General features: G+C 51.2%; 4 protein-coding genes across 5 annotated transcripts in view; all 4 read right to left on the reverse strand.

The window, feature by feature from the left end:
- Positions 1-6,261, reverse strand: part of KRT71 (keratin 71) — an 8,364-nt gene extending 2,103 nt beyond the window's left edge. The window contains exons 1-6 of the mRNA XM_012763101.2: positions 5,830-6,261; positions 3,281-3,495; positions 2,555-2,615; positions 1,950-2,045; positions 1,429-1,593; positions 1,129-1,254 (exon numbers count right to left, since the gene is read on the reverse strand). Of these exons, the coding sequence (XP_012618555.1) occupies positions 1,129-1,254; positions 1,429-1,593; positions 1,950-2,045; positions 2,555-2,615; positions 3,281-3,495; positions 5,830-6,261 (1,095 nt within the window). The remainder of the gene's footprint in view (positions 1-1,128; positions 1,255-1,428; positions 1,594-1,949; positions 2,046-2,554; positions 2,616-3,280; positions 3,496-5,829) is intronic.
- Positions 6,262-17,497: 11,236 nt separating this feature from the next.
- On the reverse strand, positions 17,498-24,206 carry KRT74 (keratin 74). The gene is made up of 9 exons (XM_012763127.3): positions 23,736-24,206; positions 22,872-23,086; positions 22,357-22,417; positions 21,757-21,852; positions 21,077-21,241; positions 20,362-20,487; positions 18,739-18,959; positions 18,269-18,303; positions 17,498-17,774 (listed from the first exon to the last, which is right to left on the reverse strand). The coding sequence occupies exons 1-9, from the start codon at positions 24,204-24,206 to the stop codon at positions 17,578-17,580; spliced, it is 1,587 nt and encodes a 528-aa protein (XP_012618581.2). The 3' UTR covers positions 17,498-17,577.
- An 11,348-nt stretch (positions 24,207-35,554) lies between these two features.
- Positions 35,555-49,277, reverse strand: KRT72 (keratin 72). Of its 2 annotated transcripts, XM_012763113.2 has the most exons (9): positions 48,848-49,277; positions 47,106-47,320; positions 41,948-42,008; positions 41,470-41,565; positions 40,530-40,694; positions 40,226-40,351; positions 37,576-37,796; positions 36,922-36,956; positions 35,555-36,116 (listed from the first exon to the last, which is right to left on the reverse strand). In XM_012763113.2, exons 1-9 carry the CDS (start codon positions 49,268-49,270, stop codon positions 35,926-35,928), a joined length of 1,533 nt encoding a protein of 510 aa, XP_012618567.1. In that variant the 5' UTR covers positions 49,271-49,277; the 3' UTR covers positions 35,555-35,925. The 2 variants fall into 2 exon arrangements, with proteins under 2 accessions (XP_012618567.1, XP_012618574.1); XM_012763120.2 differs by lacking the exon at positions 40,226-40,351.
- Positions 49,278-55,354: 6,077 nt separating this feature from the next.
- On the reverse strand, positions 55,355-66,099 carry LOC105870466 (keratin, type II cytoskeletal 73). Its single transcript, XM_012763087.2, has 9 exons — positions 65,620-66,099; positions 63,963-64,177; positions 63,096-63,156; positions 62,400-62,495; positions 61,560-61,724; positions 58,555-58,680; positions 57,969-58,189; positions 56,975-57,009; positions 55,355-56,206 (listed from the first exon to the last, which is right to left on the reverse strand). Exons 1-9 carry the CDS (start codon positions 66,064-66,066, stop codon positions 55,953-55,955), a joined length of 1,620 nt encoding a protein of 539 aa, XP_012618541.1. The 5' UTR covers positions 66,067-66,099; the 3' UTR covers positions 55,355-55,952.
- Between the last annotated feature and the right edge of the window lie 3,214 nt (positions 66,100-69,313).

A 69,313-nucleotide genomic window follows, 5' to 3' on the forward strand; every position in this document is an offset into this window, starting at 1 on the left:
CACGCAGCCCTGCCCTCCTGAGACGACGCAACTGAGCCCCACTTCAGTGCAGGACAAAGAAATTACCCAGCCACACTGCGCTGAGGGCACAAAAGGAACGGGGGAAGATTGGCTTTCTGCTCTCGAGTTGGTTACGGCCTAGGAGGAGAGACCGTTGGAATGTGGTGTGACAGGTGTGGTGACAGTGGCTGCACAGGTGCATGGGACCACAGGGAAGAGGTTCCCAGGAGCAACTATTATTCACCGAGGCTCACTGTACCCAGCCCAACACTCAGCACTGTGCCTACTGTGTACGCACCTGGGCTCATTCCGTCCTCACACCTGTGAAGTGAGCACAGGTAGCTTGTCTGAGGTCACAGTGCTACTCAGTGTTAGAGCCCCCAGGAGACAGGAGAGAGTACTGGACTAGGAGTCAGGAGAACTTGGTTCAGATCACAACTCTGCCACTTACCAGCTGTCTTCCCTGAGCCTCAGTTTCTTCATCTGCAATAATGGGGATGGCAACCATTACCTCTCAGGAGCTTTGTGAGGATTGTATATGGCAGGCGCTGCTGCTATTGTTATGATATAAGCACCTCTCGTGTTCCCACCTACTGAAGCCAGGCTGTGCCCTATGTTCCTGGGAGCAACCCCTAGTGAGTCCTTAATACGGCACTGTAACGAGGACCATCTCTCCTTCTTAATCCTCAGCTCACCAAATGTGTACTCAGCTGCAGCTCTGCACCAGACACTGCGAGACGCCGGGGAAACAACAGGCCGCAAAGCAGCCTGCTCCCTGCCTCCTTCCAGTCTGATGGGAGTGGGGGTGGCAAGCGTTGGACAATCACAGAAAGTGTGACAAGGACAGAGAAGCACAGGTGGCAAGAGGACATAGAGCCAGGGAAAGGGCCTAGCCCAATGCTGAGGAGGCGTCCTGGGGAGGGGGCTTCAAGGCAGAGGTCCCTGGAGTGAGTAGGGGATGAGGTGCCCCAGAGACATCCTGCTCCAGGTGTCAGAGGCAGTGACCTCACTGGCCACCTCTCTCCTCCCAGGCAGAGGTTTGGGAGGCCAGTGTCCTCAGCAACTCATCTCCCCTCTGCTCGTGCTCACCTGTGCTCGGCCATCGGCCGCAGCCCGAGGTGCTCTTACCTGCTTCTTCACATTCTCAATCTCTGAGCGGATTCTCTGGATGAGCCGGGTGAGCTCTGAGATTTCGTTCTTGGTGTTTTTGAGGTCATCCCCATGTCGGCCAGCGGCCAGCTGCAGCTCCTGGAACTAGGGAGCACAGAGCACAGAGCCATGAATGAGTGTGTCATGGGAGTACACGCTATCTCGGGGTCAGGGCACAATGGACATGTGCCCAGACACTGCCTCTGTTCCGTGCACAGGCAGGCCCGGCCTGGTGCCTGCTGGCGTCACCCTCCCCCAACTGGCCCCAGCCCGGCTCACCTTGGTGTGGTACAGCGCCTCGGCCTCGGCCTTGCTCTTCAGGGCGATGTCCTCATAGTGGGCTCGGACCTCGTCGATGACGCTGTCCAGGTCCAGGTTGCGGTTGTTGTCCATGGACAGGATGACAGACATGTCACTGATGTGGGACTGGATCTGAGCAATCTCCTGCAGGAGAAATGGGCATGGTCTCTCGGCTTGACCACTGTTGGAGGCCAATAACCTCCCCCACACAAGGTGACCAAATTCTGGTAATGCCAACTTCAGGGCCTAGAACCCAAGGCTGTGCCTTCCTGGGCAAAGCAAGTTCCCTGCGGGGCCCCTGCCAGATTCCCACCGCCGTGGAGCGCGGGCCTGGCGCACTCCCTCCCACTCAGAGGCGCAGACTAAGGAGCCTCTCGAGCTCAAGTGGGAGATGCATGGCTGACCAGGGGTCCCCGGGGGCTGGGTTCCCTGTGGCTCTCCTGGCCCCTAGAATAGAGTTTCACCCACTGGAGAAGAACAGAGTAGGGACACAGACTTACGGCTTCAAAGAGACACCTGAGGAACTTGATCTCATTATCCATGGAGTCCACCTTGGCCTGCAGCTCCACCTTATTGGCATAAGCCGCATCCACATCCTGAAAGATGCCCAGCGAGCCCGGTCACTGCCGGTGCAAACAGGAGGGCAGCATCCACCCCGGCCTGGGTGCCCTTTCCCCAGAGGCACGGTCACCCTCTTCTCTCTGTGTGGCTCACGGAGGAGCAAAAGGCCCATCCCCACCCCATTCTGAGAATCTGCTCCTTTGGCAGGAGTGGGGTGCGCCTCTAAGGAGGGCACCCCAGACAGGCTGCTGTCAGGAACTTCCCTGTGATGCCCGAGCAGGGCCTCAGCCCCTTCATGTCATCCTCTGTAATTCTTCTCTGGGGACAAGCCATGCCCACATCAAATACTCAGGAGGGCGTCCTCTCGCCAGCATCCTCCCTGCCTTCTCGTTCCTTTTTCTGGAGAGTGTTTCCTCGTGGCTTTTCTCTGCCATCACCCACTGTCTCTGAACCAGTCCACGCTGGGGTGGGTAGCAGAGCGCACCAGCAGGCTGGGCTCCGGGCCCCAGCCCAGCCCCAGGACTCCGGCCCTGCCTCTCCTCACCTTCTTGAGCAGCACAAACTCATTCTCCGCAGCCGTCCGCTTGTTGATTTCGTCCTCAAACCTGCGGAAACCCAGGGCGTGCCGGTTAGCACATCTCACCGAGAGCCTTGTCCGCCAGGGAAGACCCTGAGCAAGGAGCAGCATGCCAGTGAGAGGACACAGGTGCTGGGGGTGCAGGGTACTGGGTCGGGGGAGAGCCAGGCAAGGAAGGCTCCCTGGAGGAGGGGACCACCAAGTCTGGAAGAAGGAGATTGCTGTAGACCCAGCTTGGAAAATGAGGAAGGAACACATGGAGCAAATGCTGCGTGGAAACTGTAGAGGAAGCAAGAGGGAGCTGCTCCCCCAAGCTTGAATAAAGCCTTGCACATGACAAAGTGCTCCTACATGCATGTCCTCGGTTACCCTCCCAACAGTCTGGGACGTAGATGTCCTGAACCCAAGGACACAGAAGCTCTGGGAGAATGAGTTGTTTACCTAAGGTTTCCCTCACCCCAGAGCCACAGATCACCCTCTGATCACTGCCCAGGTGACTGGACATTTGTCCTAAGTGCCAGGCAAGAGGCAGAAGGAGCAGGGAGCAAGTTCCAGAGTTTTGTTGGGGTAATTCTACTTGGTATGACTGGGAATACTGTCCCCACCTCCAAACAATGTAAGCTGGGGTAAATGGCCAGCATCCCTTAGGGACAGGGGCAGCTGTCCAGTGACAGGGCATCCCCTCCCACTCACCTCTTCTTGTAGTCCTCCACCACGTCCCGCACGTTCCTCAGCTCCGAGTCCAGCCTCACTCTGTCCCCTGAAAGCGTCTCCAGCTGCTTGCGCAGGTTGCTGATGTAGCCCTCGAGGATGGGCTCCAGGTTGTTCTTGCAGTTGTTCAGGTCCAGCTGCTGCAGCAGCTCCCACTTGGTCTCCAGCACCTGGTTCTGCTGCTCCAGGAACCGCACCTGGAACCCAAAGCCCAGAACTGTTGGGCACCCACACCTGCCTCTCACAGGGCACTGTGCAAAGTACTCTACATGCATATTCTCCTTTATCCATCACTACGGCTGCATGGGGTGGGGGAATCATAACCTTGTGCAGTGGACAGAAAACTGAGGCACAGAGAAGCTTAGCCTCCTTCCAAGGTACAACAGTTTAGTAAGTGCTGGAGCCCAGAATGGAACCAGACGTGTGGCTCTGTAACCCATGCATCCAGCCACCCAGAGCCCACCATGGCCACAGCTCAGGGCAGGGGCATGCCTGAAAATACCAGCACAGAAGCCAGGTTGGGTCCATCTTTGTGGAAAGGTTGACCATTCTGAAGATGGAAGTCTGCTCTTCATATCATGACATGTCAATGTCATGCCAATGTCAAGCTTCACGAGGCTTGGGCCAAGGGCTCCCAGGCATTTCAAGTTCCTGCATCAGGACCCGACTCTATCTTTGCCTACAGCCTCTCCCCTCTCCCCTCAGTCCTCTCCCCAGAACCGTGTTCCCTAGAGCAAGCATGGCACACGGAACAAGGAGCAAGGTGGATAGGTGGAAATCTCCCTCCCACGTGGCCCCTCGTTGGGCCAGGAAACTGACCAGAGGGAGGTGGTCTGCATGCACCTGTCTCGGAAACACAGGACATGGGAAAACTGTGATTCAGTGTGTGAGGTAGAATTATCTACCAGTTTGTCCCTAGCTGATCATCCCACATCTGGTTTGGTTTAACCAATCCTGAATTTTTCACATATATCCATGAGGCTGAGCAGAAACCACAGAATAGACCCTACGTCTGAGATACCACAAGACACATCTGCACGCCTGGACACATCTGTATTGTGGGTAGGACTTACCCACCTTCTCTGGCTGCCTGTGGTAAGGGACTGTACCCCTCCAGAGACTAAAATTGTCGGAAAACTGTCCTGGCCTTTGAGTCTCCTTGCCCCTCCCTCCGGGCCGATCACCTTTGTGAACAAGATGTGATTGTCTTTGCATTCATCTTTCTTCCATGTCTCCGGACTGTACCCTGCACAGGGTTTGACCAGCCCAGCCAAGGGTCCGTCCACTCCATTCCCCAGACCCCAATCCTCAGACTACTGTGATCTTCCAGATGTGAAAAGGCTTAGAAGGGTAAGCAGCTGCAGGGCCAGCCCTGGCCCTAGAGGCTGAGCCCTAACAGTAGGGATTCCTCCAAGCAGGAGGTCCAGAGCTGCAGGGGCAGGCTCTGCTCTGATGGCCACGTGACCGTTTCAGCCATAGGCTCTGTCCTGGGTTGACCTGTCCTTGGTGCCCGACTGCCATGGCACCAACATACCCTCTTGTCTTCCTCTGCGTGGTGGAGGCTGGCGGCTGAGGGTCCAGCCTCGTCTCCCCCTCTCCCAAATGGCCTTGGGCACAGCACTTATTCCATGCCTTTGCTGACTCATAAAATAGGGGTAATCACTTCTTATCTACAAGTCACTATCTGGGCTGGATCGTCTCTAGGTCTCTAGAGACCTTTGATTCCTCTCCTCAGCAGAGATAAGAACTAAGAGTAATGACAGCCACCATTTCTGGAGTACTTAGTATGTGCCAAGCCTGCGACAAGATCTTCAAACGCATTTTCTCTGACAAATCTAACAACAACCCAAGGGTAGGTTATTATCTCCCTGTCAGAGATGAGGAAATGGAGGCACAGTCAGCACAATTAACTTTCCCAAAGCCACACAGCTGTCAGTGAAGACTCCAGAGCACAATAGAGACCTCTTCCCCTCTGCCCTGTTCTGCTTCTCACCAAAGTTACCAAAGTCCTCAGCTGCCTGAGACAAATGCCTGTGGCAGAGACATTGAGAATCCAAAGGGCTTGAGGTGACCACACACGGATGCTCCCTGATGCTGAGCACACACTCGATCCATCCATCATGTGACAAGTGGACAAGATCAGCATGCTGCAGGAAGGGGACAGGCTTCCTGGTCACTCTAGGGCAGATTCTCCCTCACAGGCCTTTTCTGCATATAGGTCGAGTGGCCCTTAGACTTAGCAATGGCACCAAGCTGGCCTTCGAGAGTAAAGACCAGGTCTCTTCCCCTTGAACCTCCTGCTGGTACCCATGTTAAGCCTCTACCAGTAGAAACTGACCTATCTCTGTTTTCTGTACAAGACAACACAGAGAATCTTGCACAAATTACCCTGATGATGGAATATACCTGCCTTGTCCACAGTAAGTGCCTCTGCATGTCTAACCTCAATCCCTCCTGCTGTAACAAAATCTCATGTTCCAAGAAGAGAAGAGAAGGGCTGTCGCAGGTTCCCCAGGTCCTAGCAGACCCACCTTGTCGATGAAGGAAGCAAACTTGTTGTTCAGAGCCTTGATCTGCTCCCGCTCCTGGGCGCGCACTTTCTGGATCTCGGGGTCCAGCTCCACGTTGAGGGGGGCCAGGAGGCTCTCATTGACGGTGACTTGGTGGATGCCTCCAGGTGGGCACACAGTGGAGCACACAGGCCCTACAGCCACACTGCCAAACATGCTGCCAGCAAAGCCACTGGCCCGGCCTCGGCCAAACCCATAACCTCCATTCTTCCCGCTGCCACTGGCCACATTGAAGGAGATGTTCTTGGTGCCCCCCAGGCTGAAGAGGCTCCGGCTGCTGAAGCCCCCTTTGCCCCCGGCCCGGTAGGAGGACGAGCTGCCCCCTGAGAGCACTGCCGAGTAGCCACTGAAGCCCCCCTTGGTGGCAGCTCCCGACTTGAATTGGCGGCTCATGTTGCCAGTGGAGATGGAGCTCAGCTGCAGGAGGGAGGAAGGCAAATCCACAACACTTTGCTGGTTGCAGTGAGGACTGACAGGTGCCTTTATATGCACTTGGCACTGGGGCTTGTGGATGGGCAGTCGAGCGCTTAATTCATGGGTTTGGCTTGCCTGGGAGCAAGAAGTCATTTTCTCTATGCTGAGCTAGAGATCAAGCCCTCCCCACCTCTGAAACAACATGAAACCTTCAAATTGCTGGGCTTGCAAGCCTTGCTCATGTAATTTGGGTCTTATCTAATTAACCTGATGTTATAGGGTAATTTGCCCCAGGCTCAGCCTCTCCAGGGGGATGTCACTGGCACTTCACCATCCCTATCCTTGTTAATCTTCTCTGGGTCATTGGCTTCCTCTTGAGGGGTCAGGGGGTAGAGATGGGATGGATGTCCCTGGAAAGGGCAGGCCACTGGTAGAGTGTCTGGGGTCTCCGACCCTAGCCCTGTCCTCCTCCTTCCTGAAAAGGGGCAGATCATTTAGGCAGTTACCCCTCCCCAGACCTCCTGGAGACATGACCCACAGAGGGTGACAGCTCTCTCCTAGGGTATTAGGGGATGGGTGACCCTCTCCCTGGCACAGAGGGACATGAATAGCCCAGGCCAAAGCCAAATATGGGCCCATGGCAGCCGGGTGCTCCTGCAAGTTGCCTAGGGAACTGGACGTCCACACCTCCCCTCACCCAAACACTCATAACGAGGCAGGCAGGGGGCTGTGTGAGGTGACAGGCCCCTCGAATGCCGAGGAGAACAAGGAAGAGGAAAGAAGGATGAGTCGGGGCAGGTGGCTGAAAAATCTGGGGCCTTAACTGGAAGGAGGCACCGAGAAGGCAGAGAGAGGATCGCCCCCAGCCTGGAGGTCCAAGAACAGATACCTGGGTGCCCATTCCATCATTTTTTCTCCTCCAATGCATATCCGCTGCTAAGACCAGGTGTCTCGACCTGCGGGACCTTTTGTTACTCGCGGGGGCGAGGGGGACTATGCTTGAAAGAGATGAGCAAGAGAAAGAAACGAGACTAAGCGAATGATTGTCAAGGTCTACTTTACTTAGATTTTTAGTAGGTTTTATAAGTATATAAAAACAAGGAAGTAGAAGCAAAAAAATAGAGTGTTGACGATGAGGCTTGGGTCTGGGTTAATCAGCCCCAATCAGCGTCTTATCAGTATTTTGTTTTTGACTGGTTACTCATTTTTAACCTGGCAGGTGGTCGGGAACAATTGCAGTCAGCATATCCTGGAGCATCCCGTGGTTAGCACGTCATGGACTGCATTTTTTTCGGAGCTATAGTTGGAATTTTCTAGGGCGAAGTCCGTGTGTAGGACGAGTCATAGGGGAGTTGAGGGTCTTTGAGGGTCTTTGCCTCTGACAACCAGGAGCCACTTGAGGACAGGAGTCAACTGTCTAGAGTTCAAATAAAGAAGCTGTTCTCAGCATGAGAATTAACTCCTACTGCATCTTTCCAGCCCCATCGAGCCAAGAGCAGGCTGGCTGGGGCAGGCTCAGCCCAGAAAGACCCCAGTAAGGTGACACAGTGAGCATGATGCCCTCCACTCCAAACAGTCCTGTCGCCTGCTCCACAGATTCTGCCTGCTGTCCCTGTGGCATGGGCCACCAGCTCCCGTGGTCCCCTCCTGTGATTGCCATGGCCACTGGGGCCCTACTCAGCCCACGGCTGTCTCTGCACCTGGAGATTTCCCGCGCCCAGAACTCGCTGGTGGGGCCTGTGGGTGAGCTGTGGCCGTGGGCTGGGTGGGCACAGGAGGGAGGAGGGTCTGGAGACAGGCAGGTTTGAGGCTCCCTCCCATGTCATTTAGGGGGTCCATTCCCTCCCCCTCTGCTGCATTCCTTGCGCCCTTCCCCTGCCATTTTGTCTTCCTCATTCTTACTGAAACCACCAGGATTTCTCTCCCTCCCTTCCCTCTCTCCGCCTTTCTCTCCATCCCTCCTCATTCCCTCCTCTCCACTTTCCCTCTCTCCTTCTCTCTCTCCCTTCCGCCACCTCATGTGCTGTCACTCCTCCATCCTGCCTTCCTCCAGGAAGTCTTCCTGGACCAGCACAAGCCAGGCCTGGGCTCTCCTCACCTCCCTCAGGCCTGGGCATGTCCTTGGCGTGCACTGGAGGGGCAGTGTCTCTGTGGGCAGCTCCTACGAGGCTCTCCTGAAGAACACATCATGTGTCATCTTAGTTTTCCTTTGTAAGGAAGGTAGAGGCTTCTCCAGATCAGAGACCACCTAGTGCTCTCGTCCCCCCTTCCTCCTTCCCTCTCCCCTTCAGTGAACCTCTCCTGAGTGCCAGCGCCATGCTCACTGCTGGGGAAACAGGAGTTTGTGGGGCGAGCCGAAGGCCGCTCAGAGCCCTGTGCAGTGGTCCTCTGTCGCAGGCTGTGCAGGCTGCGTGTTTCTCGACTGCATGGCAGTGCCCTGGCCCAGCCTGCACTGCACCTGCAGCTGCTGCCCTGACCCATCCCATGACCCTCTTCCTCCATGCTCCCTGCCTGGCGACGACATCTCACCACCAGCCTCGTCTTCAGCTACCCAGGAACCCCTTCTCTCCCATCTCTTCTGACGGAAATCCCTCAGGTCTTCTGAAATCCTGCTTAAAACCCTGGCCCTGCCCCCTCTCCTCTGCGCCCTAACTCCTCTGTCCCCTGGCGCCTGTGTGCAGGTGTCTGTGTTTCCTGGGGCCGGGGCCGGGGGAAGGGTCTCATGTCCCCAGTCAACCCCCCTCTGTGCCTTTCCTCAGAGCCCAGGGACCAGCCTCGGAACAGGGGGAGGGAATGGCCCCCAGGCCCCTCGCAGGTGCAGGAGGACCAATGAACAGCCCTTTGCTGGAAAAGCGACCAAACAGAGCAGGGCTGGTGCATCTTCTGGGAGCCTCTGGGCCTGCTTCCCCCCAGTGTGGCCCCAGGGCAGAGCCCAGGCTCCGGGGATCTGAGTTCCACTCACCACGCAGCAGTGTAGCTTCGCTCGACCTCTCTAAGCCCCAACTATAAATGGGATAATAAACTCCTCTTGAAGTAGTTGTGACGATTACACATGTTGCTCCACATAAAGGGTTCTGTAAGTGCCTGCTACATACTTGATGCTCAATAAACGCTATCGATGACCAAAAGCAGGGAGTAAAGCATTAACAGAATTTTGGAATCAGCCTGTCCTCTCCTGTCTCCATCCTCCCCCTTCTTCCCCTGCCCTGGGGCTTCCGGATCAGCACATTCCCGTAGAGCATCATCTGATGCTGGAGGACAGGAAAGGGTGCGGTTCCCACAGGCCCCAGGCTCAGAGTCTCCCCACTCGGACCATCCCTGCTATTGGAAAATCCACCATTAGAAATAATAATAATAGCCACCATCTGAAAAGTGCTTGCCAAGAACAAACTCAGTAGGAAGCACTTTACAAACATTATTTCACTTACAACTACTGATGTTGATCCATTTATCAAGTATCTATCGAGCCCCTACCGAGTGCTGAGAGGGCGATACAAAGTTTCCTGCCCTCAGCCAACTTAGTCTCTGGATCCCTCCCAGTGCAGGTGCCCTTGGGAGAAGCAGCTCATCAAGCTATTAGCAAGTCATTAACACCCTAGCGAGAATTAAGTAATCATATGCCAGCCATTAGGGATGAAACGCCCAGTGTTGTTGAGGAGGCCTAGGACAGAGGAAGGAGGAGGAGTCTTCTAGACCGCCCATAGGAGAGGTGGGCCCAGGTGGGGCTCCTGGGCTGCTTGGTTCTGCTGGAGGGAGATGGGGAGGGCCCGAGGAAAACTAGGACATGGCCACAGTTGACTGAGGTGACAACTCCCCCAGCCCCCACTCCCACTTTAATTGAGATCTGGGGAGATTGAGGGTTGGGAGGAGACAGAGCCCCTGCTGGGGAGGCAGGATGTGGGCACACCAGCTTTCCATGTGAGCTGGCTTCAGTCACCTGTGACTTGTCAGGGAGGAGGGTACTAGATTAGAGAATCGGACCCCCGTGTAACCAGGAATATCTGGCTTGGAGATTTGAGGAAAACTTAAATGGCTTGTTCGATTACACGTGTATAGCTCTTAGTCTTATAGCCAAAATGTGTTATGTGGTTTATATGAACAAGTTGTAGTTTGCCTTGTTTTTGTTCTATATCTGTGATGGTGGCCAGTGTGACACGTTTGTTTGTGATCCCAGGGCTCTGATTTGCGTATTCGCTCCCTGTCAGTGTTCTTGAGTCTGATGCGGCTGCCTCTGAGAGACGGCCTCAGAGGGGCAGGGCGAGAGCACTGGGCACAACACAAGAGGGTGGGTGCCAGGGAGAGGCACAGGGAATGCGCGAACAGACTGGGGACGCCAGGTCCGCAAGGGCTGCCTGGAGGAGGGGCCTTGGGCTCCAGCCTTGTAAGGGAAGCAGGCTTGGATGGACGAGCAGCAAAGAACGGAGAAAACTCAGGGTGGCAGGAGGCAGGTTGTTTGTGAGGAAAAGACCCGGCAGGCTGAAGCAATCAGGAGTGACTGGGTGGAGGGACACTAGATTCCAGGCTTTGCTTGTGACAGGGCAAGTGACAGGGAGCCACCGAGGATTGTTGAGCCAGGCAGACCCTAAGCCACATGTGTTTGAGGAAGCAGAATCGGGCTGCGTGTGGGTAGCGTTGGGGGTGGGGGCAGGCTGGCGGCACTGAGAGGGGCAGGTGGTTCTCTGAGCAAATAATTGTCTCCAAAATTAGAGAGGATGAGCTGGGCTGTTTGGATGACATCAGCCCAGGTCCTGCCAGCCCTCCTCAGCAGGTAAATCCCCAGAAGTCCCCCTCCTCGCACCCCATCTCCTCCTGGAGTTTTAGGTGGGCAGGGCACTCGGCACAAGCCAGCCGGATGGGGGCCGGCCCCGGGGGCCTGGCCACAGTTAGCCGCTCCTCTGGGGCAGGACCTGCTGCTCAGCAGGTTTGTTGCTGGCAAGGGGGAGGGCGAGCTCACCCCAGAGGAGCTGGGGTACAAAGGACAGGGAGGGCTGCCCTGCCAGGCACAGCTTCACTCCCATCCTGCCGTGTTGCTTCCAGGCAGCCCCTGTCCTCCTCATTGCCTCCTCTGAGCACTGCCCCAGCCCCGCCCCCCGCCTCTGGCACAGCGAGTGGACTGGAGACTCTGAGGATCCAGGTCCTGGTCCTGCCTCAGCCACTCATAAGCCGTGTGACCATGGGCAGGTCTCCTGCCTTCCTCTGTTTCCACATCTCTAAAAATGGGGATACTAGTGCCCACTTCACCTACTCCCTGAGATGGATGGGAGGCACCTTGTAAACAAGAATGACGACGATGCTGCTCACAGGTGGCTAACACCCACGCAGTGCTACCTGCCCGGCACTGCTCTGAGCACTTGACAGGTAGTAATTCATTTAATTCTCACAACAGCCCTATGAAGGAGGGGCTATTATTATCCCCACTGTACAGAGGAAGACACTGAGGCACAAGGAAGTTAAGCACTGTACTCAAGGTCACACAGCTAGTGAGTAGCCAAGCCAGGATTTGAACCAGGGTTCAAACCCAGACAGGCCGGCTGCGGTGTGTGCTCTCAGCCCCCACAGTGCCCTGGCTTGCTCGTGTGTGAATGTCTAGGGCAGGTGTCTGTCCTACTCTGGGTGTACATGCCCAACTCCAAACTTCGGCGAGCTCCGATTTGTATTCTCTTCTTCCTGGAAAACTGCGTTTATCACTTTCTATCCCAAATGGGCTGCCCATGCCCCCATTCTCCTAGGTATTCCCCACCCTCGAGAAGTCACCTGTCTTCTCTTGAGCCAGATACTCTGCTCCCACCGCTGCGGCCATAGCCCAGGCTGTCCCTACCATTTCTCCTCTGGGATTCTGGCAGCAGCCTCTGGGATGATCCTCCCTGCTCGCCCACAGTCTCCTCCAGCCTGTCCTGCCAGCCCCCACTTTCGAAGACCAGCACCTCACTTTATCTTTATCACAATATTTTATCTTCTTGTCACAGCCCTCCAGCCAGCCAGATGTGAGCCCTCACCTCTTTTCAGCATTCTCTGGTTGGTTAGTGACTGGGTACCAGCTGTTAAATATTTTTAGTATCTTCCATGGCCGTGAGCTGTGAGCCTATGAGCAGAGATACGGTTTCTCTGGCCTTTACTACACCCAAAAATTTTATCTTTTATTGGGGTGAGATTCAGAAACATAAAATTAACTATTTAAAGTGAACAATTCAGTGACATTTAGTAAATTCACAATGTTGTGCAACCATCACCTCTATCTGGTTCCATAACATTTTCATCACCCAGAAAGAAAACCTTGTATCAATTAGCAGTCACCTCCATTCCCCTTCCTCAACCCTGAAACCACCAATCTGTGTCTGTATGGATTTACCTGTTGTGCACATTTCATATGATTGGAATCATATACTATGCGACCCTTTTTGTTTGGCTTCTTTCACTTAGCATAATGTTCTTGAGGATCATCCACATTGTAGCATATATCAATAAGTCATTCCTTTGTATAGCTGAATAATATTCCATTGTGAGAATATACCACAATTATTTATCTATTTGTTGATGGACATTTGAGCTGTTTCCAGCTTGGGCTACTGTGAATAGTGCTGCTATGCACATGTGTGTGCAAGTATTTGTTTGAGCACCTGTTTTCAATTCTTTTGTAATATATCTAGGAGTGGAATTTCTGGATCATATGGCAATCTTTTTTTATTTTAGCGTATTATGGAGGTACAAATGTTAAGGTTACTTATATTGCCCATGCCCCCCTCCCCCCTCGAGTAAGAGCTTCAAGCATGTCCATCCCCCAAACATTGCACATCTTACTCATCGTGGTTGTATATACCCATCCCCTCCTCCCTCCTCCCACCCTCCCAACACCCAATAAATGCTACTCCTATATGTCCACTTAGGTGTTGATCCGTTAATACCAATTTGCTGGTGAGTACATGTGGTGCTGATTTTTCCATTCTTGAGATATTTCACATTTAGTAGAATGAAAAGCAATATGGAGATACCTCAAAGCGATATGAGTAGATCTACCATTTGATCCAGCAATTCCACTACTGGGCATCTACCCCAAAGATCAAAAGTCACTTTATGAAAAATACACCTGCACTTGAATGTTTATAGCAGCACAATTCACAATTGCAAAGCTATGGAAACAACCCAAGTGCCCATCAATTCATGAGTGGATTAATAAAATGTGGTGTATGTATACCATGGAATACTACTCAGCTTTAAGAAACAACAGTGATATAGCACCTCTTGTATATTCCTGGATACAGCTAGAACCCATATGGCAATTTTGTTTAACACTTTGAGTAACTGCCAAACTTTTCAACAGTGGCTGAACAATTTTACATTCCCACCAGCAATGTATGAGCGTTTCAATTTCTCCATGACCTCACCAACATTTGCTATTTTCTGTTAATTTTTTTTTTTTTTTTTTTTTTTTTTTGAGACAGAGTCTCACTCTGTTGCCTGGGCTAGAGTGCCGTGGTGTCAGCCTAGCTCACAGCAACCTCAGACTCCCGGGCTCAAGTGATCCTCCTGCCTCAGCCTCCTGAGTAGCTGGGACTACAGGCATGTACCACCATGTCCGGCTAATTTTTTCTATATATATTTTTAGTTGTCCAGCTAATTTCTTTCTATTTTTAGTAGAGACAGGGGTCTTGCTCTTGCTCAGGCTGGTTTCAAATGCCTGACCTTGAGTGATCATCTTGCCTCGGCCTCCCAGAGTGCTAGGATTACAGGTGTGAGCCACTGCACCCGGCCTTTTCTGTTATTTTTTTATTATAGTCATCCTAGTGGGTGTAAACTGATACCTAGTTATGGCCTTGATTTGTGTTTCTCTAATCAATCATGTCAAGCATCTTTCCATGTGCTTGTTGGCCATTTGTATATTTTCTTTAGCGAAAAGTCCATTAAAGTTCTTTGCCCATTTTTATTTGTTTGTTTATTGTTGAGTTATAAGAGCACTTTATATATTCTGGACACTAGACCCTTATCAAATATATGATTTGCAAATATTTTCTCTCATTCTGTAGATTGTCTTTTCACTTTCCTCATGATGTCCTTTAATGTATGGAAGCTTTTGACTTTTATGAAGTCATTTTATTTTCTCTTTTGTTACTTATGCTTTTGGTGCCATAGCTAAGAATCCATTGCCAAATCCAGGTCATGAAGCTTCACCTCTATATTTTCTTCTAAGAGTTTTATGGTTTTAGCTCTTATGTTTAGGTTATTGATTCATTTTGATTGATTTTTACATGTAGTGTGAAATAAAACTCCAACTGCATTCTTTGGCGTGTGGACAGCTGATTGTCCCAGTCTTGGCATCCTTGTCCAAATGGACATAGACTCAAAGGGTTGAAATGAACCATGACCTCTGGCCCTGCCTCCGTGGTCTCCCTTCTTGGGTTTCAAAGGAATCTTAAACTGGGTCCTGAAGCAAGAGCACCGTCACTGCTGTGCACTTCTCAGGGCCTTTATAAATCCCAGAAGGCAAACAATCTCTCCATTTCTCATGCGGATAGTTGCAGCTAGCAAGGCTATTCCTTCTGCCCTCCTCAAGGCCCCAGCAAAGGACACATTTTGTCACGACCATGTAGCCTCTGGCCCTTTGTCCATGCATCCAGAGCCGGTGCAGCACGCGGACCTTGCACCCAGCACAGCGGGGCAGGTGTGTCCCACGGTCACAGGCAGACCTGCACAGCGGGCTCAGCAGTGACTTCACAAAGGCTCGTGTGTTCCTCTAACAGCTGTTTCAGCTTGTGTGTGGGTCCCATTCACCTCAGCCTCTCTTCCTGGGTCTCTCACTGGGAATGTGATCTTTGGGAAGAGGCAGAGCCTCAGGGCTGGAAAGGGCCTTAGGGATGGGTGATTTAGGGGCTCTTAACCTGAGTGCATGACCCAGAGAGTCCATGGATGGGCTGTGGGGGTCTGTGACAACCTGTGAACCTCTGAGCATGCAGACATGACTCTGTGTATTTTCAGGGAAAAAGACTCATCTCTCTCATCAGATCTCAAAAGGGCCTATGACCCACAAGGTTAAGAACCACAGAGTGTAACAGGTGACTGGTTAGTGGCAGAGCTGGAATGGAACCCCCAGAAGTCCCAGGACACCGGTCAGTACCCACATGGGATAGCACTGACATCAGAAGAGGCATTTGGGCAGAAGGCCCACCACACGCCTGGGCTCTTGTGCTTCCCATGGTTTATCGCAGCTGCCACATGCAGCAGAGGACCCCCTGCACGCGTGGAAGCCACAGTGTGGACAACGGAAGTGGCTGCTTGGGTCCAGAGGTCTCACCCTCCCAAGGCACTTCAGTGTCCTGAGGCCTGTAGAGACTAACATCTCTGGGCGCACCTGTGACACAAGACCAAAATTGGAAAGCTGCCAAGAGGGCTGAATTCTGCCAGCCAAAGCTGAGGGGCTTGGAAATCCATCCAGCCCACTGCAGGCTGAGCCTCTCTAATCCAGTCTGAAATCCAAGATGCTCCTAAACCCAAAACTACAAGAGCACCGACATGACAGCACAAGTGGGAAATTCCACACCTCACCTTGTGTGTAGGATTGTAGTCAAAACTTTGTTTCATGCCCAAAATTATTAAAAATACTATATAAAATTACCTTTCTGCTATATGTATAATGTGGATATGAAATGTAAATGAATTTTGTGTTTATACTTGGGTCTCATCCCCAAGATATCTCATTATGGATATGCAAATATTCCAAAATCCGAAAAAAATTCAAATCAGAAATACTTCTGATCCTATGCATTTCGTATAAGGGATCCTTAACCTGTTCCAATTTCGGAAAATCTGAGATGTCCTACCTCCCACCAAATAAGCATACAAAGGCGGTGTCCAACCTACTAGGATGGCTCCCTGTAGGAGTCTACGTGCCCATCTTTCTGGTTATTTGATTAAACTCTCCTCCTCCTCCAGAAAGCCTTCCTTGCTTAGCCTCTCCACTCCTGTCACTTCTCAGCATTGTGCTGGGCTGCCCTTTGCTGATTTGTGCAGTGCGTTTGTGTCTGTCCCCGCAACCCGAGGTTGCCTTCAGAGCAGCCCCTTCCTGGGCGGCCTCCAGCTTCTGCTTAAGGCTCATTCGCACTTTTTGGGGAGTGGTGGGGGCACATCGTCATCAGAGGGTGGAACATTTGGAGGGACTGATAGACTGACAGTGCACCTCTGACATCACTCAAGGGCAGTTTATTGAATATGCAGCAGAAATTCAGAGTCTTTAATTCAAGCAAAGGAGGAACTAGGTGTCGCTGTCTTAGGAATATTTACACCATGAGCCACGACATCTAGGCCTGGTGGTACCTACAGAGACAGAGGACCAAGCTCCACTCATGGAACTCAGCTCACGGCAACAGAAATTGACAGTCAGAAGCTATGCAGGACACAGCCCCAGAGAGAGGACCAAAGACAAATCCCATACCCAAAGTCCTGGCTAAAGGCAAGGTAATTATGCTGCTCTCATCGAAAAGGACTGTGAGCTAGATGTCCCCTTTGGTAAAGCGGCAGTGACGTGCCCTAGCAAGAGCAGAGACCTGGAGTCAGCCCAGCCTGACACTGGCATGTAGGTGATGACGGGGGCCAGTTCCGCAGCCTCTCAGGGGATCAAGCTCCCTGTCTGTTCCAAGGATGCCAATCACATCTTCTTTGCAGAATTGGGACAGAACTAGAGGCAATGCATGTGCCTGGCACACAGTAAGGTGCTTGACAAATGGTGGTAGCTATCACTGACAATAAAGGAGGTGGGTAGGTGACACCAGGTGGCAAAAAATCCTCAATTCTCCCTTACTTGGCTTTGTGAATTTGGGTGCAGCTGGAGGTCCAGTGTACACTCGTCTCCTAAGGAATGGAGTTGTCCTGCAGAGTCAGTTCTGGTGGGCAGGTAAAGGCTGTCTGACTTCTCACCTCCTGGTGGCAGGTCTCATGTTGGCCCTGCCAGGCCAGCAGGGGCAGCAAAACTCTCAGACACCTGCTAACTTGGCCTAAGCATGGAATGAACCATCCCCACCCCCTCTTCTCTCCCTCCTTCTCTGTCTCTAGGGACGATCACAGCTTCCTCCACGCCAAGAAGGCGATTATGGCTTGTGCCTCCAAAGCAAGGAAAACGAGAAGTCACATATCCACACAGGACCTACAGTGTCAATCAGAACTGAGAGTAAGATTAGCCATGATGCGGAGAGTCGAATGTGCTATAGACAGTTTTAAAACTCAGGGACCAAGGATTGGACGTGGCGGACATGTGCAGTGGCGAAGTCATCTCTTCTTCCAGGTGCTGAGGTGGGTAGGGCCGTGGGCCTACCGGGTGGCTTTCCTGGCTGGGGCGCTGGCCGGGGTGCTCTTGCCCTGGGAGTCCTTGAGGTCTCCCCCTCGCGCCCCTTTGGTCTTGATCTGCCCGCTTCGGGTGCTGCTAGAGCTGCCCACCACCCCGCTGGCCCCAAGGTCAGCACCCGAGGAGCTGGGGTGGTAGCCGTAGCTGCTGCTGCTGATGACGGCTGAGGAGGAAGGGCCAAGAGCATGGGAAGGGGACGGTGTCAATCAGGGGGTGACAGATGGCTCCAGTAACTGCTGTCCCCAGGGCTTCCTCTAACCTGACACCCTATTCTGTCCCCACAAGTGCCCTCAGCCGTCAAGAAACACAACGAGGAGGGGTTGGGACCCCATGATGTGCCAGACTCTGTGTGAGGTGGGGACCACATAGGACAGACATGGCCCTGCCCTCCTGGAGATCCTGGGAAAGTCCGTACTCCCAATCCTTTCCCCAGATGGCACTGCCCCGGGGGACAGACAGGAAGGGAAAGGGGTGGGCATGATCTCAGTCTCTGCTCCTACAGGACTGAATGGGAATAGCTTTCCTATGGGGCCAGAGAACCCTCCCTAGACAGGACAGAAACTTCTGGATGGGGAGACAATGAATGGAGGTGGCACACTGTGTCCCAGAGTCCCCAGCTTTCCCACCCCAACCATCTCTCACGACGGGAATACTCACAGATGCTCACAGAGGATGGATTCTCACCAGACATCCTGCAAGGCAGAAAGTTAGAGAAGGACGACAGCTCAGGGAGCGTCTGGATTCAGCTAGACTGTGATGGGCTCCTGCTTTACATGCACACCATGTTAACCCAGCCATACAGCATCCCGTAAGCCGGAGGTTATAACTTCCATTTTACAGATGAGAAAGTACGAGGCATGAGATGTTAGGTGATTCACTGGGGCATACAGATGGCATGTGGCAGGGCCGGTAGCTACCCCCAGGCTGCCTGAGTCGGCTTTCGGCACAGTGCTACACAGCCACCACGCTTTGTGGCTCGTCAGACAACCCCTTGCAGGAGGTGCAGCTGAGCTCACCAGTCAGACCCCGCATTCCTTGCTCAAATGGTCACCAGCCTGTTGCTCTCACCTTCCAGCTCCCAAGTGGTCCCTCCGCCCCTTCTCCCAGTGTCCCCTCGCCCCGCCCACCTGCACTCCTCGCCCTCCAGCAGCTTCCTGTAGGTGGCGATCTCCACGTCCAGGGCCAGCTTTAAGCCCATGAGCTCCTGGTACTCGCGCAGCATCCGCGCCAGCTCCTCCTTGGCCTGCTGCAGGGCGGCCTCCAGCTCGTCCAGCTTGGCCCGGGCGTCCTTCAGGGCATTGTCGCCCCGCTGCTCGGCATCGGCGATGGCCGTCTCCAGGTTGGCGCACTGAAGGGCAAAGAATGGAGAAACCATCAGAACAGAAAATAATTTCTCGATCTACAGATTAAGCAGAGCAACCTCCTCACATTACAGACAGGACCCAGAGTGACAACAAGGAAGAGCTGCAAAGCCAATGCCAGAACCCGGCCTCCCTATTTTCTATTGCAGGTGGACACTCAGAGGTGTTGTCATGGGAAGCCACGGAGCTATGGCATTTTAGGAGTGCAGGAAGAGACACCAATGTCTGCAAGGTTGGGTAGTGCCTGGGGCCGGAGGAGGCACCAACGTCTACAGATTCAGAATACCCCAGGTCCAGGAGAACCATGCCTGTTACCCCAGCAAGGACGCCCCCGGGCAGCATGCCACGGGCCCCACTGCCATCAGGTTCCTGCTGCAGGATGTCTCCCCAGTGGCCACCCTCCCCACCTGTTGGCATCCAGAGTGAGTGCTTCTGGACTCTTCCAACACTCTGTGGGAAGGGTCTGTCTGAACGCTCCCACGTCTGGCCTGAATGGGTGAGGGAGCCTTCCCTTAGAGTAGGAGGTTACGGCCCTAAACTGTAGGCGCAACCTCCGACACTGGACTCTGATGAACTTCCAGGGCACTCCCATGCCAGGTACTAAAGGGAAGAGAAATGGTCCTCGGAGAACTTGCATATCAGCCAAATGTAGTCTTGAAGCTGTGCCTGGGTCCCTACATTGCATGGTGGGCCGTGGAGCACAGGGAGGAGCTTGGGCTGGGATTTTCCAGTTCGCCAATTCTATCACTCTCAGAATCAACCTGGCTCTTAGGGAGGTCACAGGTCCAGAATCATCTCCCCACTGACACAGTGTTTAAGACTTGCTGCTTTCAGCTAAGACAGAGTCCCCTAGCTAGAATGGAAATGGTGCCATGGCACAGGGCGTGGGAGCCAGTAGGGCTTCATCTGCTGCTGTGTCCCTCAGTCACCAGGACCGTGCCCCACCACCCTGAGGGTGGGAACATTATGTGGCCACAGAGGGACCTGACACACACCCCTGCACCCCACACGTGTCCCATGTTCTGTGGGAGGAGGGGCACAGGGCCTTCCCTCCAAAAGGACACCTGAAGGGGATGTGGGGCAGGTTTGCTGCACACAGGAAAAGGCTGAGAAAGAGGAAACCAGGTTCCAATCCTGGCCTGCTCCTCTCTCCAGCCCAGCTGCTTATGTGCAAGCTGCAGAGTCAGAGCAACAGGCCCGAGGCTCGTCCTGACCACGAGCAGGGGCCCAGCTCCTGCAGGGGGACCAAGGCAAGAGGAAGAGGGGCTGAGGATGGCCTGGGCCCCTAAGCCAGGCCAGAGGCATTTGCTTGTTCCTAAAAGGTGGGCCCACTTCTGCACCCCAGAGGATGGCGTTGAGCCTTGGGGTTCTCTGTTGGGTGCTGCCCACCTGCTTCTTCACATTCCCGATCTCACACCGCAGCCTCTGGATGAGCCGGTTCAGCTCCGACATCTCATTCTTCGTGTGTTTGAGGTCGTCGCCGTGCCGGCTGGCCGCCAGCTGCAGCTCCTGCATCTGGTCTCCCAGGGACAGGAAGTTGGTGATGAGACAAGGTCGGGGATGAACCACACCTGCCATCCCTGCCGTTGGTGGGATGCAATGGACCGGAAAAGGAGCCCCGAGCAGGGCCCTGGAACATGTCCAGGTCAAGGGTTTCCTCCCTGGTGGCCCCAAAGGGTTTTACCCCAAAGCATAGCTCCACTCCTCAGGATAGTCCTAGACTCCTCTCCCTTTGGGAAGTCTCCCCATGGCTCAGAAAAGAGCTCAGGGCTTCTTCTCTCCTCCCACCCCCCGAGTCCATCCACAGCTGCTCTTCCCCTCCCTACAGCAACACACCCCAATCCCCGCAAATGTCATTGTTCTATGGTGGGAACACCTCACTTTGTCCTCCATCAGGGGACTGCCCGTTCCTCTCCGTGGGACACATGCATCCATACCACTCTCATGACTTATCTGTGATAGCCATCTCTGCCGAGAATGCTGTATGGGCAGAGTGTGGTTGAACCCTTGGTGAAGACCACTCTTCCCTTCAGCACAGAGCTGTCTCCTGCACTCTGGTGGGGGTGACCCTCCCCAGGGACGGAGGGCACTGCCCAGTGCCAACCTTGGTCTGGTACAGCGCCTCAGCCTCAGCCTTGCTCTTCAGGGCGATGTCCTCATAGTGGACACGGACCTCGTCGATGATGCTGTCGAGGTCCAGGTCCCGGTTGTTGTCCATGGACAGGATGATGGAGGTCTCGCTGGCGTGAGTTTGGATCTGGGCGATCTCCTGCGTTGAGAAATGAGGACAGAGTCAGAGCACCCTGGCGTCCTTCCTGTGCCCAGCGGGCTTCTGGGCCCGTGGTCCCTGGCAGAATGGGTCACCAGGGTCCACAGGCCAAAGTGGGGAGAAGAAGTGCCCGCTGGGGACTGTCTGCAGGGCCGAGGGAGAGCACACATAGCAGCAGACTGCAGGAGGCAGCACAGCCGGCATAAGAATGCGTTTCCCGCAATTTCATAGAATCCAGGATCTACACGTTGGTAGGATCTCACTGGGTCATTTCTTTCTGCCTGTGGGCAAGGCCACTGCTGAGGTTCAGCTCAGTTGCCTGCCACATGTATGGCCTCCAGGGATCAGAACCCTGTACCTCCCCAGTCTCCTAGTGCAGGGTCTTACACCCTTCCGTCCAAACATCTCTTGTTGTGCTGATCCTAGACCTCCCCGACTGGCCTTTCCTGGGAGAGCCAGGTGAAGCCCCAGCTGGAAAGAGGCAGGGTGGGGGTGGGGCATAGGAGTGTCCTCACCGCGTCGTGCAGGCACTTGAGGAACTTGATGTCTTTGTCCAGAGAGTCCACTTTGGCCTGGAGCTCCACCTTGGCAGCGTAGGCTGCATCTGCGTCCTGCCGAGGGGCGCCCAGAGCCACCAGTCAGTACAGCCACTGTCCCATCAGCAGCCCTGGCCCTGCCCTCATCCCCAAAGCCATCTGATTTTTGCTCTCAAACAGAAGCATAGTGATGAATAGTTGATTCATCAGTATTGATTTTCTCTCAACTCACTGAACCTTTGGGAATAGCGAAGGGGAACGGGGCTCTGTGCTTCCTTGCTTCCTCGGCTATGCCTGGAGAACACGATGCCCAGAGAGGTAAGGAAACCCTACTGGTTTTCCCAAGTCACACAGGACCAGAGTTTCCCAATTCTCGGATCAGAATTCTCTTCTGTCTATCTGTGTCCTTTTCCCAGGTGTGTGTCCTTCCTCTCCACCTTGCTCCACCTCGCTGGGGACCAGGACTTTGACTCCACCCTCATCAGGCACCGGCCCCTCCCCAGCAGCCTGGGCTTAAGTCCTGGGACAGTTGTTGAGGATGGGGGTGCCAGGGATACCAGATACTCTTCTCTCCCTCACCTTCTTGAGCACCACGAACTCATTCTCGGCTGCTGTGCGCCGGTTAATCTCCACCTCATATCTGTGGGCGGGGAGAGAAGATGGCAGAGGCTCAGCCCCCTTGGCCTAGGAACCTCCTCCTCCTGCTGGCTGGGGAAGTGCTCTGGATGCAGAGAGCCCAGCAGGGTCTCTGGGTGAGCACTAAGGCGCTCGCTCGTGGCAGGAGTAAGATGTCCTGGGTGGCCTCACTTGCATCCCTCTCCCTGCATCCTAGGAAAATGCCCAGGCACCTACAGGGCACCCCAAACCAGCAACTGAACCTTTCAGTGGGTCAGCGAGCGCAGGAACTTCTCCCTATCACCCAGGCAGGACATTCTCATCAAACAGAGTAGGGCTTTCCCACAACAAGAGAAGGGGATTCGAGCTCCTGACCCTAGAGCTTGCTCCTGCCCCTTCTAAACAAAAAAAATGGCACAAAGATAGGAGAGCCCAGAGCCGCTGAGAACATGACCTGTGCCCTTGGTGGGGACACTCACCTCTTCTTGTAGTCCTCCACCTGGTCCCTCATGCTTCTGAGCTCCGAGTCCAGCCTCACCCTGTCCGCAGACAGCGTCTCCAGCTGCTTGCGCAGGTTGCTGATGTAGCCCTCGAGGATGGGCTCCAGGTTCTTCTTGCAGTTGCTCAGGTCCAGCTGCTGCAGCAGCTCCCACTTGGTCTCCAGCACCTGGTTCTGCTGCTCCAGGAACCGCACCTGGAACCCAAATGGACAGACACCTGGAACCATAATGGATGCTGTCATGCCCCATGGACATGCACCATTGACTCCCCACATTAAATAGATTTTTATAAAATCATTTTGCTCAAGTCCTGACTCTCCACCCTTGGTACCCCATGCAACCTAGACCCTATACAAGTGCTCATTCCACAGCCTTCAGGACAACCAGTCGTTGAAAACTTACTGAAGACGAAGACTCCACAGCTTGCTTCTATTGCTTGACCCTGGTCCCAGGAGATGTTCTTCCTGATGTCTCAGCTAAGTGTTTCTGCCTGTACCAGAGCCCTTCCCTCTGAATAGTGCTGGGTTCTAATAGCCCTTCATGTTCTTTGGAGACCTGGAAGCCATCCAGCTGTCCTCCAGAATCCTATCTCTCTTTCTCAAGGTGGGGGGACCCTTTCCACAGCTTCCCACCCTTCTCTGCAAAATCCCCAAAGCAGGCAACACATGCATTTCTCCCTCTGCTCTACCCAGCTCGCGGATCTCTTCTCTTGCACTGCCGATCAGGGTGCCTTCCCGAGGCCCAGCTCCACCTTTCCACGATCAATGCCCAGTGCATTCCGAGGCAGCAGGGAAATTGCTCAGACCTCACGAGACTGCCTTCTCCTCCTCCTGTGCAACTCACCTTGTCAATGAAGGAGGCAAACTTGTTGTTCAGAGCCTTGATCTGCTCCCGCTCCTGCGTGCGCACTTTCTGGATCTCGGGGTCCAGCTCCACGTTGAGGGGGGCCAGGAGGCTCTTGTTGACTGTGACCTGGTGGATGCCTCCAGGCGGGCACACGGATGGACACGCTAGCCCCAGGGCCACACTGCCAAACATGCTGCCAGCAAAGCCACTGGCCCGGCCCCCTCCATACCCAGAGCCATGCCCGAAGCCGTAACCTCCAGCCCGACCACTGCCACCAGCCACGTTAATAGAAATTTGTCGATTCCCTCCCAAGTTGTAGAGGCTCCGACTGCTGAATCCAGCCCCAGCCCCTTTGCTAGCTGTGCGGTAGGAGGCCAGGCTGCCCACAGCCTTCCGCGGCAGCACTGCTGAGTGCACGCTGAAGTTGCCCTTGTCGCCCCCGGACTTGATGTTGAGTTGCCGACTCATGGTGGGAGAGATGAAGTTGACAGAGCTAGAGAAAAGCAGTCGCCAAGGGACAGAGAACACACTGATGGGGCAACCAGAGCGCTGCCTCCTTTTATCCTTGCTGAGCCAGGGTCACCGGAAAAGGGCGTCTCTCCACTATCTCCTTTCCCTACTGAAGGTCCAGGGCCGTGGGCAATTTGAAGAACAGAGATCTCCAAGCCCTTTGCAGCAACAAAGCCCTTCTGATAGCGAGTGGAATATGCTGGTCTTGCAGACTGGAGTGGGCTAATTTGGGGTTTATCTGTGTTCCCTAATTAGGGACCTGGGAGTTATCCCCTGCACAGATCTCCTGGCTGTATTTCTCTAGTGCTGCCTCCTTTTTATTTATCTCTCAGCAAGGAACAAGGTAAATATCCGGCTCTACCCAGAGAGGGCTCATCTGAAAACCCCAGGTTTCACGCCAAAAGGAACCATCTCCCTGTGACACAGACTTGCTGGGGAGCTGTGGGGTTTATGCCAGAGAATAGGGGACCTGGAGAGGGGATGATTCTTCTTGGGAAGAAATCTTCAAAGATCTGGATCCAAGAAAGAAGCAGCAGAGTTCCCTCTCTGGGCTGTGACAAGGACCACAGCTGCCCAGCAATGGAACGGAGCCCAGGAAAGAAGTGGGGATGACCACATGGCATCTGCCTGGCCCCCAGCAGGGATATGCCTGGGGCTTTCTGTACTGGGCAGGGCCTGGGTTGCGGTGACCTTCAAGTTACCTTTCCAACCGTGAGGACCTTTTCAGGCAGGTGACATTTCCTCCAGTTGGATTTTTCTCTCCTGTATCAGCTTGTCTTTTCAGGCTCTGTGGGGAAACAGCCTGTGGCTGAAGTCACCAAGGGACAGGAACCCCTGAGTTTCCCTCCCACATTCAGGGTGGGCTGTTCTGCCAATCTTCTTAATACTTCAGGGAGCCACCCAATTTGGGGACAGCCCTTTATTGCTCAGGTAGTCCTGGTAGAGTGGAATGTTAAAAATTATTTCAAAACTCTGAATCTTGTAGCTGCCCTGAGGCAGGGCTCCAAGCACTTCCTGTAACTAAATTGGGAGGCCTTGGCCTGTTCCAATCAGGCAGGGGGTGGCAGACAGCTGCTCCCACTACTAGGGAAGGACAAGGAAGATGAGCCTGGTGATGAGGGAGGCTGAAGCCTGGGACCTTCCTCAGAGGACCTCTCCCTTTGCAGAGGGAGCCCCAAGGCTGCGGTGAAAGGTCCTTCTTCAGGGACCCTGTCTCCCAGCATTCCTGGCAGGGCCTAGCCTGGAGCCCGGGAGAGCATAATTGAGTGGTTGCTTTGGTTTTCTAGGCCAGATTGCAAGACCAGCAGCAGATACAAAGTTAACTGGGGTGCTACCCCGGACTCTGGGTTTGTCTCCCTCCCATGCTGATGTGTGAATGTCAACAGATGGTGCCAGTTCCTTGACCTAGGGGTGACCATGATATGGTCCAGGCCCCGGGAAGGCTGCAGACCAATGGGAGGAATCTACACAAAGAAGTTAATCCAGGGCCAAAGCTACAGAATAATAAAAACGCATTATGAGCAACAGGTCAAAGATGTGCTGAGTAGTGGCTAAATCCAGGTTTGTAGGGACCTCCAGAAGATTGGGCTGAAATTCCAAGCAGGGCTCATCAATGGCACTGGCTCAAAGCAGAGGCTCAGAGGTGGTGGGGCTTGAAGCACTACTGATAGGAGCAGTAGCAGCAGCGGCAGCAAGAACATCAGCTGTCGTAATAGCGACAGTAGTAACACAAAGAGTTAAGTCTTCTTGCTCACTTTGCATGCACCAGGCCTTGCACCAAGCACTACACAGGTTATCTAATTTAACCCTCACATTACTGATTTCATTTATAGTTGAAGAAACTGAGGTTTAAAGATATTAAGGAACTTGCCCAAAGTCACTCAGCTAGTAAGTCGGAGCTGGGCCTGGAATCCAAGTGCATCTGGATTCAAAGTCCACGTTCCTGACTATTGTGTCATGTGCCAGAGGTGCACGTTCGTGGCAAAGATGCAACGACTTTCTGACGTTGCCATGGGGCTGGGTCCCTCGTGTCTGTGTTTCTATTGTGATTTGGAGACAAGGATGCCATGAAGAGAAGGGGGATTGCCACTGATCTAGGGGCTTGTGTAAGATTAGACGCCACAGTAAGGATGGGCAGAGGAAGGAAGAGCCTCAGTTTCATGAGGGGCTATGCTATTCTAGAATCCCCAGTAGCTGACTCTTCACTGCAGGGCTCCCATGGGGAAGTAAGCGTAGTTCTGGTTATCTGAGCCTCCTGGGCCAGGCTTTGCACCACCACAGCCTGGCTGAGTGTGAGCCCCAATCTGATAGGAGAGCTGGACCTCTTACTGGGAACCCCAACAAAAGGGCATTTACAAAACAGAAAAGAAAGGCACAAGGCTGGATATTCAAGGCTGGGGAAGACTTAGGATCAATGAAAAGCAGGTTTTCAGATGCCCATAGAAATGCTACGAATCAGACGAGCCCACCATGCTCAGAAGTGACGGGCTGGGCAGGGCCAGGCCTAGAGCAGGGGGCCCGGCACCCTTTGTATCCATCCAGAAACATTTCCTGGGTGCCTCCAACAAACATGCCCTGTACTGGAGACAGCCAGTAAGGGTCTGACGACAGGGATGGGGTGGAGATGGTGGAGGCAGAGTGGAATTTCCTGACAACAGTGCCCTGATGGTGGCCACACAGAAGCGCCCCTCCTAATTGGTTCCTAGGAAACTTAATTGCTGGGGAATTTTCTCTGACCCACTCAGCTGGATCTCTGAGAGTTCCAACACTACGGGGCTGGATACCCTGTAATTAGTCATCACACTGCACACCCCGGTCCCTGAGTTCATTGGCCTAATGAGTGTCCCCAGGCCTGAGGAAATCAGTTCACTTGGTAAGGATAACATTGAGCACCTTCTGTGTGCACAACCCTGTGCTAAACGTTGAGAGACGTGCCTAGGCACTCCCTCTCCCCTCCAGGAAGTTAACTGAACTGGAGAAGACAAAATAGAAACACATGGAAGTTGTTTTGCTATTGTTAGTGTTGCGGTTTTAACTCTGTATGTCTGTATTGGATTATGTGCTTGCACGGGTGACTCAGACAAGCTGTTATTGAAATTCTGATGTTTTTTAAAGACAGAATAAAAAAACGCATGAAAATCTGCTTTTTGTTTACCATAAGTCTTCTCCAGACTTGAATAAAAAAACAGAATAAATGAGAGGTTGGGCTCTGGGTGGGGGTTGGGAACGGGCAGGGGCACACTGCATCCCCGAGGCCGTGAGAAGTGGGTGGATGCAGGGGAAGCAGTGACATGGGAGGCAGAGATGGAGGTAAAGATGGAGGAGCAACCCTGGAGGGTCCTCTTCTCTCTGCAGACAGTGTACAATCCTACAAGGATCCTGAAAAGACGGACATTCACGGTGCCCATGCTTTAGGTTAAAGAATAGGCCTCGTGTTGCAGGAGGAGAGCTAGGGGGATACAGGGCAGCCAGGGAGCCTGAGGAGCTCAGTCCATTGTGCCACAATCTGCCACTGTCTTCCTGGAGGGTAAGAATCCCATTCTGCAAAGCATGTCGCCCCAGAAGGAAACAAAAAGTAGTGCCAGGAGTAATCCCAACCGTGCATAACCAAAGCCATGTCTGTATGGTTTGCTGATGGATAAAGAAAGTCATTTTCCTCTAGCCCTTTGGCCTCTGACTGCTCCTGCGCACAGAACAACAGTCGAGGGACCCAGATTCTGTAGATCGAGTTCATTCATGGAGAGAGGAAGAAGCTTGAAATACTAGTGAGCTAATTTGGGGGTGACAAGACTTGGGGACAAATCATGGCACCCTAGCACTGGCAAAGACCTGAAACTGAGTTCTCTGATTTCCCTTTTTCAAAAATGAACTCAGTTCAGAAACTTAACACTCTCTGCCTGTCTGAACCGGTTTGAAAGGAGCCTGTTTTTCCATCCTTGTCCAAAGTTAGCCAGCTCAGACAACGGAGCCTGTCTGCTTCCCTCCCTTTCTCTCCACGCCCTCTCCCACCCTCTCTCATCCTCTCCCACGCTCTCCACCTTCCCGACATGAAATCCTGGGTTCCTGTAGTACCGAGTCTGAGAGCAGGTGGGTTCAGCACCTGAGAGGGCTGCAGAACCCAATGCTGCTCCAGGGCTCTAGACACAGGCTGGGGGCCAAGTAGAGAGGACGTGAGAGTGAAGCAGAAAGTTCTGTGTTCACGAAAAGGAGAGGGAGAAACTCTGAGCACAAAGGAAGAGGGAATGTGTCCCAGACAGGACAACTGGGAGAATCCAAGTACCACTTAGTAGGGTGATCAACTATCCCAGTTGGCCCAGGCTGAGGGGCTTTCCAGGACTGTCAATGATACAATCTGGACAGTTCTGGAAAAACCCAGCTAGCTGATCACCCGAACATCACCCTCCACATTGCAGAGAGAGTACCAGACTCTCCAGGAGATGTAGGATTCACTGAAGTCCCATCTACCCAAGTCTGTAAAACTTAAAACTTTCAAGCAGTCACTGGCCTGTCCCCACCACTACGAGTCCCCCTGTCCCCTTACACACACTCGTGCAAATAGGAAATCCTCAGATTAGTAGAGAAGACAGGCAGCTGGATGGCAGCAATGTAAATTCAGTTCCAGTCACAGTTACTAAATGCCTACTGTATCACAGGCACTGTGCTCAGAGACATCCCAGACAGGCAGCCAACACGGTCAAAATTCCCAGTTCTAGGTGCCTCGTGAGTGTAGGAGACATGGTGCAATAAGCCTCCAAGCCTTAAAAACCTAGCAGAGGATGCTTAGTGACCTGAAATCTTATAGTGGCTCCTTTGTCATTGCTAGTTTCATGGAACTTTCTACCTGCACTTCTCCAGATAAACGTGGAGGAGCCAGTCTCTGCAAAACCCTTCTCTGAGCCTAGAGCCTTCTCTACTTCCTCTTCCCAGCATTAGCGTTTCCTTCCTCCTCTCTGCTGCAGCCCGGCTCAGCTGGGGCGTGTCCTACCCCTCCCTCATCAAGAGAGAAGCATCAGAGAGGTTTAAACAAGTGGTTGCCGGGCCCATGCAGGGCCTTTATGCCAACGAGATAAAGCGCCCCTTCCTCTGGGCAGATCAGCCCTTTGCCAGAATGCACAGTTGGATTCCAGCCCCTACTTGCCCCTCACCATGCCCTAGTGTGGGCACCACCTGCACGTCCCTCCCAGAGATGCCCTGGTAGCTTGCCTAAACCTCCAAGTAGGCTGGTGTTGCATGGGTGAGTTGAGCCTCTGGTCAGAACTCTCCCTCCTGGCCAGGCATGTTGGCTCACACCTGTAATCCTAACACTCTGGGACACCAAGGCAGGAGGATTGCTTGAGGTTGAGAGTTCGAAACCAGCCACAGCAAGAGTGAGACCCTGTCTCCACTAAAAATAGAAAAATTAGCTGGGCATGGTGGCACATGCCTGTGGTCCCAGCCATTCGGGAGGCTGAAGCAGGAGGATCATTTGAGTCCAGGAGTTTGAGCTTGCTGTGAGCTAGGCTGACGCCATGGCACTTTAGCGTGGGTGACAGAGTGAGACTCTGTCTCAAAACAAAAACAAAAAACCTCTCACTCCTGCACAAAGGAGGGTCACAAAATCTCCTGGCTGCCTTCTGAGCTGTTGCCTGCTCCCCAGGGCTGTCTGGGCTCTGTCTTCCAGTTCTGTGTCTTTTCCTCTCTGAGCCCCCAGGGGAACATGATGGTCCCCCAGCTTCCACCATCCCAGCACCACTGGGACTCTGTCTGCTGGGAAGTCTCCTCCACCCGCTGTCCTCTGTCCTCTGGCTTAGGCATCTGCCAACTAGTTTTCTCCTTCCCAGCCTGAGGGTCCCTCTGCCCTCGGCACATTCTGGGTTGTGTCTTCAGAGTGCCCATTCTTGTTTCTTCCTCTTCGTACTCGGGCTCCTAAGGCTTTTAAGACTAGACAGGCCCCTAGCTCTCCTGTAGATCAATCACCCTTTAGCTCTCTTTCTCTCCTTTTTTTTTTCCTTTTTTTTTTTTTATTAAAAGAAAAAGCTCTCCAAACTCTGCAGCCCCACCCACTGCCGACCTAGTCATCACAGGAAGCTTTTCTCCTGGCTTGAAGGCACAGGTATGTCAGGACAAGAACCGTCTTGCTCTGGGAAGGATACATTTCTTCCATTCGTTCACTTTAAAATTCCGCCAGAATCCCATCTGGGTATATCCATCTACCTCCTTCCCTCCGGCCCCTCTGCCCCCAACCACTCCTGGAGGAAGTTTGTATGGTATTTTCTGACCTCAGCCCCTTTCTTGCATGGTTCTCTTTTGAAAGAGAACAGAGAGGCTGAGGGGAAGTGCTCAATCTTTTGATCTTGACTGTAATGCTGGAGATCCCACACGCCTCTTCCTCTGCCCGTTTGCAAAGCAAACAAGCCACCTGTGCAGTGGCTGTAATTAAGCCCATCATCGCTAATGACATGCTCTCTATCTCCCATCACCGAGCATTGCACAGCCCGTCCAAACAGGAAGCAGAAGCCCATCCCCACCCGTCCCTAGCACACCTGCTGGGCCAGGCCCCCCTGTGCACATTATCGCCGAGCCCACTGGGCTCTCTCTGGGCCCTCAGGAGGGAGCTGAGGGGGGACAGGAGAAGGGGACAAACTCCCAGCAGGCAGAGGCACTAGGGCCTGGATCACCATAGAGACGATGTGGGAATTGGGAGGAAAAAAACCCGAAAAGTAGAACATTAAGAAAGAAATACAAGAAATAAAAAGTGGCTGCTTTTGGAAAAGGATCCAGAAAAGGCTGGGGCTGTGGGGGAATAGGTCAGACCTGAGGGGAGGGGCTAAAAACAGAATGGAGGGAGGATGAACCCCGAGGCCAGAGGCCAGAGGGCGGAGGGGAGGGTTACCTGCTGGATATAGAGAACCCCCTCCCTGCTGTGGGGTGAGGGGCCTGAGCACCACCCTCCAGGATGCGAACCGGCCGTGGAATGAGGGGCTTGGTTATAGAGTGAGCTCCTCCATCTGGAGCTGAGACCACAGCCAAACCCCTTTGGAAAGTTCTGTCCACCCTCCCTGGCAGAGAAGGAGGCAGGAGACATTGGCACCAGGAGACCAAGTCCCCACCTCCCCAGTGTCATGGGTCCCCACTGAGGCAGATGGACTTTTATGGCTGGGCTACCAGGTGTGACTTGTAGCTGTGGATTCAGGGGGCGCAGACCCAAGAGTGGGGGAGAATGGCGCACCACGGGGAGCAAGCCGTCTGGAAGTCAGAGTGGTGACCACAGGGACAGGGCACATTGGCTCCCAGCTGAGAGAAGAGGAAGAGGGGCAGTGTGGAGCCAGGGTGGGGGCTGCATGTCACAAAAGGGGGCCAAGGAGAGGGCTTGGTGGAACCAGCAGCCATGGAGAGAAGCTTCTAGAAAAGGATGTGGGCTGGGAGGGCCCAGGAGGATGCTATGGGACTGGAATGCCGGCGTACCTCAGGTGTGCGATGAGCTTCCTGTGCTCAGTCCCTGGACTGAGCTTTTTGCACGTTTTAACTCATTTCATCCTCACACCAACTCTGTGAGGTTAATACTCTTATTTTTCCCACTTTACAAATGAGGAAACAAAAGAGCAGAGAAACTGAGTTGCCCAAGTCACAGTTAAAAGTGGCAAAAGAAACAAACCAACGAAAGGATTCAGGTCCATGCCTGGCCCGCTGCAAAGTGTGAGTCCTTCCGCACTGGACCGCTTCCAAGGCCCCATCCAGCCCCAGTCCACCACAGGGTGGCTCAGGTCTCCAGCTGTGAGCAGCTTGAATCTAGCACTTGGTGCTATATCTGGAGTTCCACAAAGAAAGATCTGGAATGCCTGAGAGCTGGGGCTAAAAGGAGTAGCTCAGCCTTCTGGAGGTTGGTGGATTGGAAGCAAGAAGGAGGGATTTCCGTGATAAGCCTCTAAAGAGGAGGTCAGGGGAGGAGGGCTGGAGAAGGGGATGGCAGGAGGTTTGCAGGAGAAGAGGGCGCCTCAACGTCTCTGCTGGTCCTGGAAGCATTTGCCGAATGTGAATGTGAGGATGGAGGGACAGTGCCAAATGGGTGTCCTTCGTGCAGTTGTCACTCTGAAGGTGGCAGAAGTGGTGGAGGCTCTGGAAGGGAGATTGGAGGCAGCTGGCAAAGGGCAGCTCAAACCCAGGCCAGCTGCCAAATGGACCTACGAAGTCCTTAGGAAGCTCCCTATCTCCAGCAATGCATGTCCCTTTTACCTTCTCCTCCAGAAAGCCTTCCTGGGTTGCCTGGGTTCAGCTCTGATGCCTGTCTTCCTTCCTTCCCTGTGGCTGTGCCTTGCCAGTACCTCCATGCCTGCATCATCCACTGAGAGAGAAAGAAAGAATTCTTGGAGGACCCTCCCCACAGCCAGGGCAGGGGCTTGCACACGGGGCAGTGGGGCTTGGGGAAGGAGAATCTCGCTGAGTGATGGGGGCTTTCACGCCCAGGACCTCTGGATCAGTGACAGGATTCTCAGGCACGCATTGAGGAAGAGCCATCTGAGGCCCTGGGTTGTCTAACTGGAGGTGAGGAGGCTCAGGTGGCAGCAGCCCCTGCCTGGGAGGCAGGAGCCAGGGCCTGGGCAACACGGAGGCTGGCGCCAGCCTGGGCATGCCAGGGAGTGAAACGGCATCTCCTCCCACTGGCAGCTGTGTGCGGGGGGGGGGGGGGGGGGGCGGGGGGGGAGTCTGTCTAGGAGCATCCCACACCCTCCCGCTGCAGGGAGGAGACTCCTCCACCACCGCAGGGTCAGAAGGTGCAGTACCTGGAGCTGATGGCAGAGGGCAGTATGTGCACAAAATAGAGGCACCAAGAAGTTTGGGGTGGTTTTTTGCCCTGCATGGAAATGAGCAATTGGTGACTAGATGTGAACGTGCTTTGGTGAATAGGCCCAGTGCCCCTCACTTAGTCCATGTCTGCCAGCGCTCTGCTGCTGATCCACACCCCTCGGATGGGAACCGGTGCGCACTGGCAAGCACAGAAATATTCAATGTTAAATAATGATTATAGCAGTGAACGTCTGTTCTGGGCTACACACTGTATTCCAGGCACTGTTTTACTTCCATTGTCTCTTTCCATATTCTCAGGTCCCCTTGGAGGTGGGCTCTTTGACAGGAAAGGAGCTGTCAAATCTGCGAGTATAGACTCCAGAATCAGACTTGGGTTCAATTCCCAACACTGCCATTTACTAAGCAGGTGACATTTGGTGAATTATTTAAACCATCCGAGCCTTAATATCCTCACAGGTGAAATGGAAATGATAATAATAGCACCTTATAACAATAATACATAGGTAGTAGGGAGAATTAATCGAGTTGCCAGACATGAAGTACTTAGAAGAGTTATAGAGAGCGCTCAGTAAAGCCTAGCTTGTCCTAAACCTACTTGATAAGGGTAGGATCTTGCAGAAGGTCACTACTGATCATGAGAAGAGCCAGAATTTGAAGCCAGGTATTTGACTATCTGGCCAGAATGTGAGAGCTGGGGTGACCACTTCCCTGACAGTCCTGGCTTTGCCAGTTGTCCAAGGGTCCAGTTTAGCATTTATTTCTCTCAAAAGTGTCCCCATTGGGTGATAAATTATATAAACTGCACACACATGAAGGCATATAAAACACAAATTAACATGATGTGTTTCATCATTTGTATGCCAGGTCATCAAGACGTGTGTATGTGTGTACTGTGTATGTGTGTTTGTGTGTACATGCATATCTGTGTATGTATATATGCATGTACATGTGTACATGTGTGTGCATGTGTGTATGTGTGTGCGTGTGTGCCTGCATACGTGTGTGTGCGTGTGTTGTGTACATGTGTACATCTACGTTGAGCTCTTTTCCCCAGCGAATGCTGCGACTGAGCCGTGCTCTCCTGCAGCAAATGCACACTGAGCGCTAACTGTGAGCCAGACCCTGGACCCGGGGGATGGAATGAGAGCATGTGGGGGACTGGGGTGAGGGGACAGACATGTGGGCAGCTGACATGACACCTGGAAAATGAAGCACCAACTGAACACAGGTTTGGGGATGGTGCTGTGGGTGTGCAGGTCACCAGTCCAGACCCTGCTGGTCATCAGTGCTGTGACCCTGGACAGATGGCTCAGCCATCCGGGCCCCCATTTGCTTGCCTATAGAATGGGGGTGTGGGGGGAGGTGCTGGGCAGGCAGCACTAATATTTCTTCTCATTTAGTGCTTGATGTCATGATGGTTCCAGCTGCAGGGACCAGACTCCACAGGAAGATGCGAGGTGGCACTTCAGCCAGGCCACAAAGAGCCAGTAGGCTTTCAATAAACAGGCAACGGACACCTGAGGTTGAGAAAATGATATTGCAAAGGCCCACGAGTGTGAAAAGTCTGGCGTGCTGGGGAGAAGCTGGAGTGTAAGGTAGCGAGTGGCGGGGGAGGAGAAGGGGTCACAGACTCTGCCGCCTCAGATGGGCTCATGCTTAACACATGGTCTTGCTCTTAAGGATTTTGCTCAAATCATCTGTGCTAACTGACTCTGAGAAACTAAGATGCTCACAGAAACACACACACACATGCCTAAAAGAGCACCCGTGAATCCTTAGCTCTTACCTCGCTGAACTTTTCTTTGGAGCAGTTAACATACTCGACATCATATTGTATGTTGCTCTGTTAGGTGTGCATTTTTGCTCCCCCCTCTAGACTATAAGCTGTGCGAGGGCAGGGTCTGTGCCAGTTTTGTTTATCCCAGTATCCCCAGTGTCTGACCGATGCCTGGCTCACTAAATGTTTGTTAAATGAGCCACTACTTCATGTACACAATAGCTTCAGATGCACCCATGAGCACACATACACAGGCCTCATGTGCGAGGGTGGAAAAGAAATTGGTGAGAAGAGGAAACAGGGCCATCGTGGGGGAACAAGACTGGGTGGTAGGTGTCAGGAGAGGAAGGAGGTGAGGAAAGGAGGGGACAGCCACTCCAAGCTGGGCAGTGAGCGTGGAGACCGAGGGCTCCTCGAGAACCAGAGCAGGAAGCCATGCCGAAGCTCTGGCAGTCTGGGCGTGTCTCTCCATAACAGGGTAACGATGTCTCACAGGGCCACCGTGTGGGACAGGGGACACAGGGCACGTGACACACAGCCTGCTGGGTGGCAGCCTCAGTAATAAATCTCGGCCATTTACCAGGATCGGCTGTCACCCAGTGCCTGCCTGGCTAGAACCAGACAGCAAAGATGCACAAGAGGCCAGGGACCCAGCAGGAAGCCAGAGTCAGACCAAGGGAAGTCAAGGCAATGCAGACGTTGACATCTGGGCAACAGATTCCACACTGAGAACCAAATGGCATCGATTATTTATTGCAAGAGAAGCAGAGAACTGGACACAATCCCAATCAGAGGGCAAAGAGAGTCCCATCGTGGCGAAGGCCCAAGAAAGGCATGGGGGCAGAGGAGCTTGCAGCTGCCCACAAGGGACATCCTGGGGGGGGGGTGACCTCTGCATCTGGGGCAGTGACCCAGTGAAAGGTGACCAAGAAGGGGGCCACTGAGAGAGCCCATGACTGGACTCCCCACATCAGAGCATCACCCCACAGAGGACGAGGAGATGGGATTGTGGTCGTGGACAAAGCACATCCTGACTTGGAAAGGGGCCCCGGGGAGGAGAGGGAGGAGGCGGGTGGGTTCTGAAGGCTCCTGCTCGCATCACCGACTGCCAGTCTGTCATCTGGGGGCCTTTTTGGTGGCGCAGCTGCTGCCTGAGGTTTTGGCAAGGGGATCCTTGAACTCGCTGCCACAGCTGCCTTTGGTCTTGACGTCCGCTGCAGCAGGTTTGTAGCTGTAGCCGCCCGCGGCGCCAAAGCCCATGCTGAAGCCTGCGCCTCCTGCCCCAGCGCCCGTGCTGCTGATGACGGCTGGAATGGGCGAGAGAAGCCCCAGCCCCTGTCAGAGTCCCTGCTGGGTCAGCCAGGCCACTCCCTCAGCTGTCTCCCCTGCGGTGGCTTCATGTTGAGACAGGCTCTTGCTGTTGTGCCTGTAGTCTACTGAGAGATGTTTATCAGCGCTAATGATATGTGGCTTCATCTTTCCTGCACTTAGCCCCATGCATTTGATCTCTCCCGATTAGTCTGTGTCAGTCTATTACATATACCAGACTTGAAGCTCTCAGCAGACAGGGCTGTATCAGAGAATTTCCCCATGGGCAGGACCAAATGAAGAGAGGCCCTTCTCAGAGGCCGGTGCTACTGCTCCAGAGGAAAGGGGCTGCAGGAACCCCGCTACCTCTCAGCAACGCTGCACCTCCCCGCATGCTCCCCAGCTTTTAAACCCGGGAGGAGGTGTGCTCAGCCGTCTTTTCCCACCATTGGGCCCTTTATGCGCCCCAATCCCTCTTACTCTGATCTAGGGGCTTTATTTTGGTCAGACCTCAATAGAAAAATAGTGTTACCATTAAGCATCCTTCCTATGCCAGACTGTTGTGTTATACACTGGTGGGGACCATTTGATCTTTCTGTAAGTTGTACTTTGGTATTTTGTGATATTGTTATTCTCCATCCACTGCTTCCCCATGGTTACCAAAGCCAGCTCCCTCTTTCTGCCCTTACGTCTCCCCTGAACCCTGTCTGTGATTTTGATTTCTGTTTTGTGTCACATGGAATTAGAGGAATGTAGACTTCAGTAAGGTCACCAAGGGCAGAACTGCTATCTGCAGGTACTTACAGATGCTCACAGAATTTGGATATTCACCAGACATCCTGGAGAGGGAAAAGAAAACAGGTAAATCCTCCATAAACAATCACGCCACCTGTCGAGGGAGTCACCTCTGTGAATAAGCCCCTCCTCTCAGAACGTGTCCCCAACCCTGTCCCAGCCTGCTTTCTTCCCGTACATGCCAGGGGGACCCGAGATGAAAAATCTGCCACAAGGAGTCAGCTCTCCAACAAAGAGGATTGGGGACTGTCTGTTATGAGGGATTATCATGCCTCCAACCCCTCTAGTTATGCCATTGGTGAAGAATGAGAAGAATGAGCTCACATCCTCACTGGGCTCCCAAGTTTGCTAGAGCGACCTTGAACTTGGATGACTCCTGCAGGCCATCTTGCCCCTCCCCCATCCCCCCACAAGAATGCATCATGAAGGGTCAGGAGACGCTCTGTCTCTCAAACGTTGCTGACCTCTCCCGAAACTTCTTTGGGATTTTTATAACTTGGTCCTTCTTGCCATCTAACATCTGCCTTCCTAAGCATGTGGCAAGCCCATTTGCTATATGGTTTTACTTCAGCAGGATCTAAACAGGACCAAACTTTTTGCCTTTGGGCTTCCTATCAAACCAAAGAGAAAACTGCAGCAGACAACAGGGATCTGGCCCCTCACCTGCACTCCTCGCCCTCCAGCAGCTTCCTGTAGGTGGCGATCTCCACGTCCAGGGCCAGCTTCAGGCTCATGAGCTCCTGGTACTCGCGCAGCATCCGCGCCAGCTCCTCCTTGGCCTGCTGCAGGGCGGCCTCCAGCTCGTCCAGCTTGGCGCGGGCATCCTTGAGGGCACAGTCCCCCTGCTGCTCTGCATCGGCGATGGCCGTCTCCAGGTTGGCGCACTGCAGGGAAAATGGGTGCAGCACTTTGAGTCAGGGCCCAGTTCTGAGATCCTGCTCAGATGACCTCCCCTCAATCTGGTCCTGGCTGGCAGCAAATGCCTTGAGATCCTCCTGGCTCCTCCAACTGCCGCCATCACTAGAGGCGACTCTGTCCTTTCCCTGACTCCAGGCCCAGTTCACCTGGCTCATGCTTCAGCATCTGAAGGTGGAAAGTCTCCACCTGGGAGGGAGGAGGGGACAGGCGCTAAGAAGGTAGGCTGCCTGGGCACGTGGCCCCTGCCCTCTCCCTCCTGGTCTGCAAGGCCAGCTGTAGGATTCTAATGCCAACCCTGCAAAACGTTTCTGGGATGCTAGACTCAATTCAGCTCTGCAAGGCACAGGTTGTCTTAAGAGATCCTGTAAATCACAAAAAAAGAATGTGGGACAACAAAGTTCTAATTAATAAAATGTCCAATAAACCTGCCACACTTAGGCCCTAAGTGTGGCCCCACAGAGAATCATGCTAAAAGGCAACAGGCATAAGAGATACTTTCCCATGGCTAACAGGTTTTACCAGCCACAAGCACATGCTGTTAGGGAAACATGTGCGCTGCTGTGGGGCCGTGTGCCTGCACGCACGTGAAAGCTCCCAGGGGTTTCTAGAGCCTTTTAGTCCAGGGTGTGTTCCGGCCACGCAGCTGAGGTTTTGGTGGGACCTCAGCACCAGGCTTCTCTTTCTGGGGTGTCCCTTTCTGTGGAGTTAAGTTTGCTTTGCATCAAGGAAAGCAGCTGACTGTGAAGCCAGATGGCATGCTAGGGTGCTGTCCGTCTGGAACGACCCTCCTCTGCCAGGCCGCCCCCAGCACCGCCCACACCCATGGAGTCTGGCGTAAGTGGCTCACATCCCCAAGATATGCCTAGGACCTCAAGGAGACACTAGAACCCAGTTTTCTGGCCACAGAAAACCATGTCTTGGGGACTTTTAGGTGTAATCATTCAGGGGAGTGACAATAAACTCTGTCACCTAAATTCAGTGGAACTGTCTTCTGTTCTTTTTCACTGACCAAGATCCCCCAGGGTGATCCTGAGGGCACCAGAAGCTTGGGTCTTTGGAATGGGCATGATTTGAGAGGACATGAAATCCTTTGAATCACACAGACTCTGAGGACACCAAATGCCAGGAGACTCTGCGTGTGCAACTGTGGGTGCCTGCTTTGGTGGAAGAGACCAGAGGGCAGCAAAGCACCTCGGCTGAGGGCCCAACAGGAGCCTGAGGGCCCTCCTGAGCCCTCCTGAGGGCCCAACAGGAGCCGCGATGGGACCGAGCGTCACAAGGACTCACCTTCCCTACAGAGGACATCTTCCCTGCCCACTGAAGCGCCAGCATCCTGATCACAAAAAGTCACTTTCTGTTAATAACCCCACCGCCTGACCATAAACACTTGGCATTTTATTAGCTAAAAGCTGAAATCGAATGCTGAGGGCGCTTCAAACACTATGTGTTTTCTTGCATGTATGCAGATCTTGATTTAACAAAAATACCTTAAGTTCTTATTTAATGCTGTTCTTTTTTCTTCCCACAGCCATGAGCCCACTGCACAGAGGAGGGGTGTGTGTGTGCATGTGTGTGCATGCACTTGCAGGGTGTACAGGGGTGTAGGAGAGGATGAGGAGATGGGAACCTTGACCTGCCTGGAAGTGACAGCCTTAAGTCCTTGCACTGCCTCTACAAACTTGGAAAACTTATGCATTGGCTTGCTTCAGAACCACAGGTGTAGTCGCATAGGTGTGACATTCCAGAGAGAGGGACCTCGGTGCAGTGCCCTTCCCATAGCACAGCCCCAGGGAAGGCCTGGCATGAGTGCAGGGTGGAGTCTAGGTTGGGAGGCTGGTCCTACCCCACTCTGTACTAAAATCCACTGCTGGATTCTCTCTCTTCCAATAAGGAATCACCATGTGAAACCTGCCAATGACTCCCTTTATCTTCTGCCTCAGATCTAAACCCCACTGCCCGGCCACCATAATCCACTGATTCTTACCCAGTGGCATCCTCTGCTCCCTGCCACCCTACCCCATGGCAGGCCTTCTACTCCAGGGAGGTAACCCTCCCATCTCCTGCACACGTGCAGTGCACATCCCTACTTTTACGCATTGCTTCTGCGGGCTGCACCTGGACACCTCCCCTCTCCTTGCCAGCTCCCAGCCCAGTGAATCCACCCCCTGGGAAAGCTTCCCTGGGTCCTCACTCACCTGTCCCCATTCCGGACTCCTACTGAGTGTTCTGCAGTGTGCAGACTGCTTCACCCTCCACATGTGCTCACACTGTTCTCTCCTGATGAACTATAAACACCCTATGCAGGGGACTGTGTCCTGCCTTCTTTCCATATTTGGTCTTGTCCAGACTGGTGCTCAGGAGGCCCTTGTTAGCTGATTCATCCCATGGGACCCACCTGCTTCTTCACACTCCCTATCTCCGAGCGGATCCTTTGGATCAGCCGGTTGAGTTCGGAGATCTCAGCCTTGGTGAGCTTAAGGTCATCCCCATGCCGGCCTGCTGTGACCTGCAGTTCCTGGATCTGAGGATGGGTGACAAGAGAAGAGGAGCACAGGACAGTTGAGAATTCACCTGCTTAAGGGTACTTAGAACAGACAGGTGACCACATGCCATTCTCCATGTTCACACAGTGCAGGCACCAGCGAAGGAGGAAGAGGGGCTGTGATCACTGGGCCTCAGCACACCTGGCCCCAGCCCACCTTGGTCTGGTACAGCGCCTCGGCCTCGGCCTTGCTTTTCAAGGCGATGTCCTCATACTGGGCGCGGACCTCAGCGATGATGCTGTCCAGGTCCAGGTCCCGGTTATTGTCCATGGACAGGATGACAGATGTGTCACTGATGTGGGACTGGATCTGAGTGATCTCCTGGGGGACAGTTGGAGGAGAGGAGCCAGTTAGGGGGTCCCATGAGGAACTGCTTCTCCTGATCCTCCCTGGGAAAATTTCTCACTGCCCCTTTCTGTCCTTCCCTGGCATTTGAACTCTGCTTTAGCATCAGTGCCTGCCAGGCATCTGAATGAGCACCTTGTGCTCCCAACCTTGAATAGTGAGACCCTCTTGTCCATCAGGACTCAGGACAGCTCCTATCCCTTCTATTAAATGCATTCTGGTCCCCCAAACCAGCAATGGCCACCTTGCCCCACAGCATCAAGTCTGAACTCCCTACATGGCACACTGAGCCTCTATAGTGTCACCAGCCACCTCCCCCTCCTCTGTGGAAGGCCTCTGTCCCCTTCCATGTGCCCAGTGCTTTAGCACAGCACAAGCTCCTGGATCTTCACTTTTCTGCCCTTCTCAGCACCCCTGAAATCTTTTTTCTCCTCCTCTCCCCTCTCTTTTTCCAGAAACCTTTCCTGATGGCCCTGGCAGAATTCACCATTCCTCCTCTGCTCTCCCAAAGCTCAGCTCTATGGTGCTCTTCCTGCCAGGCTGTGAAGACAGGAATCATTTCTTCTCCTTCGTGGTCTCCTCAAAGCCTAGCTCACTTTGCAGCACCCAGCAGGGCCTCCATGAATGTCAGCTGCACTGGGCCGAAAAGCTTCTCCCTCCCAACCCTTGGGCCACACATCCATCCAGGCCAAGGGCCAAAGCCACTCGCAAGAGGAGCAGACCTCGCAAGAGAAGTCAGCGAAGCCCTTACCCCTTCATAGAGGCACTTGAAGAATTTAATCTCGTCTGTCAAGGAGTCCACCTTGGCCTGGAGCTCAATCTTGTTCATGTAGGCGGCGTCCACATCCTGGGAACACATGACGGTCAGGCTGCCCCGAGAGGAGCCAGCTGCCTTCCCTTCACCGCCCTTCCTGCCACAGGGAGCCCCAGTTCCCCAGCTCTCTGCAGTCTCCTCACCCCACACATGCTTCATGGGGGCTCCATCCCTGAGAGCAAACCAACTGATGTGCCATGCAAGGGCCACACCAGAAGTGCCTGGATTTTAAGCTGGCAGATTCTGGGAGCAGTGTGCATCCCTCACAAGGAGGAGCTGGGAAGTTAGAACCCCCGTCGCTCCTGCCCAAGGGATGAGCAGTCCACAGGGTCCCTTTCCTCAGCCTACAAACATCACTGTGCCAGGCAGTCAGGAGCCCTCTAGGCTTCTTCCAGCTCTCCTGCACCCCTCTCACCTTCTTGAGCACCACGAACTCATTCTCAGCCGCTGTGCGCCTGTTAATCTCCACATCGTACCTGCATAGGGCAAGACATTGGGGTAATTCAGTTCTGTAAACACTCACTGAGCAGTTAGTGATCACCTCTGTGTCAAGAGCTGCAGGGTGGGGGTCTTCAAACTGAAATGCATGTACCCCTGGGGCACATATAACCTTCCTAAAGGAAATGGGGGCAAGGACAGATTTAAAGAAATCTATTTCCAGCTCCTTAGTTCCTGTGCAATCTGTCCTAAAATGTATCTGCCTCAGAAAGCACCTGTGGTCAAACGTCATGCAGATTCTACTGCCCACCTCCTTGTCACAGCCCCTCCCATGTCATAGCAGAAAGGCATCCTCCTCTGCCATGTGGCATCTTAATATGGTGCAATGGTTCAGGGTGCAAAAACCTCCCAGGTACCAAACAAAGGCACTATTCTTGTCTTCAAACTGTATGTTACACCGGTTTCTTCTACATATTCCTGCCCCAGATGAAGCAAGGTCTAAGAAACAGAGGTTTGAATGGGCCAGGGATGTCCTTAATACAGATATAGTGTAGACTGGGGAGGTGAGAGTATTGATCCTTTTATTTAAAGAGCTCCCCTCTTCTATCCCTTACTACTGTCAAAGAATGTATCACAAAACATTTGTGAGAGCAAACAAAGTAGCACATTGGTAAGAAATAGTTAACGCTAAATGGATAACCAAAACGTGGTAAATATATATACATACAACGGAATATTATTCAGACTTAAAAAGAAAGGAAATTCTGCAGTGTGATACAATATGGATGAACCTTGAGGACATTATGCTAAGTGAAGTAAGCCAGTCACAAAAACACAAATGTTGTGTGATTCCACTTACACAAGGTACTCAGAGTAGTCAACTTCATAGAGACAGAGAGTAGAATGCTGGTCGTGGGGGGAGGGGAAGGCAGAGTTAGTGTTTAACCGGTGTAGAGTTTCAGTGTCCCAAGATGAAAAGAGCTATGGGGATGGATAGTGGTGATGGTTGTACAATATTATAAATGTATTTAATACCACTGAGCTGTATACTTAAAAACGGGGAAGATGATAAATTTTATGTTACATGTATTTAACTACAATAAAAATGGAAAACAATAAATAATCAATGCTAGAAAATAGCTTTTTTTCTATGTATTTAACATAAGCAATTCTTTTCAACTCTTTACTCATTCCTAAGGCGTGTACCTGGCAGCCCCCTGCCCACCAGAAAGCCCTGCTGAGTGGCTAACGCACAGCAGCACAGGTTAGTGAAGTGAATTGCTAAAGTGTGAATAGAAAATTTTCCAAGACTGCCAGATATTTCTGGTTACACTGGATAAAACACACAGAACACAGTTCATATGATTTATCTCAGATTCTTTGTGTTATTCAAAAGAATTGAAACCTTTTCATCAAATTATGTCATGAAATAGTTATTTCTATTACAGTCAATCTTTATCTCATACTATCTTATAAAATGTTTAATAATGCCTACCTTCTCTTAATAAAAATAAAAGCATATGCTAGTTGCCAGACCAATTAGTTTTTAGTAGATTATATTTTTCTATTTCCCGAAATACATAGAAAATGTTTGATCAAGAGAGCTATCAAAATCAATGACATTAGTTACAAATAATTTTATATTTTTACCTGTAGAGATCAAACACTAGAGTTCAATATATATATACACACACAATTACAAAGAAAAACAATGCTATTATAGCACTATTGACTTTATAAATAACTTATAATTTAAAAAATACATTATAATGAATAAAATTATGAGTAAGTACACATTGATTTATCTTGTTTTATAACAGATGTATTACTTATATTAAATCTATATCATTTTAATCATGAATGCTTTTAGTAATATACTGTACAAGATATATTCCTTAATTTATTGCTTAGTGGATTTTATAATAGGCCCTAAAGTACCTATTTATACTTTCATTTGAATTTAGAAATGGAGTCAGAATTTTTCTAACCAAAAGGAACTCATTTCTCTAGTATGATCATGAAAACTGGTTTGTCCAGTAAGCTAGATAGTAGATATTTTCTATAAATTGAATGAGCAAAATCTGCAGCTCCAAAGTTTGAAAAGTTCGTATCTGTGTGTGTATGAGTGTGTGTATGTGTGTGTACACATATATAAAAACATGGGATAGAATCACATTATTTTTTTTTAAATAAAGAATTAGTAAATGTGTACTGAATACTAACAATGTTTTTATGTTCCCTGTTCTTTCTGATTGGATTAAACATGGTGCCCCCTAAGGGACAGAGTAAGTTGTATCCTCAGTGGTCATTTGATCAGTCTTCATAAAACTTTATTGAAAAATTTTCCAGAAATTTGGAAGGTTTGCCTGTGTTGACTAGGAAACAAATCCTTTCTGTAAGTCAGATGGTTTGTAATTTTGCTTTCAAAAAAAACAAAGAAGGACCTGAACTGTCAGATTACAGATTATTAAAAATGATATTTAATGATAAGTCATTATGTGATTTTGACACGTAATTCACCTACGGAAGTATATGTTAAGGGTGGGGTACTTTGTAGGAAGTTGAGATGAGCAAGCAAATAAGACAAATAAATATCCCTGCCCTTATGGAGCAGAGAGAGGCAAACAACAAACACCACAAATAAATCAATTATACAGTATGTCAGAAAACAACAGGTGCTATGGAAAAAAGAAACAAACAGAAAAACTGGGCAGGCATTCAGAAAACTGAATAACACCACCCTTGCAAAACTCCTTCCATTAAAATCTATTTATATGAGTAAATTTTCCCAGCACTTACCTAAGAATAAAAAAAAACAAAAACACGGGACTAGAATATTATCTCATTGTAACAAGAATCAATATTCATGCATGGATAACTAAGCCAGCTGGAAAAAAATCTGCCCCATTCCATGCATTAAGAAATGCATTTTCAAAATTATTTTGTATTCTTTTTGTTTAATACTTACTTAACAAAACTAGTAACACATTTTGTTGTTTGGATAACTCAACCCAGAATGAATCTTTAAACATTTAAAAACATATGCTGTCAACATGTAAACTCTCTAAAATTTAAAGATACATTCATATCTTGTGGTAGCTAGGGTGATCAGCAAAAGACTTAGAGGCATAAAAAATATATTACATTGGAATAAAATTATGTGGGAAAAGTGGCATGAAAATTTTATTTCAAATGGGGAAAGGATCAAGGTAAAATTTGTGATTTTTAAAGCAGAGCTTGTTCATTAAAGATAGACTTTTTAGATAAAAGATGATGGATACTAACCTGCTATGGCACCTACGTGTAACTGAATACATTTAAATGAGTAACATAGCTATTATAACTTCAAATGACAATATACATAATATGCCTGAAATTACCAACTTTGCAATTACTTTGCAACTACTTAAATTTATGATAAAAAATTTTAGATGTTAATTTTAATTGTGAAATTATTTAATTGTGAGGAATTTAAAAAATTATTTTAGAGGATCTATGAGAAAAACTTTAGGATATACAATGATGTTTGAGATACACTGTGTGTGTCTTCTAGAAACTCACAGTTTAACAGGAAGGCAAATGTACTGAGAATTCTAATTTAAGGATGATCAAATTATGATCAAACTAAATTAATGATGCAGATCTCTTATGCTATTATATAAGGGAGGTACATATATTATGGCATAATATATCGTAAGAGAGGTACAAGAAAAGCTGCATGAGGACTCATAGGTGGAAGATATGGTTGATAAAATGAATTTTAAAATAATCATAATAAATGCAGCTAATATTTTTTTTACTTCTTATTACATGCTAACCATTGTGCTGATTCTTCACATACATTATTTCATTTAATCTCTACAACAGTCCTATGAGGTAGGTTCTATTATTATCCCAATTTTATAAATGAGGCAAAAGACATTGAAATATTTGGCCAAAGTCATAATGCTAGTTATCAGTGAAGCTGGGATTCAAATCTAAGACTCAGACAGCAGGGATATGATGCCTTACCTTTGTATAGCCCTTTGATTCTTCTAAAAGCTGTTAATACATTACTATCTGGCATTATCCTTTCAACAGTTCTTTTCAGTAGCAAGGCAGGTATCGATATTTAATTTTTGTAAACATTAAAGCTGAAGTTCACAGAGGATCAAGAGTTCACCTATGGCTGCTCACCTAGTAAGTGACAATTCCAGAGCACCGAGCCCTTCCCCTCTGCATGCCTGTGCCCTGAGCCTCTGGACTGTGCCTGGCAGCCGCTGTTCTTTCCAGACCCTGCTCACTCCACTGGAGCTCCAATTCCCATCTTAATTTCGCTGGATCTCAGTTCACATTGTATTCATTTCCACTTATTGGCAGCTATCTGAAACTGCTCTTTAAGCCTGTCCCCAAAATCTGTGCGCTATCTGAGGTGCTGACCGTGTCTCCTCCTCCCTCAGGATCCCCACATGGGGCTCAGGTAAGGGTTCTGCTTTGCGAGGACTTCAGAATAGGAAGGGACAGACAGGTTGAATGTGGAGCAAGAGAGAGAACTCAGGTCTCACCAACTCCACCCATTCAACTGTGGAAGAAGTCATCTATCCCTAGAAATCCTGGCAGCTGGAAGCAAACTCCTAGAATATCTGCTCACTCTGAGCCCAGATTTATTACTCTCTCATATTTGGCTGAACTTGGAGGAAGACACAATCTCTGGTTCCAAACACATTCTCAATTATTCTCTTTAAAGGTAGGATTCAGCAGCACAGATATGCTTCAACATGGAATAAGTTTTAAAAATTCATTTTTGCTTGGCTTTAAATTTTGTTCTGGCATTAGCAAGGTGTCTGACATTCTGGGAACTTCCACAGAAAACCTCACTCAGGAGGAACTATTGGGTTGTCCATCTGGTTTTGAGATACTTCTCTTTCCCCCATTCCTCCATTTTTAGTGCTAGAAATTGAGCACCCATTTCCTAGGCAAATCAAAGCACCATTTAATCTATTCTCTTCCTAAATCCCATTCTGTCTGGATGCCCCTCCCTCCCCCCTGGGAAAGGAAATAGCAATGGTATCAGCAAAGGCAAAAATGCTGGCTCCAAATCAAAACCTCCTCTGTGATCAGACCCTCCAGGGGCATATTCTCTGCTTCCCACTCACCTCTTTTTGTAGTCCTCCACCAAATCCTGCATGTTCCTCAGCTCTGAGTCCAGCCTCACTCTGTCCCCGGACAGCGTCTCCAGCTGCTTGCGCAGGTTGCTGACGTAGCCCTCGTAAATGGGCTCCAGGTTGTTCCTGCAGTTGTTCAGGTCCAGCTGCTGCAGGAGGTTCCATTTGGTCTCCAGCACCTGGTTCTGCTGCTCCAGGAACCGCACCTGGAACCCAAAGGTGGTCATGGCTGAGAGTACTCATGCTGTTGGCTCTCAAAAGTGAGGAGAGGGCCCCAGAAATGAGAAACAGCCATCCTGGGGAGTGGGGGCAGGAAGGAGCAAGGCTCATCAGAGAGCGGATGCAGCCAGGGGGACATGCTCACCTGGGTCTCCAACAAGAACTAAGATCCAGTCTAAAAGAAACCAAGAACTGGGATTAAGTGGATATCATCTGCCTCTGCCTCTGCCTCTGCCTCTGTGAGTTTCAGGGGGCTACAGCAGCTTCCTTGCTATAAATGCTAGTTTTCTGAGCAAAGAACAATGGGAAGCCCGGGAGAAACAGTGCCTGGGGAATGACTTTGGAAAGTCATGCTGGCTATGTTAGGATGTTCTTTCTGTTACACAGCCCAAATCGCTCTTGGAATGTTTATTTGTTGTTCAAAGCAGGTTGTCACCCCTTCTCAGTTTGACCAAAGGCTTGACGTTCTTGGACGAACTAATTTCAGGCTATCTGCTACCCACAAGCATTCCTCTTCTCACCTCTCTTAGCTTGAAGGACAGAAGGAAACATGCTAGGGAACAAGAGACTTAGTGGGAGGAAGAGAAAGCCCCTGTCTTCTGGAACAGGTACTGTGTTTCTTCCACTCATGCCTGCTCCCTTCCAGCCACCTCACTTCTTCTTCCCTAGCACGGTGGCGAGTCACACCATCCATTATCAACAGTCCTATCGACATGGGCACATTTCCTAGCCTCCCTATTCTCAGGCTCCTCACCTGCAAGGCAGAGTCATAACAGAATCAGGGGCTGTGCATTGGTAAGTGAGAATGAGTCGGACAGCACCAGGTGTTGAGAGATACCTTCATAATGTCAACTACTGTTATTAATATATCCCCTTGTCACTCATGGTCTAGACCTGTGCCCAGGTGGAGACAAGAGAAGCCCATGCCTTGTCTCCTCCCCATACCCTGGGGTCACTGCCTCGGAATCTCCAGAGACATCTTCCCTATTACCCCAATTTCTGGACACCCCCCAAGCACACATGGAACTAGACATGTCCTATTTGCAACCTCAGCCTCAGCCTCTAATTTTCTCATCTTCCTGATTTACATACTTACCCACTTCTTAACTCCCAAGTCCTTCTCCATTCACCAAGCACCGTGCCCTGTGACATTCCCTGTCCTGTGTCCCTCTAGTGCCCTGTGCTGACCATGTGCCTCCTCCATCCCCTCGCCTGATATGGGGAGCCCTCAAAGGGCCCATTCTGCAGGTCTCCAGCCCCAGACACCCCCTCCCTTCCTAGCTCTGGGCTCACAAGGAAGGAATGAAGGTCCCGTTTTCGGAAAGGAGTGCCAGGCACTATTCTAAGCACTTTGTAAATATATCAATTAATCCTTGTCACAACTCACTAGGGTAAGAACCGTGACTGAGGTAACAGATGAGGAAAGGGGGCCTCACAGCTGGTCCGTGGCACATCCAGGCACCAATGCACACACTGGGCGCCAACGCAGGGACAGGCAGATACTGGAGACCCACCTTGTCGATGAAGGAGGCGAACTTGTTGTTCAGAGCCTTGATCTGCTCCCGCTCCTGGGCGCGCACCTTCTGGATTTCAGGGTCCAGCTCCACGTTGAGGGGTGCCAGGAGGCTCTTGTTGACAGTGACCTGAGGGATGCCCCCCGGCGGGCACACGGACGGACACGCAGGCCCCAGCCCAGCGCTGCCGAAGACGGTGCCCACGAAGCCGCCCAGGCGGCCACCGCTCCGCCCCGCCGCGCTGAGCGCCAGGCGCCGGCCGCCCCCCAGGCAGAAGACGCTCTTGCTGCCGAAGGCCGCCGAGCCCTTGACCCCGGCCCTGAAGGAGGCAGAGCTGCAGCTGAGGCGGCCCGAGAGTACCGCCGAGCAGCCGCTGAAGCCCGGGCGCTCCCCGCCGGCGTAGTGGGCCAACTGGCGGCTCATGGCTGGCGCAGGCGACGACGGGCGCGGGCGCTGTGCGGGAGGCTGGAGAGGGGCGCAGAGGGCGGTGCACCCTCCGGCCTGCTCACCCCTTAAATAGGCTGGGCGCTGGGCTGCAGTCAGCATAATTTGCATGTCGGGAACACCTTTTAGATCACTTGGGGCCTCTTGGGCTCTTCATTCGGGAAATTACCATCCACTCTCCAAGATTTTTGTCTCTTCCTCCCTGAACTCCCCAGACTCCCTATAAAATGGCCCAGAACCCAGCATTTGCCTTGCTTACCTCCTGCATTATAATAATTTGGCCACCTTATCTCCACCTGCTGCCCTGCAATTACTGGGGTTATCGCTGCCAGGATCCCTGGTGGAAACTTGCAGTGGGTCGGGCCCCTCTGGCCGTGTCTGGGGAGGGAGTGTGTGGAGCAGGAGTCCAGGCTGGCTCTGTTTCAGAAAGACATGAGCAGGGTCAAGAGTATTCCAGAGATCCATCCTTAGCCTGTCCCCTTCCTGCCTCCCCAGGCTTCTCAATGAGGGTAGCTCTGCCCAGTGTGCCAAGAAGGAAGCTCAGAGGGAGGAGAACTGGCCGCATCTGCAGGGCTCTCAGTCTCTTGGGGGAAGCAGGACACAATGACAGACTTAAGGCCAGTGAGACCTCTGGTTACAAGTGCTAGCAGATGACTTTGGGCCACAGCGAAAAGGTTTCTCCAGAAAAATGTTTCTGGACTAAGAGTGGGAGAGAGACTAGCTGGGAAGGAGGGGAGAAGGCTGGAGAGGTGACACAGGAAGGTTTTAGGTGTGGTTTGGAAGATGATCTTTCCTAAGGTTTTTGGTTGTTTTTGCTTTTGTTTTCTTTTAATAGCAAAAGAGGCTCATTTATTCAACCCGAGAAACCTCTGAACAGGACATTTGCTGCCCTGTCATCACCAGTTCAGCATCAAAATGTGACCCATTATCAGGAACAGGTCAAGAGGGCCAGGGAAGACTCCTCACATCTGAAACCAGGAACTAGGTTCCAAGCTCTGGAGGATCTTTCTACGACATCTCTCCATCCAATTTCCTTTTCTCCAACTTAAGTAGTTTTCAAGTCTTCTCTCAGAAACAGCCCTGCTGTTGCTCTGGCACCCAGGTGGGATTGTTTCATTGCTCTTATTTCTCAGTCTGGCTGAATCCGGGGGGTGTGTCCCGCTTCCTCCGTCAGACTGACAGGCCCCTGGACTAGCCCTGCCCTGCCCTGCCCCCCCCAGCGCTCAGCCCAGGCCGTGGCACCAGGGACGTCAGGATGATTGTGAAACAGACAGTGCTCCCAGTTGTACCCTGGAGCCTGGGCTCCCCTTGGGGACCTCAAGGGGCAGCCAAATGGTACCCAGGGGGTAATTGGCTGACACGGCCTCCACCGGCCAGTCACAGAGCATAATAACAGCCAAGGTGTTTGCCCCATGGGGAACAAAGTCTCGAGGGCAGTGGTGAGTGGTGGCAATGGCGCCGGACACAGATGAACAGATAGCGGTGTCTAGGGTGTCCTGGGTGGGGAAGAGGGTGGACTCTCGGTGCTGCCTCAGAGGAGGGACTGCCATCCACTCCCTCTGCAGAGGGGAGGGGCAATGCCAGTATGGCCAGGTGACAAGCAGGCCCTGTCAGAAGCTCAAGGTTATGCTTTTTATTCTTTCATGAGATTTTTCCTTCTGTCTGCTCCATCATTTTATCCAGTTTTTTTCCCCACAAACACAGGAAAGAGTTTATTAATTCTGGCCATTGAGAATAGAAATGCAAGAAAAGTATTTAAATTTAAAATGGAGAATCCTTTCCTAGAATTGTCTTACAAATAGTGTCTTTGAAATCACCTTTTCTCTGGAAACTGTCGGGAGCTGAGACACCCATCCCTCTGGGACCAGGGTTCTTCTGCCCAGGGTGAGGAAACAGGTAAGATGACCTTTTCTTATCTTCCCAGGAGGGATTGATTGCCTGGATGAATCAGGAATTCCTCAACCCCTGGATCACCTTTATCGCAGATCATGGAGAGACAGAAGTGACACACGCAGATTTCAGAGGCCCCAGACGTGTGAGGATGTGAGCAGATCAAAGGTGCCAGAGGCCTGGGAGGAGGGGTTCTCACTGCCCCTGCCTCTGGCAGCAGCTTACAGTGTCACCTCAGGCCCTGGTGACCATGTCTTTCATTAGTTTTGGGGTTAAAGCAACCCCTCCATTGGTAGACTAGTCCAGGAATATGGCCCTTTGAAACCAGATGTCTACAACAAAAGATGGATGAAACCACTCTAAGCCAGGACTTACAAATGTGTTGCTGGTCACACCAGGTCTCTTTTGCCCTACAACTCTAGTTCTTGGGAAAATAATAGGTATCATTTGGGAAAAAAGTGTGGGGATGGATTCTGTGCTGGGTTAGAAAAAAAAATTAAGCAGTTGTCTTATTGCAGGACTTTCTAGATCTAACATGCTTAGTGCTAGGGCAGTGAACTATTCTGTATGGTACTATAATGGCGGATACATGTCATTACACATTTGTGCAAACTTATAGCATATACAACACCAAGAGTGAATCCTGATGTAAACTAGGGACTTTGGGTGATAATGATGAGTCAAATGTAAGTTCATCAGTTGTAAGAAATGTGCCACTCTGGCGGGGGATGTTGATAACTAGGAAGCTGTGCATGTGTGGGCGCAGGGGTACATGAGAAATCTCTGTACCTTCTGCTCAATTTTGCCATAAACCTAAAACTGCTCTAAAAATAGTCTATTAAATAAATAAATAGATGAATGGATGGATAGATGCTATTAAACCACAATAATCAAAAATAGCACATAATGCTTTCTGCTATACCAAAGGATGATACAAAACTTAATGTTTTTCACACATGTTGGCTAAGAGGAGGGATTATGAATGATGGGTTTTTTCCCCAATTTTTAACATTTCTGGATTATTTAATATGAGCATATAATGTTTTATAAATAAAGTTTTATTTTCCAAAAAAAACTAGAGAAGTAAGAAGGCTGATTTTAGTAAAAAAAAAAAAAAAAATACTGTTGTCAAAAAAAATCAAATAAACCCACACATAAAACTCAGATTTTCCAAACCTTTTCTAGACCACAGAGCCCTCTTTTTGGCCAAATATCTTATGGGAACCAGAGTTTCAAGAAATATTCTTTAAGAAACACTGAACAAGTTATCTCCACTTGACCGCTAAATAGACTTAACTTTCCCAAATCCAACCAGACTTACAATATCTCCCTAAAAATGTCAAATAAACCTAAATATAATATGCAGGCTGACCTAGTTCATGGCAATTGCCCAGGGTTGGCCGGTGACCAGCATTGGTATCTAGAGCAAGGAGGGTATGCCAGAGATGGTCAAGCTCACCAAATATTCTCGCCCGGCTCCTCATTTCCCAGCCTGCTTTGCAGTTCTGTTGGGGCTTGGGACATGTGAGTAGCATTAAAGGGTGTCCCTTCAACAGGGCAGTAAGCAGCCCCCGTGCTCCCGCCATTTCTTTTCCCCTGTCTCAGTGACCTTAGAGGTCTTGTGTCCCATGTGGCAGGGCCACAAGACAGAAGAGCCTAGGTCCCTGACACACCCTCTGGGAGAACCATGTAGGACAGCTGCCCTAACCTGCCTTGGACTGTGAGTGAGAAATAAATCCCTGCCGTGTTAAGCTGCTCAGATTTCAGCATGTGTCCATTGAGGCAGTCAGTGTTAATCACATAGATCCAGGCATAGAAGTTAGATGGCAGGAATATCTCTTAATAGCCAATGCTCTTTATCCTAAGTTCATGCTCATCGAACAATCTTCTGATCACTGTTAGACCTTTTCTACTACCCTTCTCACTTACGGTTCTTGAAAGAATAGTCTATACCCAGTCATAACAAGAGCAACCATACACAGAGCACTTTCTGTGTGCCAGGTGCTGAAATTAATAATTCTCTTACATTATTTCATTAGATTTAATTCTCATGGCAACTTTGTGAGGCAACTACTATTTTAACCCCATATTACAGATGAGGAAACTGAGGCTTATGGAACAGAAGTGTCTTGCCTAAGTCACACAGATTAAGTGTCAGAGTCCTCCTGACTCAGGGCCCATCTGTCACCCAAGGTATTAACTTCTCCCTCAAACTCTAAAGAATAAAAATCCCAGCTCTTACCAGGCGTGAACCAGCCTCTCTGACCTGCCTGCTGCCTGCCTCCCCAACTCCAGGTGCCGCTGCAGCCCCTCCCCCTACTTCCTAAACCTCCCCCAGCCTTACACTTCACACCCCAGCAACAGTAACCTGTTTTCACCATGCCAGTGCCTTGGCTACAAAGCCCGCTTCCCACTCTTGTCCACCTAGTAAATTCCTATCCGTGCTCTAAAACCTCTCCATACATCTCCTCCTCTGTGAGCCTTCCTTGACCTCCTTGAAGGCCCTCACTCTCCTCTGCACTGCCTCTGTGTCTTCTTTTCATGCTGATATCTCACATATTGCAGTTACGTTTTTTATCGTTATGTCTCCAGCAGGGGTTTGGACCAAGTTTCTTGGTCACTGTATCCCCAGCACTAACGCCTGCCACGCACATGGTATATACCTGATAAATATTCATCGAACCGACTTCCTGCACTGACCCTAATGGTACATTCCTGACACTAGTTATTTTGCCAGTCAGTTCTCCTTTGGGAAATAAACAAACTAGCACTATAGCTTCTAAGATGATCTCTTTTGAGTTTGTATTTTGTGAATTTTTTTACCAGCAGCTACATACCTCTTTCAGCAAGCTACTTAAGTCAAGTTTCCGAACCAAAAATATGGAAGACAAGCTTTTTTTTTCCACTAACATTTATTAAATACAAACTTTGTACCAGGAATTGCATAAGACATCCTCATGTTGTCTCATTTTAACCTAACAACAATCTGGGGGTGGTAGTCTTCCTATTTTGTAGCTAAAGAAATGAGGCACAAGTGGGCTGAGAGCTTTGCACATCATTACAAGTTGCTTGTAGAGTCTAAATCTGAATTCAAAGCTATTGACTTCAAATGTAGGACTGTCTCTGGATCCACGGGACCCTGTTCGCACGCAACGTGGGAGCCTCAACCTGAATGTGTGCTAGCCTCTCACTTGCTTTTGCATCCTAATAGCATCATCATGGATTGGGAACCGATGGGAAATCTCTGAGCATATGGGTGTTTTGAAGACAAGATGGTATGTGTAACACAGATGGCCCCATACTTACACACTCATACTTACACAAACACATATATACATACTCAACACAGTGGAAATTTTACTAAAGACCAAGAGAACATGGGTCATTACTTCAAAGAGAATCTACCTTTGGGCCTTTTCTCAAGGGACAGGGCACGGCCATAACTTGACCCTTCTGCTGCCTCTTGTTCAGTTTTTTTGTTTTTTTTGTTTGTTTGTTTGTTTGTTTGTTTGTTTTGTGAGACAGAGTCTCACTTTGTTGCCCAGGCTAGAGTGAGTGCCGTGGCGTCAGCCTAGCTCACAGCAACCTCAAACTCCTGGGCTCAAGTGATCCTCCTGCCTCAGCCTCCTGAGTAGCTGGGACTACAGGCATGCACCACCATGCCTGGCTAATTTTTTTTCTATATATATTAGTTGGCCAATTAATTTCTTTCTATTTATAGTAGAGACTGGGTCTCACTCTTGCTCAGGCTGGTTTCAAACTCCTGACCTCGAGCTATCTACCTGCCTCGGCCTCCCAGATCTTGTCCAGTTTTAAATCTTGCCACTAGACAAGTGTTGGCTCCTTCTCCCTGCTGGTAACCCGAATATGCATAGGGATTGCCCATTCACTGGACCATTGGCCTGACAAAAGCGTGACTTAGTAGGCACATCTGTGGGGGCCCAGGGGAAGAGTGAACCCTGAGTGTCAAAGTCCAGTGGAAGTGGTGGGGGATCCTCCAGCTGAATAGGGCCTCTTTCACTCAGATCAAAAGACACTTCCAGACCTCAGATGCCGCAGGTTCCTGTCCATTGGCCACTCCGCATGCAGAGGAGACATGGCCTGAGATGAGGACTCCCTTAGGACAGAGAAGCAGCCTGACCTTGCACCATTTTATAAGTTTATTGGCGAGACACAGGAAGCAGACAGGTTAGGCCTACAGAAGGACAAGAACTCACAGATTGAGAGCACAGATCCCTTGGTTGAAAGGACCAGCCTCAAGGGGTGCTCCCAGCTGCGTAATGATGTGTAGTGGTCATGTGAGATACAACCTATCTCTGGGTGTTTTGCCTGAGCTGGTGTTGCTCTAACAGGAGACAGTTCTTATAGGCCTGTGAGTAGACCTGAAACCTCATGTAGCCAAGGAGCACACAGCCCAACGGTCATCAAGCCAGTGTGTGGAAGGGGAGTGGGAAGATTGTGGTTATGCTGGCCAGAGAACCTTCCTCTGCAAGGAGACATCAGGAAGGGAAGTTGAGTTGAGTTGAGGGGTCTCTTTGTATGGAAGCAGAAAGACGGGCACCAAACATGGCTCCAGTCTAGGATCCTGATTCTACATTAAGAAAGATGGAAGTGGAGAGGCCAAAGAGCAATAAGAAGGAAGTGATGTCAGTGGCAAAGAAAAGCAAGAAGGAGATCGTGGCAAATGGGGAAACAGAGGAGTTTCTTGGAGAAGTGAGTCTAGGGAAAAGCAAAGGGAGGCAGAAGGCTGGAAAATGGGCTGTCTTCCCCTTTATCTCGTGGTTTTCTTGGTGGATGAACTCAGAGCTCCGGTCTTTGCCTGGGAGTCCTTGAATTCGCTTGCACTCCCCAGCCTGGTCTTGGCTTCCCCGCGGGGGCTACAGTTCCCGCTGCCAGTGACACAGCCCCCAGACAGCATGCCGTAGCCCCCGACCGAGCTGGGCCAGTAGCTGTAGGTGCCAGCGCCGCCAAACCCAAAGCCGGCCCCTGCGCCCATAGTGCCAGGCGCAGAGCTGTTGATGACCGCTGTGGAGGAGAGGGAGGAGCGGTCACTGTGTGCCCAGGATAGGGGTGGCCCCAAGTCCCCCTCAACCTCCCAGCCCCAACTAGCATAAATGCCTCCCTCCTAAGCAAACACTTCTCCATGACCTTGGGTTCACTTGAGCAGCCTAAGCACCAGGAAAAACAGCCCCAACCCCACAGGGCCCCCAAACTAGGCACTTGTCACTCTCTGAACTAACAGGAGTGGCAAGGGCTTCCCCTAAGAGGCAGATCATACTCAGGCAGCAGGGAAGCCAACAAGTTCTGACATTTAACTTTAGAATCTATTCTGAGGGTTTTTCTATTTTTAAGAATTTCCTGATTATGTGAACTAGGAGACCTTTTGCTGGCCTCTCTCTTAAGAGACCAAGCCGAGCGCTGTGGGGCAGCATTAAAGTGACCGGGGCAGCATGTATGTGCACGGGTGTCGGCTGTCGGGGAGAGGTCTCACTCTGTGCTCAGTTTCCTTCATACAGGAAAGCCAGGTAGGGTGGCAGAAGAAGGGATGGGGCTGAGAATTTCATCCCAGCGCAAGACCCCTGGGGAAGGGGCCAGTGTGCAATGTCAGAATGTGCCAGAAGCTGACTCCACTGGGGAGGCAGCAGCTTCAAATGGGGAGGCCTCGGGTCTCGGCAAGGGTAGTGGCCATGTGACAGAGCCCAGGCTGCTCCATGGGGGCCTGGTGGTAGGCACCTACTCACTCTGTGTTTGTTGATGGACTAATTTAATCCCTCAGAGGCATGAAATACTCACAAATGCTCACAGAGTTGGTGTATTCTCCGGACATCCTGGACAGAGAGAAAGCACAGGACAGTCTTCGTCACACAGACTCCCAGAGTGGCCCTCACCACCGCCTGAACGTGGGCCCAGGAATCACCCACCTCCAGGTGCCCCTCCAGCTGGCCAGACGGCACTGGCTGCCCTGCGTGTCTCTGAGCCCTCCCTCTCCCTCCCGTGTCCACCCTTCCCCTTCAGAGATGGGGACCCTCGACCTTGGAGCCCCCAGCACCATCACCACCCCCCACGCCCTCCTGCTGGGTTCCTCTTGGCCCCATTTCTTTACTCCTGTGAAGCTGCTGCCTGAATGAATCCATGGGTGGAAAGATAGGGTCAGGCATAGCTACTAATGAACCCCAACTCAAGGATGTGGGGACCAGTAACTGCTCCTCTGTAGTTCTCAGTTATAAAACAGTGCTAGGTTGGAACAAGATTTTCCAGATGTCCGTGCTTCATGTACCACCCTTCCACATGTTGCCATGACCATGTACAGCTTACACTGTCATGTATTCAGTGTGTTTAATTGACTCAGCCTTTGACGACAAAATTGCATTTGTCTTAAACAGAAATTTTATATTACCAGGGTATATAGAAAACCAGTATTATTACCTAACCAAATAAGAAAAAAAAGTAGCAGAAAAAAATAAACATAATGAAAATAAAACAATTTAAAATTTTTTTGGCTAGATATTGTTGTCTGCCCAAAGACTCTGAACCTGAGATCTACTGTCTCTTTATTAACAGGAGATGTACGCAAATGTCTGAGAGGTGTTAAAGACAGGACAGCACCAGGCTGAGACTTTCTTCCAAGGAGGACTGTAAAGGAAATTGCTGTCACTTTATCTGGCTGGATGCTGTTTAAGGCTATGCTTGTGGGTGAAGTGTAAGGCAACTCCAGTGCCCCCCAGCAGCCTGCCCCTGCACTCTGGGAAACTCTGAGTCTGAGGATTACAAAGGTTCTTCCACTCACCTGCACTCCTCGCCCTCCAGCAGCTTCCTGTAGGTGACGATCTCGATGTCCAGGGCCAGCTTCACGCTCATGAGCTCCTGGTACTCGCGCAGCATCCGCGCCAGCTCCTCCTTGGCCTGCTGCAGGGCGGCCTCCAGCTCGTCCAGCTTGGCGCGGGCGTCCTTGAGGGCACAGTCGCCCCGCTGCTCGGCATCGGCAATGGCCGTCTCCAGGTTGGCGCACTGAGGTCGGGAGGCTGCAGTTGCTCTGTGTTCTAAGGCACGCAGGGCCTCACTTCACCCCCCACATGCCCACAGCGGTTGGACCCTCCCCAGTCCTGCCCACTTCCTGAGCAGAGACCCAGCCACAGCCATGGCCGTGGAGCCCTGTCAACCTGCGACTGGCAGGCCTGAGCCCCCGGCTTTATGAAAAGACTCTGCGATTGTTCCAGACTTCTGATGGCAGCTAATCGCGTGGGACTTAGCAGGCGCTCCAATTGAGGAAGGGGGTTCTGAGGCGGAGACCCAGAGAAGGAGGAGGGCGGGGGTGTGCTAAGCTGTTGACCCCTCCCTTGGGACTGCGTCAGGGACACCCCAGCCCCCTTCACCTGCTTTTTCACACTCTCAATCTCCGAGCGCAGCCTTTGGATGAGACGGGTCAGCTCTGAGATCTCGTTCTTGGTGTATTTCAGGTCATCCCCATGTCGGCCAGCTGCCAGCTGCAGCTCCTGGAACTAGGGGGAGAAGAGCCAAAGCGGGACATTGACCCAGGGCCTGGCTGAGCTCAGTCCAGCACAGAGACTGTGCCTGTGCTCGGGGAGCCTGGCAGAGGTGGTAGAGGTCCCCGCGTGACCAGCCCTATCAACAGCCTCCCATTCAAACATTTGCTCATTGGATTTATCTGCCTTAAGCACAGCTGATCTCACTGATGGTTAGATTTGGCCATAAGGACTGTTGAATGTCCCATACTCTCCACACTGCAACTTTATAACACACAACTCCAATTATGATGCTCCTCTGCCTACAGCCCTTCAAAGTCAAGGTCAATTTCAAACTTCTAGCATGGCATCCAGGTGCTCATCTGTCACTGCCCCTGCCCAACACCCGTCTGGCTCCCCAGCTGTGCCAAACAGTCCCACGGTTCCCCCAAATGACCCACGTGCTCTAGTGTCTCTGAGTCTTTGCATGAGCTTCTCCTCCATCATAGAAACCTTCCCCCACCCATCTCCCTTTTTCCCTAGCTAGCTCAAACTGAGCCAGGGCAGATTCACTTCCTCCAGGAGGCCTTCCCTGACCCCTTGTTGGATGCAATTTTGTTCCCATTGCCCCTGGCACACCAATCCATAGGTCTTCTCACATGATACTGTGATAATATATTTCCATGTCTTCCCCATCAGACTCAGAATGAATGGATGACAGGACCTTTTCTTTTATTTCTGAATTCCCAGTACCTAGCACAGTGCCTGGTTGGTGCCCAAAAAAGCTCTGATGAATGAATGAATGGGTTAATGAATGAATGAGGGAGCCAATGAGCTGTCTATCTATATTTTCTGTGACTCCCTCCCCTTGATAGCTTAGCCAGGCCCCAGGCTACAGGCATCCTGCTGGATTGGGACAGAGGCCAGGCACAGCATGGAGGGACATTCTGTATGTGTGATGTGTGGTGGGTGGATTCAGCTATACCCCAACACCACTAGCCATGCATTTTGGGTCATCTACTGATTTGGGATTATTCCTGCCTCTGATGCCATCCATTAAATGGTCAACAGAGATTACTCCAGTTCTACCCAGAATTTGGCTTAAGGAGAGCACAAAACAATCATGACCTTCAGCACTCTGGGGCAGTGTGTCGCTCGGCCTCTGTCCCTGGGTGCTGGGCCCCAGCATGGCTCCAGATCCAGGATGGCTCCTACCTGTGCCAAGCCCTCCAGAAGGCAGAGGGCCTTCTCCCTTCACTTTCTGTGCTTTACCTTTAGTGCTAACCTTGTGACAGGTGGCCTGCTGTGTGAGCAGGATGGCCACCCACACTGGCTGTGGCACCAAACAGCCTCCCTCTGAGGTGAACAGGTGAGCATGCTCCTGCTGTCGCGCTCTCAGCCCGCTCAGAGCCCTGGAAATAAATGCTTCTCACCAGGGTCTCTTCCAATTTTCTGCCCAGACATGGTGGGATTTTAAGTCACTAGATTCCCATCAGCTGCACCACTTGCCAGCCAAATGCCCTTAGCAAGTTAGCTGAACACCCTGAGCCCTGCCTTCCTCAGGGGAATAATTAAAATCAGCCTTCATCATGGAGTTGTTAGGACTCCATGAATACAATTCAGCTCCATAAGAGTTTATCTCTGACAAGAGAAAGAGAGGTACGGATAATCCCAAACAACAAGCAATCCAAAAATCATGTCTGTGCAGACCTGCCTAATTCTTCTGGAAAGAGTTAGTTGGGTGACAGCCCAGAGTAGTCCCTGATGGCCATTTCCCACCCTAGCTTGCAACAGTAGTGTGGAGGGCTTGGGGCATGGGGATTGAGTCTGGGCCTTTATCAAGAAGCCCTGGCCTGAGTTGCCTCCTAGGCCCTGAAAGCCTCCCTCCTCCCCTCTGCAGGCCAAATCTCTCAGTCCCAGGCCAACCTGGAGGTGGGAGGGATAAGATAAGGTCTCCCAAGATGTGGATTCCCTTGAGAAAGAGCCTGATGAATAGCAAGGAACCATTAGGAAGTTGCCATCTTGATGTGAGAAATGAACTTATCTAAAGAATCACTTCCCACCCACCACCCACTAGAGGAGTTAAGATCTAAAGACTCTACCTTCCCCTTTATCCCCGAGTTGGACTTGAATGAAAAGGTAGGAGTTACCTGACTCCAGATCACGCTAAAGAGACCCCTCATTTATCATAATTAATGCGGAAGTTGAGGTGCTGCTACTCACGTTTCCCCTCCCCACTCAGACTCAGGTCAAAACCCTCTGCCTCCAGGAGGCTGTTTCTGACCAGCCCCACCTGGTCCTGGTTCCCTAATCTGGCCTCTGTTTGCACCACATGCGTTTGCACTCAGTTGTGTGCATGGTCCAATGGCTGCCACTGGTGGACCCCAGGACAGAGCTGTGTCTTCTCCTCTGATACAGTTTGGATGTTTGGCCCCCCCAAATTTCATGTTGAAAGTTGATCCCCAATGTTGGAAGTGGGGTCTGGTGGGAGGCATATGGGTCATGAAGGCAGATCCCACATGAATGGCTTGCTGCCCTGTTAATAAGTGAGTTCTCCTTTGTTAGTTCACAGGGGAAAAGGTTGTTTAGAGAGCACGGGGACCTCCCTCTTCTCTCCTGCTCCTTCTCTCACCATGTGACTCGCCTGCTCCCCCTTTGTCTTCTGCTTTGATTGGAAGCAGATGCTGGCACCATGCTCCTTGTACAGTCTGCAGAGCCATGAGCCAAATAAATCACTTCTTCCCTATAAATTTCCCAGTCTCTGGCATTCCTTGACAGCAATGTAAAACGGACCAACACATTCTCCTTCCAGGCTGCCCCAGCATCCGGTGTGCTCATCACGGGGGTCATGAGGCAGACAAAAGAGAGGTGGACCAGAGGCCCCTGCACACGTGACGGGGGCGGTGCCAGCTTACCTTGGTCTGGTACAGCGCCTCGGCCTCGGCCTTGCTCTTCAGGGCGATGTCCTCGTACTGGGCGCGCACCTCGGCGATGATGCTGTCCAGGTCCAGGTTGCGGTTGTTGTCCATGGACAGGATGACGGACGTGTCACTGATGTGGGACTGGATCTGAGCGATCTCCTGCAGGGGAAACAAGGATGAATGTGCCAAGGTGATGATCCTGCCCCAGTAGCATGGCCCCAGACCATTCCAAATAGATGTAAGCTGCATTCCCTGAAGCTTGTGAGAATGGAGCTCACCACTCACATCTAAAAGCTGCTGGATGGGTTTGAAGCAGCCAAAGAAGAAAACATCCCATCTGCCTGTGATCTTAGTCAGGAGTGGGGAAGACGGAGGGAAACAGCCTGGCCACCACACAAGGGACACTAAGGACACAAGAGCCCAAGGATGCTTGGCCAACAGGCAAAGGCTTAAAGCCAAGTGTGCATAGAGGAGGAAAGGGTGTGAGGACCCCTCACCTCCATCCTGGGGATTCCTGCCCGAGACCCCAGAAAACATCCCCAGCAGCCGAGAGAAGACAGGAAGAATGAGAATATGCCTGGCCAAAGTTCAATGGGAACCCCTTCAGGACCCATGGCTTCCTGAAGGATGTGACAGCAGGACATTCATAGGGCCAGCAGGGACAGATAGGGCATCAGGATAGATTGTCACTCCCACCTTTGATCTACAAAGATCCCAGCATCCAAATGCTAGAGATCCCTTGGGCTGTAAGAGTTGCTGATAAGTAAGTAACTGCTAATCACACATCTGTCCTCCCAGAGGACAGAGCTGGAGGTGGGGTGAAGGGAGCCTTACCCCCTCGTACAGGCACTTGAAGAACTTGATCTCTCTGTCCAGGGCATCCACCTTGGCCTGCAGCTCCACCTTGCTCATGTAAGCTGCATCCACATCCTGGGGAGAATCCAGAGACCTCCTGCTGTCACCTTTCTTCAAGCCCAGGCAGGCTCCCCTATGAACTGACACCCTGGCACCCAGCCCTGTAGCCAGCTGCCCCAGGGAATGCCCTCAAGACCCAGGGGGCAGGACCCTGACTTCCAGCTGGACTCGCTGTCCATGCTCACTGGTGGGCGAGTTCCTTGTGCCTCTGGAACTCCTTCTGCCTCTATTTCTCAAAGTGTGGGAGCCCTGTCCCCCACCCAGCCAGTCAGAGTGAGCCAAGGGCAGCCACAGGGATTTGCTAGAGCTGAGCAGAGTTGGAAGGTAAACCTACAGCCTCCCAAAGCATGTCCTGTTCCCAGCCAAATGGACATGAGCCAGAAACTGATTCTCCACGTCTGGGCTCCTGTCTGCTGCATGTCCCTACAAAAAGTAGGGAGCTGACCAAGTGCCATGTGCTAGACCAATACCAGGTGTCCAAAGCAGCAAGCCCTGCACCTCCTCCTCCTGCACTTTAGCTCCAGACCTTTCTGGGGGACACAGACCTCAGTGTCTCCCCTCTGCTCTCACCCCAACACCCACTGCTGGGGAGCTGAGACCATGCCTTCTCCCCACCTTCTTAAGCACCACGAATTCATTCTCAGCCGTCGTGCGCTTGTTTATTTCCTCTTCATATCTGCAAAACAAGCACCACTATGAGCCGGTGTGTATCTGTGTGTGTAGTCTGTGTGAGATTCTATGCATGTGTGTGTTCTTACTGTGAAATGGGAAGAGAGATGCCCATATTATGTGTCCTTTAACAGATACTATTCTATATCTTTGCAAGTCTGTCTCAACTGGCTAGTACTATTTGGCCAGAGTGATGGGCAGGGTTGTATGTAACTACCTCCCAAGCCTGGTGGCTAAATAGTTTGAGGTCTGCTTTCCTCTGATGCCTGGGGAGTGAGTAGGTTTTTCCTCCTCCCACTCAGCATCCAAATCACAGGAACATGATGCCAGAGGCCCTTTTCAGCCACAATCCTGTGTCACTCCTGCTGCCTGACAGCCCTACCCAAACTCCCCTCCTCCCTGAGGCAGGAGTTCCAAGGAACTATAACTTTCCCCAGGGCAGGAAGAAGGAGCATGGCCCAAGGGTCCAGGACCTGAGGGAAGTGAGAAAAAACACCCACCAGGAACTTCCAGCTCCTGCCCTGCTGGGGGACACCAGGTGGGCTCGGGGACCCAGAAGCAGTGGCACATACACACAGGCTCTCTCAAGTGGGGAGCAGAAAGGAGTATGCCAAGGAGAGGGCCACCTGCCAGGACAGCCCTGACACTGCCCAAGAGGCCAACTGTCTACTGTACAGCCCACCTGGTTGCCCATAAATTGTTCCCATCTTGCTTGGGCAGGTGAGCTCCGTCCCCCCAAGGCCAGAGGAAAACGTCCTGGTCCTTACTGGGAAAGCCCAGCCCCATCAGGGCTGGTGCAGCATCCCTGCTCACCTCTTCTTGTAGTCCTCCACCACGTCCCGCACGCTCCTCAGCTCCGAGTCCAGCCTCACCCTGTCCGCAGACAGCGTCTCCAGCTGCTTGCGCAGGTTGCTGATGTAGCCCTCGAGGATGGGCTCCAGGTTGTTCTTGCAGTTGTTCAGGTCCAGCTGCTGCAGCAGCTCCCACTTGGTCTCCAGCACCTGGTTCTGCTGCTCCAGGAACCGCACCTGGAGCCCACGCCACAGTCAGTCAGTGAGGAGAGAGGACGTGAGGTTTCCTTTCCTGCACAGGAGCTCTGCTTTCTTATTCCTCGTTAGCTTAAAAGGTGAGCCTGGGCCATTAAAACATGCCACTCGCGCCTCACTGCCCTGAGGGCCCTTGGTCTGACCATGGTTCTCACTCTGGGGCAGCCCCTCAGATCAGGAGAGCCCCAACTCTTCTCCTTCTCCATCTGTCAGAGATCTCCTGTCTCACCTGCCCTTATCTCAACCTGACTGGACCGATGTCTGTGTTCAGCCTGGGCTGGCTCTCCAAGGTGCGTCCTTAGACACTGAAGCCGGCCTGTGCTGGCCTTCACGCCCCTGAGCCCTCTGCTCGGGGCCTGGTGGCCTGCCTGTGCCCTGCTACTCTGCCTCCTAGTGTGCAGTTCTCCTAGCCCTACTGCAGCAGGCGCTCAGCTGATCTGGGGTCTCCAGCCCTTCTATGTTGCTTTGTGTCCGCATCTCCGTTATCACAATCAGAACATTTCCCCAGGGGCAGCACGAGCATTCTCAAGTTGCAATCTACAAATATCATATCTTTCCCTTGCTTAAAACCCTCAGATGGTTCCACATCACCTACATACAGAGTCAAGTCCACATTCCCACTGTGTTCTTAACAACATGCCCAGCCCGCCTGCCCCTCCTCCACTCACCAGTGCTGTGCAAACCTGAGGTCTCCCATGCCCTGGACAAGTACCTGCATGCGGCACATGATCTCTTGCCTTGGATGGCCCTTTCCCACCTCCCTCCAGAAAAGTCCTACTCATGTGTCACCACCTGCCTCACTGTCACTCCTGGGGAGCTTCCCCTGCTCCCCTAAGCTCAGGAAGTCTCTACCTCCCAAACCCCTCCTGCACTTTGTTCCTCAGTGGTTCCCAAACTTGAGCATCACCTGGAGGGCTTGTTAAACCCAGATTGCCGGGCCCCACCCCAGTCTCTGGTTCAGTCGCTCCAGGGTAGAGCCTGGAAATGTGCTTTCCTGCAAGTGTCCAGGTGATGCTGTGCCGCTGGCTCGGGGACCACTGCTGAGAACCACTGCTCTAGGGCACTGTGACTACTGCCTGCCTCGCCATACAGGTTGGGCGTGTCGCACAGGGAATCTGAGCTGGCAGGGTCTGTGAGCGGAGGAGCTGGGTCCCACAGCTCCCAGGCCTCTCCTTTGCCTGGCTTCACAGGCCATCACTCTCCTACTTCTCAACCCGGAGGCCACTTTCTGTGTCTCCTGGACACCTTCCCAGACTACGCTTTCTAGTTCTCACTTCTCTCAACCCCATGCCCAGGTCTGATCCCTCAGGCTTTGTACAGTCCCCACTGCCCTGTCCTGGGCTGTGCCTGCATCCTGGGAATGTGTCCTGCCTTCCTCTGCTCCAGACAGGGCCCTGTGCTCGGCTCTCTCTAGAAAGTCCCACCTTGTCGATGAAGGAGGCGAACTTGTTGTTCAGAGCCTTGATCTGCTCCCGCTCCTGCGTGCGCACTTTCTGGATCTCGGGGTCCAGCTCCACGTTGAGGGGGGCTAGGAGATTCTTGTTGACAGTGACCTGGTGGATGCCCCCTGGAGGACACACGGATGGACACGCGGGCCCCAGGGCTGCACTGCCAAACATGCTGCCAGCAAAGCCACTGGCCCGGACCCGGCCAAACCCATAGCCGCCTGTGCGCCCACTGCCACTGGCCACGTTGAAGGAGATGCTCCGGGCGCCCCCCAGGCTGAAGAGGCTCCGACTGCTGAAGCCCCCGCCGAGCCCTTTGCCCCCTGCCCGGTAAGAGGTCGAGCTGCCCCCTGAGAGCACCGCGGAGCAGCCGCTGAAGCCCCCCTTGGTGGCAGCTCCTGACTTGCAGTTGAATTGGCGGCTCATGTTGGGGAGGCCAGAGAGCTGGGATAAGACGCTAACCCTTAGGTAAGACTCCGGTCACCAGCCTGTGAGTGTGGGCGCCCCCTTTATAGGGCTCAGCAGGGAGCCACTGCCCTGATTTGTGGGTTCAGTTTGCCTGGAAGCAAGAAATCATTTTCTCCCAGCAAAATCAGACACCAGGTAAATAACTTGAAAACTCCCAAAGTGGTGGGCTTGAAAGTCTTGCTCACGTAATTTGAGTCTTATCTAATTAACATAGGGTAATTAGCCTGGCCGAATTATCCCTAGAAAGATCTTGGCTGGGAGGTTTGTCACAGCCTCAATTGCCCTTACCCAGGGAGTGGTGGGCGCTGGGATGGCAGGGGTGGGTGCTGAGGGGAGACCTCTAATTGACAGTGTCATCTGTGAGAAAGCTCACAATCATGCTGGCATCAGATGAGCTGTTTCAGGGACCCTGTCTGAGCTGCTTTCATGTGGTTAGGGAGAGACTCCGCCGCCTGGCTTCCCAGGGCTCCTGCAGACACTTCCCATGTCTGGCCAGAGCCATGGGAGAGGAGCCACTGGAAACCCAGGGCCAGCCTCTGCTGTGCCCTTCCAGACAAGTGCCCTGTTCCTCTGTGCCAGCCAGGCCGCCCTGCTCACCTTCACTGGTACACACTTCTTTGTTCCTGTGCCATCCCGCTGCCCCCACTCTTGACCGTGAAATAGTGGTCATTGCCACTGTTTACAATGTCTGGCACTGGGGCAGCACTTTACAGCGCTGAAAGAGCTCCTCACAGAAGCTACTCTGCCTGGAGAGGAGTGATCATGATCCGTGCTTCACTAATGGGGAAACCGAGGCTCAGATAGCTGAGGAATGCCATTCCGTTAGTGAACATTTAATGAGTCCTTTCTTTGTGTGAATCCCTGAGAATGAAAATGCCCTAAAAAACACGTGCCCTAGCCTTGAAGACTCCCTTGGCTGGTCTTCTGACTCCACACTCAGAACTATGCAGGCCTTATTCATTTGTCCAGCCAGCTAGTCATCTACTCATTCATTCATTCACCCATTCATTTAACAAACTTCTGTTTGTTTGTTCCATAAAAATGCAATCGTTTCACTAGTTGGAATGCTTGAACAGTTTGCCCATCCCTCTTTTCTAATTCTGTACAGAAGTTATGGTATGCCACTGACAAATTCAACCTCCCCTTCTTTTTTTTTAATAAAAAATAGCTACTTTCTAGGTGGGAGGGGGGTGGGTATATATATACATAATGAGTGAGATGTGCACGATCTGGGGGATGGTCATGCTGGAGATTCAGACTTGTGGGGGGAGGGGGGAAATGGGCATTTATTGAAACCTTAAAATCTGTACCCCCATAATATGCTGAAATAAAAAAAAAATTTTTTAAATAGCTACTTTCTAGTTAAGAATAATCATTTTCTTACATGTCCTCAATTTCACTAAAGGCAATAGCACTTGGCAATCTTATTAGCCTTTTTGCATCAAACTCTTGCACTTTGACATCCTGCCATGGTTTGGGTTTCTGTTACCAGCATGCTGCTAAGAAGAGAGAAGATGCAAATGTAGCAGTTTGCAGCACCCTGTTAATTTGGCTACAGCCATAAACCTCTATATCTTCTAAATAAAAAGCCAGAATACCTGGTTCTTTCTGCCAACATTCTCTACCTCCTTCACTTTTGTGCTGGCTGTTTTTATGCCCAGGAAAAAGTAACTAGACTTCTTTCTAACCTAATCTTTGCCTGGAGAAATCTTTCTCAAAGCCTGCATGCACTAGCTCATATTTTTATAGGTTGAAGAGGAAATCTCAAAAGAAAATTTTTTAAAAACATATTATTTGCAAATAAGGTAACATTTGGAGTTGGGACTTTAACATATCTTTTTTTGGAGGACACAATTCAACTCATAACAGAAACAAAAATCACAAACAAATACAATAAGAAACATAGATAAATTGGACATCAACTAATTTTTAACACAGGGTCAAAAATAACCGGGTAAAAGAAACATAGCCTTTTTAACAAATGATGCTAAAGCAATTCTATACTCATATGTGAAACAAAAAAACAAGCAAAAATTTTGATCTAAGTCTTACACTTTATATAAAATTAACTCCACACTTGCTCTTAGCCAAAAGGCCAAGAATTAATCAAAAATTGACTCCAAATAGGTTACAGACAAATGTAAAGCTAAAACTTTCAGAAAAACAATAGGAGAAAATCTTCAAGATCAAAGGTATAGATAAATAGCTTTTAGATTTAACATCAAAAGCATGATCTATACAAGGAAAAATCAGTAAGTTAGACTTCATCAAAATTAAAATTTCTTTTCTGCAAAAGACCTTGTTAAGCAGGATGAAAAGACAAACTACAGACTGGGAAAAATTACTTACAAACCACACCCAACAAAGAACTAGTATCTAGAATATTTAACAAATTGTCAAAATTCAAAAATAAAAGAATAAGCAAGCCCATTAGAAAATGGGCCAAAGACATGACAAGACATCTCACTGAATAGGATGTGCAATTGGTAAAAAGCACATGAAATGATATTCAGCATCAGGGAAATGCAAATTTAAACCACAATGAGATATGTCTACATACCTATCAGATAGCTTGAATGAAACTTAGTGACAACACCAAATGCTGGCAAGGATGCAGAGAAACTGGATGACTCACACATGACTAGTGGGAATATAAAATGGTACAGCTACTGTGGAAGACAGTTTGGCAGTTTTTAAAAATTTGAACAGGCAACTACCATACATCCTAGCAATTACACACCTGAGCATTTATCCCAGAGAAATATATCTCATGTTCACACAAAAGCTTATATGAAATGTTTATAGCAGCTTTATTTGTTTTTTTGGTTTTGTTTGTTTGTTTGTTTTGTTTTGTTTCTTTTGAGACAGAGTCTTACTCTGTTGCCCCAGCTAGAGTGCCATGGTGTCAGCGTTGCTCACAGCAACCTCAAACTCCTGGGCTCAAGCAATCCTCCTGCCTCAGCCTCCCAAGTAGCTGGGACTACAGGTTCAAGTCACCACACACAGCTAATTTTTTGTTTCTATTTTTAGTTGACCGGCTAATATTTTCTATTTTTAGTAGAGCCTAGGTCTCACTCTTGCTCAGGCTGGTCTTGAACTCCTGACCACAAGCGATCCTCCCACCTCAGCCTCCCAGAGTGCTAGGATTACAGGCGTGAGCCACCGCACCCAGCCAGCAGCTTTATTTGTAATAGTCAAAAATCAC

The sequence above is a fragment of the Microcebus murinus genome, chromosome 10 (genome assembly GCF_040939455.1).
Source record: "Microcebus murinus isolate Inina chromosome 10, M.murinus_Inina_mat1.0, whole genome shotgun sequence".
NCBI classification, from domain to species: domain Eukaryota; kingdom Metazoa; phylum Chordata; class Mammalia; order Primates; family Cheirogaleidae; genus Microcebus; species Microcebus murinus.

Excerpts from the sequence above, each read along its gene's own strand:
- LOC105870466 (XM_012763087.2), bottom strand. The coding sequence starts at position 66,066 with ATGAGCCGCCAATTCAACTGCAAGTCAGGAGCTGCCACCAAGGGGGGC. Across the intron at positions 64,178-65,619 it reads TCGCCTCCTTCATCGACAAG|GTGCGGTTCCTGGAGCAGCA; the intron begins GTGGGACTTTCT and ends CGTGGGCTCCAG. Across the intron at positions 58,681-61,559 it reads AGGCGCTGTACCAGACCAAG|TTCCAGGAGCTGCAGCTGGC; the intron begins GTAAGCTGGCAC and ends TTCTCCCCCTAG.
- KRT72 (XM_012763113.2), bottom strand. The coding sequence starts at position 49,270 with ATGAGCCGCCAGTTGGCCCACTACGCCGGCGGGGAGCGCCCGGGCTTC. Across the intron at positions 37,797-40,225 it reads TAGGGAGTGTGAAGAAGCAG|TGCGCCAACCTGGAGACGGC; the intron begins GTGGGTCCCATG and ends TTTTCCCTGCAG. Across the intron at positions 36,117-36,921 it reads TCCAAATTCTGTGAGCATCT|CCGTCATCAGCAGCACGGGC; the intron begins GTAAGTACCTGC and ends CGCCCATTCCAG.
- KRT74 (XM_012763127.3), bottom strand. The coding sequence starts at position 24,206 with ATGAGTCGGCAACTCAACATCAAGTCCGGGGGCGACAAGGGCAACTTC. Across the intron at positions 18,960-20,361 it reads TCGGGAATGTGAAGAAGCAG|TGCGCCAACCTGGAGACGGC; the intron begins GTGGGCAGCACC and ends TTTGCCCTTCAG. Across the intron at positions 18,304-18,738 it reads CTGGAGGGCGAGGAGTGCAG|GATGTCTGGTGAGAATCCAT; the intron begins GTGGGCGGGGCG and ends TCTGCCTTGCAG.